This window comes from Carassius gibelio, chromosome B9 (assembly GCF_023724105.1).
Source record: "Carassius gibelio isolate Cgi1373 ecotype wild population from Czech Republic chromosome B9, carGib1.2-hapl.c, whole genome shotgun sequence".
Lineage (NCBI taxonomy): Eukaryota > Metazoa > Chordata > Actinopteri > Cypriniformes > Cyprinidae > Carassius > Carassius gibelio.
This window is the reverse complement of record NC_068404.1, coordinates 16,438,640-16,503,128: the sequence shown is the minus strand read 5'-3', so window position 1 is coordinate 16,503,128 and position 64,489 is coordinate 16,438,640. Positions and strand designations below refer to the sequence as shown.

General features: G+C 36.6%; 3 protein-coding genes across 3 annotated transcripts in view; 1 reads left to right on the top strand and 2 right to left on the bottom strand.

Moving 5' to 3' along the window:
* The first annotated feature begins 6,573 nt into the window (after positions 1–6,573).
* LOC127964451 (transmembrane protein 163) lies at positions 6,574–40,854 on the top strand. The gene is made up of 8 exons (XM_052564669.1): positions 6,574–6,905; positions 11,633–11,752; positions 31,288–31,331; positions 31,732–31,823; positions 33,051–33,147; positions 35,701–35,812; positions 37,333–37,474; positions 37,569–40,854. Exons 1-8 carry the CDS (start codon positions 6,704–6,706, stop codon positions 37,627–37,629), a joined length of 870 nt encoding a protein of 289 aa, XP_052420629.1. The 5' UTR covers positions 6,574–6,703; the 3' UTR covers positions 37,630–40,854.
* Positions 40,855–56,929: 16,075 nt separating this feature from the next.
* On the bottom strand, positions 56,930–58,482 carry LOC127965606 (ADP-ribosylation factor-like protein 4C). Its single transcript, XM_052566472.1, has one exon. It carries the CDS (start codon positions 58,133–58,135, stop codon positions 57,557–57,559), a length of 579 nt encoding a protein of 192 aa, XP_052422432.1. The 5' UTR covers positions 58,136–58,482; the 3' UTR covers positions 56,930–57,556.
* Positions 58,483–62,461: 3,979 nt separating this feature from the next.
* The window catches only part of LOC127965485 (SH3 domain-binding protein 4), an 18,395-nt gene continuing 16,367 nt past the window's right edge, over positions 62,462–64,489 (bottom strand). The window contains exon 5 of the mRNA XM_052566295.1: positions 62,462–64,163. Within this exon, the coding sequence (XP_052422255.1) occupies positions 63,939–64,163 (225 nt within the window). The 3' untranslated portion in view covers positions 62,462–63,938. The remainder of the gene's footprint in view (positions 64,164–64,489) is intronic.

Below are 64,489 nucleotides of genomic sequence, written 5' to 3'. Positions count from 1 at the left end.
CAAAACATATCTTAGACTGTTTTTAAAAAATGTTAAATTAATATATTGATAAAAAAAAACATATAGTGAAAATCTGTGTCATTGTCTTGACAAGTCTGTAACCGTAACGTTACCTACTTCAGCGAGCGTCTGGATCTGTGTTGCACACGAGCCTGTAAAAATCTTACCCGGATACAGCAATGCTATTTTCTGATTGGCTGATCGGTAGCTATATTTTTTTTATTCGATTAGCAGGTGCGTGTCAGGGCCTTCGGGGAACTCACTTGATTCCTCTACGTTACCTGTTTCACTGTTTAAAAAAATAGCGCCGCAACTTGGTGGGCGTTGTCCTCGTAATGTCTCTGCGTGAGAAATACAAGGTGTGGCGTGTGAGCGTGTGAACGGGTTGAAATGCGTGAGTCTCACGCCCAATGCGTGAGACTTGAGAGCCCTGAAATAATAATAATAATAAGTAAAAAAAAAAAAAAAATTGTTAACTATTTATTATATACATTTGTTCTTTTCAGAAAATAAATGAGGGCTTTATGACAACTGTTTAACACGGACGGATGGACGGACAGACATGGATAGATGGATAGCGGTTTATCTTACCTTTAGTGAACTATCAAACTCATCCATGGATTCAATTAATGGCTCCCGTTCCCCCAGTGGAAATGGGTAATCTGTGCCTAACATCATTTTATCTTGCAAGAAAGAGAATCCTTTAATACGTCATCATTTATTATACTTTGTTACAGTAGCTGAACGTCATGGAAAAGTGGAGTGGTTAGTGGAAAGAGCATGAACTGTCACTCCTAAAAAAAATTAAAACAAATCTCGGTAATAGATATAACAATACACTAAAGTTTAAGTGGTCTGAAGATAATGTAAATGTAGATAAGTATTTTAGATATAAAATATTTATTTATTTGATAAAAAAAAAAAAAAAAAATCACTGAGAAATAACCACCGCTTTACTGTCTTTACCATACTTGTCCATCCAAACATCTGCATCCCAGCAGTTTTCCTGCTCACTTCCATCCACTTCCACATACCATCCTTTTCCATCATTTTAGCTTCTCCCTTGTACACACAAATCCATGCTGTGTTTTCAAAAGGGAAAAATTAGCCAAATCTGACATTTCTGTGCCTATGGACTGATATTCACACAGCCACATGGCACTATGTATTTTCAGCCACTTGGCGGCAGTGTGGAAAAAGGTCAAATACATACAGTAATTCAATGCAGTGGACTTTAGGCAGGAAGGAGGTGCAAAGTTTTTAGCATGACAAGCATCAGCAGTCAATGTTCATCTTGCAGTGCAGAGAATAAGAGTGGTAAATTAGGATGAAAATTATTGCAGTTATTTAGTCTATATTGTTGTTCATTTATTACAAGGTACATTATGTTTTAAGACACAGCTTCGGGTGTGTTTATATATGCAGCAGCCGTATTGTCGCGCTCAAGGTGAATGGGTTTTAGTCTGACATTTTACTGAAGCTAAAGCCCATGTGGAGCTCTACAGCTGCTCAGACAGGGAGTGCAGGGAAGGCATGCTGTCCTCTTTTTCCACACACAAAAGCACTTCTTTCCTGCCAATATTCTCAAGAATGCGTGCTTTCTAGGAAGTCTTGCTCATTTTGAAAAGAAAAGCAGTGGACCCTGAAGAGGAATTAATGCAAAAAACTGGGCTGCTACAGTGACACACATCAAAAAATTTTAATAAGCATTATTCTTATGCTTATTCAGTGGATCCATTTTAGAGTTCTTCCTACTGCACCGGAGAACAGAATAAGCTGAGTATCCGAGTAGACCAGAAACCACCTGAGACACCAGCTGAAGCGCAGTACAGAACAATCCAATTACTCTAAAGGCCTGCAGGTATAAAAGAAGCTGGCAGATGCTTAAACATCCTCCTGTTCTGAGTGGAGGATCAGATCTGTCTCTGCTGCCCACTCATTCCTCATGGAGGTCGTAACATACTCTCACACACTCACGCTTTCTGTCTGTAAGCGCTCATACCAGATGGATCTATGGCTAACCATGCAGAACTCTTTCTGTCCAGCTGGTGTCTTCTTCGTTTTCAGTATATTAAATGATGGGGGAAAACAGAACACATTTACAACTGACCAAAATATATTAAAATCCAGCAGGGCAATTAGAAGCTTGTCTGAAGAAACAAGGAAATGTTAAATAATGAAAAACTGTTGAAAAATGTTACGAGCAAGGTAATCTTGGTTAACATTGGATAGCACATTATAAAAAGATAACTCTCCCTCCTTAAGCAGTCTACCTGTTTCAGGTCAGACCATTCCTTTGGTACAATATGATTATGAATATCAGTCTGCTGATAATGAGCCCAAATTGTAGGCCTGAAGATTTGACAACCTTGTTAATGAAATCTTCACCACTTGTGCGATTGTGAATGTTCAGCAGTGTGTGAATTCCCACCCCTTTCCTGTCTTCTGAAATGGCCTAATGAAAACCCCTGAGAAGAGACACACCAACCCGTATTAGCTTGTCTGCAAGAGCTTATTGTCAGAACAAATTAATGTCTTTGTAACTTAAGAAATATATGTCAGTCATTTGCATGCAATACCAATGGTTAAAAATGAATAAACACAAAAATAAGGTTTGAAAATTCATAAGGAGAGACTGCTGCATGCAATCTTAAAGGAGTATTTCAATGAATTCAGGAATTATCAGCCCTACCTTATCCATTTACTTTACATCCTTCACAGCAGTGTCCTCTAGCTGTTACTTGGGGTAGGGCACCAGACGCTACAAGCATGAAACCTTTTCATTGTTGACAGTCTGTTCAGTTTTATTGATTTACACATATGCGAATAATAATGAATAATGTTTAAAATATATAAACTAAAAATCCAAGTGTGTTTGACTAGTGTGATGCTCCGTGCCAAGCTCAAGAGTGGTTTGTTTAGCCAGCCCTGGCTCGGTTGGAAGAGGTGGGCCAGAGCACAGTCCAGTTGGGCTCTGGTGTGATACGCATGAAGTGTTGGAGGGCTGAACTTTTGATACATTCAGCATGATTGAGTGAACATTTCTGAGCGTCAAAAAGTGATAGATTTGTAAACCAATATATTATAAGAGGACCGTGTGTTACCGTGTCCCAGACGACTCAAAATAATAAACCACAAAGTTTAAAAAAACGAAGCACTCCACTGGTGCTGAGCGAGAGCAAGAGGAATATTATTCCTGCCACCCCAAATGCTCTCACTGGTTAAGACACGTGATGACACCCATCCCAAGCCAGTAGGGTCAAGTTCAAGCTCAAACCAGTGCACAAGGTTTTGAACGACTTGTTTCCTGGAAACGGTGTGCAACAGTGTGCAAGGGGTTTGAGATACATTGCCACTGTATAAAAAACAGAAACCCTACCCCTAAACTTATGGGTAGGTTTAGGGGTGGGGTTAGGATTTTATACAGTGGCTGAATCCGATAACTTAGGCAGGTGACTTGCCGCCTTGCTGCTGCATCAGGCATTGACTTTGCAGGCAGCGTTTTTGCACGAAGGCACCTCATGAAACTAATTTTGGACAGGATTCTGAGGCAGAGTAATGGTTTAATGATTAGCAAAATGTTTAGCTTTGGTTTCAGTCGCGTTCAGTTATTACAGTTATTCATGGTAAGTTACACAAAAATTATAGATATTATCGATGTGAAGGCAACATGAATTGTACGGGTGAGGAATTAGCCACCTCCTAAAATTGGCTACGTACGAAGTGGTCATGATATAGCGTTGGCCCAGCCCTATTTGAAATATAATTTAATTCAGTGATGAAAATTTTCATCAGCTGTTACTCCAGCTTTCAGAGTAATATGATCAGATATCAATATATTGATTTATTACCAGAGTTGTAAACAGTTTTTGCTGCTTAATATTTTTTTGGATACTGTGGCTGGGACATTTTGTTCAGGATTTTTTGATGATAGAAAGCTAAAAAGAATAGCATTGATAATAGATCATCATATTGTAATGATTATGTGAGACTGAAGACCAGCGTGAAGGCTGTTGAAAATGTTTATTTGCATCACTGAAATAAATTATATTTAAAAAATTACAAATATTTTGAAAGGCTGCGTGTGTATTCTAGGCTGTATATAGCCTATATATACAGGTGCTGGTCATATGATTAGAATCTCATCAAAAAGTTTATTTATTTCACTTATTCCATTCAAAAAGTGAAACTTGTATATTATATTCATTCATTACACACAGACTGATATATTTCAAATGTTTATTTTTTTTTAATTTTGATGATTATAACTGACAACTAAGGAAAATCTCAAATTCAGTATCTTAGAAAATGTGAATATTACTTAAGACCAATACGAAGATAGGATTTTTGAAATCTTGGCCAACTGAAAAGTATGAACATGACAGTATAAGCATGTACAGTACTCAATACTTAGTTGGGACTCCTTTTGTCTGAATTACTGCAGCAATGCGGCGTGGTATGGAGTCGATCAGTCTGTGGCACGGCTCAGGTGTTATGGGAGCCCAGGCAGCTTTGATAGCGGCCTTCAGCTCTTCTGCATTGTTGGGTCTGGCATATCGCATCTTCCTCTTCACAATACCCCATAGATTTTCGATGGGGTTAAGGTCAGGCGAGTTTGCTGGCCAATTAAGCCATGGTCCTTAAACCAGGTAGCTTTGGCACTCTATGAAATCTGCATCTCCATAAAGGTGGTCACCAGCAGGAAGCATGAAGTGCTCTAAAACTTTCTGGTATACGGCTGCATTGACCTTGGACCTCAGAAAACACAGTGACCCAACACCAACGGATGACATGGCATCCCAAACCATCACTGACTGTGGAAACTTTACACTGAACCTCAAACAACGTGGATTGTGTGCCTCTCCTCTCTTCCTCCAGACTCTGGGACCCTGTTTTCCAAAGGAAATGCAAAATTTACTTTCATCAGAGAACATAACTTTGGACCACTCAGCAGCAGGTCCAGTCCTTTTTGTCTTTAGCCCAGGTGAGATGCTTCTGACAATGTCTGTTGTTCAAGAGTGGCTTGGCACAAGGAATGCGACAGCTGAAACCCATGTCTTGCATACGTCTGTGTGTAGTGATTCTTGAAGCACTGACTCCAGCTGCAGTCCACTCTTAGTGAATCTCCCCCAGATTTTTGAATGGGTTTTGCTTCACAATCCTCTCCACTTTTTTCCACCCTATCTTTTCCTTCCCTTCGCCTCACTATTAATGTGCTTGAAAACAGAGCTCTGTGAACAGCCAGACTCTTTTTTTCTGAGATAATGAATTTGGGATTTTCCTTAGTTGTCAGTGATAATCATCAAAATTAAAAGACATAAACATTTGAAATATACAAGTCTGTGTGTAATGATTGAATATAATATACAAGTTTCACTTTTTGAATGAAATTAGTGAAATAAATCAACTTTTTGATGATATTCTAATTATATGACCAGCATACACACACCTTTCTTTTTTACTCTTACTCAAGCAGCTATTCAGACGATTATTTTTACTTTTAATTGAGTAGCTTTTGGGTACTCTACCCACCTCTGTGTGGAAGACAAAAGACAACGAGTGGAACACTGAAAAGGGCGGGGCTATAAAGTCTTGGCGGTGTCCTTCAGTGCGCAAAGTCATTTTGTTTAGATTTATTGTTTTCTATCGGAAATGGAAACAAAGTTGTGTGTGACTGTTGACTGCAGTTTGGAGCGGGTTTATCTCACCAAAGAGCGATAATGGAACTACCATCAGTTGTCCCTCAAACCCTGTTCATCGTTTGGAGAGGGTCCACTAATGAGAAAATGGAAATCCCGGACTGGATCATGAGCCTTACAGAAGGTTTGAGCAAGGAGGGAAAAAGTTACTGTTGCTCCGTTCCACTTAATTTAAATCCTGTCCGTTGCTTGGTAACCTGCCAAACTTGGCGCTTTGGATTCTTTAGGAGGTATTTTCGTTCGCTGTGAATGAATATAGCAAATATGCGAGGCCAACTTTTCTCCATAATTTCGGGGGGGAAAATGAATTAACTTTTAAACGAAGCAGCTTTCTGTTGGTCAACTGCTCAGACCAACTCAAACCCATTGCGGGCTAAGGAAATGTGGAACAACGTTGAACGCACCTTACCTGGCTTTTCTCCTCTGAAACATAAGTTAATAAAAATATAAACTTGTTATACTACTTCTGTAAATCAGTATCACAATTGTGTTATAGATATCAGATTGAATCACGCTTTGTATTTAGCCTAAAACACGTGGGGAGATATTGCTGTTAGATTTGAATGAATAGAATAAAACGGAAAAATAAAATCATTAGCCTATAATAGCCTATAAGGTTATCTGACTGAAGGTTGGAGACAGCTAGGCTGTGGCAGGTACCCTGTCAAATTCACCTGACAAGATCGTTTCTCAAGTCACAGGCTATACAGCTTTATCTCCTCGATCGGATGTTGTGCAAAAGTCATATGTTGAAACCAGACAGCGATTAAAAAAAAAAAAATCTTCCTCATCCGCACGTCAAATTACATTTGGGTGGCTGCAATTCTTGCGCTCGGATTGGAGTTGTTCTCGGTGGGAGGGTGTGGTGGGGGTCCGTTGCTGATGCTGGGCAGATTGCGTTTATCTCCGCATCTCTGCTCCGCTACCCTTAATGCTGCCACTGGATGGCTGCGCGTCGCACTTCGACGTGAGATCATATATTGAGGGCTTCATCTGATTAGAGAATGCAAACAAACATGACAGACAGTACGACTTCTGATCCATGCCCTGTTCCTAATCCGACTATTGTTGACCCGTCGGCTGTGCGAAACGGACAATGCGCCGCTGCCCAGGATCCGAACCTACCCAAAAGAGGGAGCCAGGACGATCCTTTCAACATGGACCGGGACCAGGAGATGAAAATCACAGATAGCGTTGAGGGCCAAGGTAAACGCACCTCATCTCTCTAACATACAACAGATCGAGCTGCACTTTTTTGGAGTTGTTTGAGAAATGTATTTAAAACACAATGAGATTCTTTAAAGTAATTTATTTGGAATGCATGTGAATAAAACTGAAAGGCTGGAGAAGGTTGCGGTCCAGTGGAGCACGCAGGCGCGCGCTCTTGAAGCTAGCCTATTAATAATTCAGGTGAGCACAAAACACTCGCAGTTTAACTTAAAAAAACAGAACAGAGAAAGACTAAGCATCCTTATAGTACAACAAAATAGGTTTAGCTCGTAAGGGAATAGATGGACATTGTTTATTATATAAAATATTGTTCTGTCTGTTTCAATGGAACAGCTTGATTTGTTTCATTCAGTTTCGTCGTCGCGCTCTGTGTCATTGAGTCTGTTTGACACTTCACCACAAGCGGCTCCATAAGTTTCATGTTTGGGAAAAAATGTTTTGTGGATAATGTAGGCCTAACGCATATACTATATTTCGTTCCTTATGTTATCATCATAAACTTTGTTACTATATAAATCAATGTTGTCTTCAGCAGTGATTTGACTTGGCATGCTTGTAGGCTGCGTCACGGTGCGATTTTCTCCGGTATTTCGGACAATCCTTTGGCTACGACAAAATTATTTATTATCAATTTCTGTGTAACTAATTAGTATATATACATATTAATCTTTATAAGAAGTTGTTTATTTGATATCCTCATACCTTTGTTTAGGCTACTGTGTTTGTGTTGACGTGGTTAGAAATTTGTTGTTCAAAATAGTTGTAGTCAAGATTCAAGTGAATGAAAATGTGTGTGTATTTTCATCAAATCTCTGAATTTTATACAAAATGTTTTTTATTTTTATTTTATTATTGCAACAAACGTATGCATTCTTAAGTGATGTGACATTCAGCCAAGCATGACCCATACTCAGAATTCGTGCTCTTCATTAAACCCATCCAAAGTGCACACACACAGAGCGGTGAGAACACACACACTGTGAACACACACCTGGAGCAGTGGGCAGCCGTTTATGCTGCGGTGCCCGGGGAGCAGTTGGGGGTTCGGTGCCTTGCTCAAGGGCACCTAAGTCGTGGTATTGCCGGCCCAAGATTTGAACTCACAACCCTAGGTTTAGGAGTCAAAATCCCTAACCACTAGGCCACGACTTCCCCTTAAAGGGTTAGTTCACCCAGAAATGAAAATTAGCCTGTGTTGTACTCACCCTCGAGGCATCCTAGGTGTATACGACTTTCTTCTTTCAGACATCCGATCTTAGTTATATAAAAAATTGTCCTGGCAGTTCCAAGCGTTATCAATGCAGTGGGCAGGTGTTTCTGTTCAACGGTCCACAAGACGTCAAATAAAGCACATGCATCCATAGTAAAACATGGCTCCGGAGGGTAAATAAAGGCCTCCTATTGTGAATCCACGCATTTTTGAATCCATACATTCTCTCACTTCATTTAACTGTGGTACGCGGAAGCCGTTCTGCAGATAGCATAGGACGTCGGCGTTACGTGATTAATGATGAACATAGAGAGAGAACACCACACAATGACGGTCATAAACTAGAAGTACAGACTTAAGATTTGTAAAGAAAAATGGTGGAGGATTTCAGTGTAAGCCAAGAGGAGACTGGTTTTACTTTGCTAAAGTAAGGAAACTTTGCTTCCTTTGCTCCTGAAAACAAACCAGTGAAACGAACATATCTCTGAGGTGTGTGCTGCGCATACATGCTGCATCATCTGCCTGGAACGACTTCCGTATACAACAGATACCGGAAGTGAGAGAAAAGTGTTTTTTTATGTTTGAAATATGGATATTTTAGGAAGATATTTATAGATATTTTAGAAAAACGAATGGATTTGCTACAGGAGGCCTTTATTCATGCCCCATAGGTACTTTTTATTATGGATGCGCATGCTTTATTTGATGTCTTGTGACTGTTGAACAGAAACATCCACCCACTGCAATGATAACGCTTGGAATAGCCAGAACAATTTTTTATATAACTGAGATTGGATTCGTCTAAAGAGAAGAAAGTCTAATACACCTAGGATGCCTCGAGGGTGAGTAAAACACAACCGTTTAAGCTTTTGTTAACCTGCATGTTGACAAAACTCTAACCATTTGGAGTAAACAAATATTGTAGTTTACTATCTGGCCATCTTTGATGGTTATGTCTTTGCTGTAAAAGACTGGAATATTTTGTTTCTGCTACTCCTCAAGCTGAATCTACACTGATTCATTACCTCCAGTGGAGCTGTTCAGAGGTGCATCTGATCTCATATCAGCACTTCTACTCTTGAAGCAGCATTAGTCTCTGCGCCTGCAGGATCTGAGCCTGGCTGTATGCTGCAGCACCCCCTGTGCAATCAGTTTGAGCCACTGAATAATTTATAAAACCTTTAAATTCCGGTGAAATTGTGGGGGCATTAGAATGAGACTAAGAAGCCTGAGAAAAATAAAATTTAAAGATGAAGCAAAAACAGGAGTTTTAATTAAAAGCAGCAGTCTGTAGTTTACATTCTCAGCACTTGGATTATTTAATTATATTTTGAAAATTTATGCTAGTTTACTATTTTGGTATCATGTCTACATTTCAGATAAGGTCTGTCTGCTCAAGACTTTCAGTTACTTAAACCAGCAGTTGCAGCCATTAGGATGGACAGCTAGTTTAGGATAGAAATGAATTGGCAGCCTTCAGTGAATTCCTTGGCACATAAAGCAAGTAGAAACTTTAGGCTGCCAGGGGCCAGTTGGCAGTCACAATTGTTGGCAGTGCTGTCTTATGTTCTATGAACACAATCAGATTTTTATAATTTTTCTACTTAATCCCAATGATAAACAAAGGGGGTCACAATTGATTATTAAAATAATATGGATTAAAAACAGTTTCTTCATATTTATTCATTGCATTTGGACATGCAGCCCTTTTGTCCAAAAAATCTGTTTATAAAGAGAAGCATATCCTGTTTTTCTAAGTAACATCATTAATGCCAAAAATGGCTTAATTCCACTTACAGGTTTTCCTACAAGTTGAATCAAAAGCTAATCTTTTAGCCGACATCCTTTAATCCACTAAAAAGAATGTTTCTCTCTTTCATGCAAACCCTATTAAGCATGGATGAAATGCTGGGTCATGTGGATGTCCTTCTTCCACATGATTAACAGACAGACGGAGTTGGGGCAAGACCTTTATGTTGAGTTGTGGCTCATTTTATGTGTCTATGGTCTAGAGTTTGCATGGGAAAATACAAACTGAGCACTGTGTGTAAAGGTTTCTAATAGATCAGTAAGAACAAAGTTCAGCTTAACTGGAGTGTGTTTTTGGTTCGGAAATAAAATAGTTTGGAACTTATGGGTTACATTTGTGTGAGAGCAAAATATGCTTGCGATCCTGACTGATGAAATAAATCATGTGAGTGGACACATTCCCCAGCTCTGTTTTTCAGTTCCTACAATCACACTGACTGACCACCTATTGACTCTGTGCTCATGACCCTCAACATGTGACTTCCACAGGCCGACAGATCAGTTTGGTGAGCATAGGGGAAGATAAACACAGCCACCCACTATCACCATGACATAGCTGCCATTCATTTAGAACAGATGACAGAGGCATATTTGAATTTCACCTCTTTGGTAAACACAGCACAATATAATCATTGCTTGGAGGCTATACAATAGACAGTCAACAGATTCTGCTGATTCTGTTCACTTATTCATAATTACACTCATGGATTAAATTTGTGACCTGTGGTGGAGAGTTTATCTCTAATAATGTCTTGAATCTTGATAAAGACTGTTTTGAGGGACACAGATGTAGTTTCCCACACTCAGGGAACTGCATGTCAAAGCTAAACAGCAAAGCTAACATAAACATGATGTTTATGCCTCAGAGTGAAAAATAAGAAGATAAGTGAGAGCCAAAGTTTAAAATTTTGAGACATTCAACATTTTGGGGTCAGTAAGATTTAATACTTTTATTTAAAGATGTGGTAAATTTATCAAAAGTTACAGTAAAGACATTTATAATATTACAAAAGGTTTCTGTTTCTGGAATAATCTATGTTATAAAACATATTAAAAAAAAAAAAAATATATATATATATATATATATATATATATATATATATTGAATTTCAGTGTATCTTGATCAAATAAATGCAGCCTTGGTGAGCATAACATACTTCTGTCAAAAACAATCAAATCTTACCCATTCCAAACCTTTGTACAAAACTGGCATGTGATATGAAGTCAAACAGCAAGATATAAAGTCATTCTGATAAATAACGTCCCAAATACATGTTTTACATGTTTAATTGACTCTTTGTTATTTGACTCTGAGGTGGAAACATGCTTTCATCGTTGTCTCATTTTCCAATAGCTAAAGATCTCCCAGGGCTGCTCGCGAACAGCATTTAAAGTCATATCTTTTGTGACTTGATACATGATAAACATAATTTAGTGGCATCTAAATCTTATTGAAACCATTTTGCTCTGCTGATTAAACCGATCCAATGCCCCTCTGACAGTGCAGATTCATTTCTGCTCATCTTTGCGTCTGACACAAAGCTCTTTAATATTGCTACCCTCAGGCTCAATGCCTGTCACGGTCCAGTAAGTAAATAATCAGCCCCTGTTGTTTGTTCTCCTAGTGCACTTAATTTAATTGTATAATGGCCTTTAACTAGTGTTTTATTTACTCTTTTGACAGGACTCTTGGAGAGCAGCATGCGCCTGAAGCCTCACGAAGCTCAGAGTTACAGGAAGAAAGCTTTGTGGGTGTCCTGGATCTCCATTGTGGTGACGCTCATCCTGGCTGTGGCAGGCTTCAGTAAGTCCATGGTGATTCTTTTCCTGTTTGTGGCAGGCAGCCGTCAGTATGTTCAGCTAGTTTTAGTTAGAAATATATTCAAGCACCCACAGACCACCCACAGTCTGTTCACTAACTGTCTGGAGCATATTACACAAAACTGCAAAATACTACTTTCTCAGTCTGGCAAGCTTCAGTCTGATTGGCTGACTCAACTATGATTACTCTGATTACACATTTTCTTTACAACCATTGGCAGTAAATTTGTTCATGTCTAGTTTTAAGTCTTTTACTGTGGTCTAAATTATTTATGATAAATGAAATGGAGTAAATGACGTATTACATTTCAGCTGAATCCCTGCCTGTCTAACTGGGCCATTTTTGGCCTGAATAAGCTGCAATGTGGACCGGACCTTATGCTGTTGAGTCAAAGCCCTGGCTTTGTGATGCTTGCTTCAACTGCCAGTGGCATCCATCAGGATGGTCAGCTAGCTGAGACTAGAACTGGCAGAGACTGTCCTTAATAAATTCAAGTGTGGGCTAGAACTGGCCACTGTGGTGTGTAGGTGGTCAGAATTGTTGGCACTATTGAGTCATAGTTCTTAAATATTTTAGGTTTTGCTAGTATTTGAGGTACGTTTTGGTGATTACAGGAAACTTTTCTTCCATTTTTTTCATAATGGTCGAAGACATTTTCATGATAAAGATTTCAGAGGTGTTTGCTGTCATAGTAGAGTTAAACATTTTTGTATTTTGTATTTTTTACCCAGTTACATATCTTTAATTTTTAATATATAATAAAAAAGATGTATTAATTTTAAATATTTATTTTATATACAAATTAATTAATTTATTTGGATATATTTTTATGCATTTATAAATGTTATGCAATAAAGTAACTGAAAGGCTATTAATAAAGCATACAAAGTGTCTGTGAAACGTACTTAATTAACCTCAAATTATTTGGAAAGAAGCAGAATAGGCTGTGCTTACATTTTAGCAGTCTTGCAGATGACTTGTGCTTTTTGTCAGGTAAAAAAAATTAAAGCAGAAAACATCAGCACCTCTGCTGCTATTTAAAGCTGATGTGTGTAATTTATTCAGTGTTGAAGCACTCTTGCTATGCAAGATTAATACAAAGAGACAACTAAGCCATTCATAGATTGAATCGCAATAGAGTTGAAGTTGTGGCAGTATGGCGCAACTAAGCGGTCTGAGCGGTCCAGCATTGGCGTTCTCAGAAATACATTACACAACGTATTGTAAAAGATTTATATTGTAGTATTTATTCTTTGTTTATTGGTATGTATATCTCATGGTTTTTTTATTATTATTATTATTTTTTTTTTTACATATATTCAGTAATGGTTTGCATTGATTTTTTTAGTGGGATTTTTTTTTTCTTGTCAATCTTGCCTTTTCTATGTTCTGTGAAGCTGCTAAATAAATAGCTTTATACCTTTAAAATAGGTGCGAGTCATTCTCAATAGGCTCCTTGACATTAAAACATTTAGACAATAGCTTCATAACTCCTCACAAGACAACATGAGGCACTTTGCAGCAAAGGAATTTTGCTCATTTTAAAAGAGGTGTAACATTTGTGCAGCAGATACTCATTTAAAATGCCAAAGATCTGAGAATTTATAACCAACTTTGCTTCTCTGATGCTTTTTCTGTCTTCACACCTTGATTTAGAGATAACTATGACAAAGAGGTCTTCCACAGTTCTTCATTATAATAAATGTGTTTTCAATATATCAAATTGATACACAGTATAGAGTATATAAAGTTAAAGCCTTTTTTTGCACATGCACAAAGATGAAGTGATGGAGACACTAAATGTAAAGGGTTTACTGGATGTTTCAGTATTTGGATACCAGGTGACGAAGACTTCCCAGCTGAGTCTTGGTTCCTGCCAAGGTTTCTTCCTCATTCTGACTAATCATCTTAATTTTGCCTTTGTCTCAGTCATTAAAGATTGTAAGGCATTATTCTATGTAAAGCTGCTTTGGAGCCATACATCTTGTGGAAAGAGCAGTTTAAATTAAATTTAGAAGGAATTATTTGAGGATGTAAGCTGAGAGAAATGAAGATTTATGCTACGGCACTGAAATGAAGAAGAAAATGAATTTCTCATGCCCTGTAGCTTTAATGTTTTTATATTTATCTTCCTACATTCATCTATAACTCTCAAACACACACACACACACACACACAAACATATTTCCACATGCTCTTTCATTATACCATCTCTGTCTATTGTAATCTTTATGTCGTAACATGATGATTAACAGAGAAGAGGAAGTTGGCATTTGGCCCATATGAAGCACACAGTGTGTTTATCACGAGTTATCTGCAGTGATAAAGTGTATGGTTGTTGGACATCTGACATGACAATACTCAGTGTGTTATCAGAGTCCGTAAAATTTCTGTTTTGAATTTAACATTAACTGTGACTTCAGTTTGTACCAATTGATTTTCTTTGCCTCCGTACCCTTAATTTATGTAAAGCCCATACCTCAGCTGTCTGTGGGCACTCTGAATATCTCATGCTGAAGCAGCACGATTGATGTGTCCTCTGTGTTTTGAAACCTATAATGATGTGGCATAACTACACTTTCTCTCTATAGAACAGTCACACTTACAATGTAAATAATCATTGGTAACTCTTTAGAATATTGTTCCATTAGTTATTACTCTATTTATTAATCTTTGTTAATGTTAATGAAAATACAGTTATTCACTGTTTGTTCATGCTAATTCACAGTGCATTAACTAATGTTATTACATGGGTCTGTGGAATACCCGATTCTGATTGGTCAGTTGTGACATTCCAAGGTATGTTATCTCTCAATAACAACCAGTAAAAGCTAATAACACGAGTCATCCAGGTAACAGCAGTCGGTGCTGTACTCTTGTTTGACCAATTTTTTTCTAGCTGAAAGTTTTGTGTTTGTTTAGCTAATAAAATATTAAAACTCAATTAAAATTGGTGTACAATTGTTTAATTATGTCATCCTGGTATCACGGACTAACTCTTATTTCATACAAAATGCAGCTGCTGCCATTTTGCTACGATTGTTTTGTACGCTGTAATGGATTATAAGAGAACTAACAAACTGGTAAGGTTTTAAAATTTTATTGACTTAATACTTTTATTGCCTTAAAGCTGGAATAGGGAACTTTTGACGCTCTAGCGGTTAATAAACAGAACTGCTTGCGTCTTGTGGAAGAACATTGTATCCGGAGCTACTTCTCTCTGTTTATGTCTATGAAGAATCACAAAGGTACTGGGTTACTCCGCCGCGGTATCCCCGAAGCAATCTAAAATAGTCTGAATATAAACACTTATTATAGGTGCACCCTAGTGATTCAGGACAAGCTAAAAACACGGTTTGTAAAATGGATTCATGGTGTACTCGCTTATTATGTTCATTTTTCTACATTTTGAACACAAACAAAGTTACGGACCGCAGCTCTGATTGGTTGTTTTTTACCGGGAGCGCATGACTTTCTGCAAATGGCAATAGGACCACTGGGAGGAGCCAGAGCAGTTAGATTTTTTTCACAGATTATCTGTCTCATATTCTACTGTCAGGACATGACAGGTTTAATAAATATGTAAAAAATATTTTTTTTTACAAAAGTTCCCTAAAGCACCTTTAATTATTTTGTGGTGAAATGTTGTGTAATAAATGGTTTGACTGCACCATTTCCCTTAAATATCCGTCTTTACAGAAGCTTTGCATTCAAATATTTCAACTCAAATCAATATTTTGTATCTAATTATTTACTTATGTGGCAAGTAGCCATGTAATAAGTGGGATAATGTACATCCAGCCTGTTGTTCTCGCAGGATAAACCCCTTAAGGCTGATACAAGACCCCTAGGCTTCATGTCGGGGTTCTGAAGTCCCTGTCGGGGTTTATGCTGCGAAAACAACCGGCTGGATGTACATTATCCCTTACTTAACAAGCACAACATTTGATTGGAATAATGCATTAGTAAATGTTGAAATTAACATTAGATTAATAAATCCTCTAGAAGGATTGTTCTTGCTTAGTTCATGTTAACTAAAGTAGTTAACTAACATTAACTAATGGAACCTTATTCTAAAGTGTTACCACATCGTTCTTCACCGAACTGACATCATGACTCTTGTGATGCCAGGGTGTGGGGTAGTGATGCGCGGGTCGTCTCTTAACCCGCGGGTCGGGTTAAGAAATTGGCACTTTGTTGTGGGGCGGGTCACTAAAAACAAAAATTTTAAAAATCAATTTATGGTGCGTGGAATTTAGTGGTGGAAATTTTGATTATTTCAAGAGATTCATTGATTTTCAGTTCGTTCACCAAAATGATTCGTTCAGATTCGTTCACTGATTTGTTCATTGACCATTTCTTCATACTATACACAAATACGCCACAGCAGGGGGCGAAAAAGAGTGTATTATGTGTTATGGCCTAAGTAAACGAACGTATTTACTTGTGACAAAAACTGATTTGGCTTTATTAAAGTGTGTGCATGTTCGCAATAAATAAATAGTCTAAATAAGTTGTTCAGACAAAGCACAAGGTTTTCTTGCATAATTAAACATTTTAATTGTTTGGTCAGACTGTTCATATATCATATATTCACATTAATAAATCATGGATTAAACGTGGAGTTATGTTCTGTATGCTAAATATGAAAACAAGCGTATGTGCACCTATAACTGCGCTGATTGCTGATTGAGATTTACATGCTTGGCTCACTGATCCGGTATACTCTCATTCATTTAATTCATGAACGAGCTATATCAGTTCATTCAACTCATTCACAAATGGGACTATCGTATTTGTTCACTACATTCAACAAATCACATGCTCCGTCACATCTTAAGTAACTCTTTGACAGGATGAAACAGTTCACAGAGCTGTTGACAAGCTGCGCATGTGCTGCTAATAACGTCGAGCTCGCGCACGCTCCCTGTGGAGGGAGGATCTTCAGGGAATGAGAAATATGAGTCAGTGGATTACATAAATAAGAATGATTCGTTCACCTAAAATATTCGTTCACGAATGAACCATCACTAGTGTAATTCCCTATAGCCTATATTAAATATAATAATAATATTCCTATATTAGGAATATTTTCATATTTTATTGGGTTCAATCAGGACCACTTCCGTCAAGTATATTTAATGACAATTATAATTGCATACAGTTAGTGTTGGTGGTATGGTTATGTTCTGGGCAACACTCCACACGCCTGTCCATGCAGCCATGCTTGGATAGAGCGGGGAGAGCAGCAAGACAAATGTTCTGGGGTACAGAACATAACCATTATAAGCATACATAATAACAATTCACAATTACATGAGTTGTAAACAAAATGTTAGAGACTGCTTCCAATGAAGACACTGTAAAGAAAGAACAAGGTAGATCGGATTACAGGTTCAGTTGGTGTGGAGTTGGGGTTGGAGGAGGGAGTTAATTGCATGCAGCAATGCGATGTAGAGACACTGAATAATGGGAATCTAAATAGACCGCAGGTGATAGGTGTCGAGACTGGATTGGTACACGTCAGGAACAGCTGACTGTCAGCTGATGCAAGCATGACTAACATGACCTGACTGAACTAACGCGATTCTCGATTTCTTTGATAAGGTTACAATTCTAACGTCTAAGTAGAACTGCATTTCAAAATTTGTTAAAGTGATAGTTAATTCAAAAATGAAAATTCTATAATCATAATTATCTTATTATATCTGCAAAATAATTTGAGTGATGTGAGGACTGGAGCTTTTTAAGCTTAAAAAATTATGCACAAGCACCATAATTATAATCGTAATCATTAACATGGCCTATCTTAAATACAGTCTTCTGAAACCATACGGTAGCTTTGTGTGATGAATAGTTGTTATTCACTCATAACCTTCTTTTCTGGTGAGATATGTTGTTGACCACTAAAATTACTATTAGCAATGAATTGGTCTGATACAGAAAGTTTTTTTTCTTTTTGACCAGACTTCACTCAAAAAAATATTTTTCATTAATTGTAAATTGCAACTTCTCCTAAGTAAACGTCTTTTTACTGTAATACTGGGAAGTATTAAATAATACATTGTTTCTCTCAAATCATCCTAAATTACTTACAGTTAATTAACACTATTTGAAACAGTTTTTTTGAATAATTTTTATTACAGATTTTCCATGACTGATTCATCTTGATCTTTTAAGTAACACGAATATACAGCAGCGCAAAACCTTTGTTCAGCTTAAATGTCAGATTTGTTCTCATATATTTTTAAAGAGAGCTAATAAACTCTCATCTAGGGTAGTATTTCTGTGAAAAAGATTAAGGTCTTCCTTTGTAGTTATTTAACATTCAGTGTAATATATACATGATAGGAATATGAAGGATATGAAGGAAATTGTATTCTCCAGTCCAGTCTTGTTCAGTAGTTCAGCCGAATAGACTAGCATGAAAATGCATTGTTAACATTCCCTTAACATACAATATGTGTGCAAGTTTTTACTTGTATGTTTGACATAAAGGATTATTAAAGCTAAAAAATATATTTGATTGGCAGTTAGAAATAATGAATCTGCATATGTCACTGGTTTACCGCCATACTATGAGGTGTCTGCATTTAATATTTGCACAGTTTCTTTGGTCAGATGCTGCATAATTAGATGCCGTGTACAAGATTTGTGTTGTCAAAGAAGCATACTATCAACATATCAGATACCTTTTCATAAGCTGGATGTTATGTGAACATTAAGCAAAATGTACCCATAACTCCATGTCTTAATAGTTCTACCTAATTACTTTTTACAATGTGATGCACTGATCAGCAAAATAGCTTGGTGTTTTATTTCTGCTCTTATCAGTCACTGTCATGATTAGTGGTTTTGTATCTCTACCCAGCAGTGATTTCACAATAAGGGCATGTCTTGAAACTTGCCTTACCTTGCTAGAAATATTATATTTAAAAGTATTAATTTCTTGAAAAAAAATCGTATTGATTCCAATCTTTTGAACGATATAATTTCAGCGTGCCTTTCAGTACTTTACATTGACTTAAGTCAATCCATTATGTGTACTGAGAAATGTATCTGTATCTGTGAAGGCTTTCATTCAATCAGGTCAATGTTGAAAGTCAGGATGTTCATTTGTATGTTCATCACTGTATTTGTTAGGGTATATCCTATTACCCTATTATCATTCTTATTATTCTGTTATGTCATTCACTTTTAATGATTAGAAGGCAGGATTATGAAATCATTATTCATTTATTCCTGAGTTCATTTACTTACAGTGCAGACAGCAGATCAAGTGCTTGTTGGAAAGCTTGACAAAATAACTAGAAGGTGAAAAGAGCTTATTAATGAAGAGTCAGTATAATTCAGCTGGTGATGTGATACATGCTTTGTGTTTTAAACCCCTTGTACCATTTATTAATGGCATAGCAACATTCATATTTTGCATTTGGTTTTAGGTGAAGCATAACAACACAGCACAAATGAAATCTGGATTTTAACACTAACTAAATGCCAGATATGTGCTCAGAGAACATTTGCTCTTTATGCAAATTATCATCTCTTTCATTCCTTCAATGTCACCTTCCTCATACTGCATGCTACATTCACTATATTCACAAATAAAAAAACTGGTTAAAACCTTATCATTTAGTACTGTCAATTATCATACGAGCCTATATAAGCAGCAGTATTTGTGCTATCTCAACCACAATTCTTCTGGCATCCCTCCACCTCACCATCTCCTCCTCTATTTCTGTTATTTTCACTGTACATTGTAGCCTGTAAAGTAATCAAATATATAAAAACACTGCATATTTTTCACTATGTATATGAAATATATATTTCTTCTTATTAAACAAAGGTAAAAGTCTGCTTTATTGTCAATTCTTCCACATGTACAGCACATGCATACATAGAATTTAAATTACATTACTCTCAGACCCTTAGTGCATACAGATAACACTAAAAACAGAGAATAAAAATGCTTTAAAATTGAAAGTTGAATAAAGCAGCAAAAGGCACATGGCAGATAGAGTGCAAATCAGTGAATTAAACAAACAGTGCAGATAAAATGTTGAATGAGTTAGTGAGCAGACCAATGCTGCACAAAGTGTCTGGTGCAGGTCACGGTTTGTTAGTGGGAGTGGAAGGACCTGGGGATGTGGGAGCTGGGGGCAAAGAAGGGGAGGGAGTTCAGAGTTCAGTGGTGCCTCGGGCAAAATAGGGGATGGGGGGGGGGGGGTCGGGAGGAAGTTCAGCTTCCTGACAGTCTGATGAATGAAGCTGTCCATCAGTCTGCTGGTTCTGGCCTGGAGACACCGCAGTGTCCTCCCTGATGGCAGTAGACTGAAGGAGCTGTATGTCAGGTGGGTGGGATTACCTGCAATGCAGAGGGCTTTGCGGGTGAGATGGGTTCCATAAATGTCCTGGAGGGAGGGGAGAGAGACACCAACGATCTTCTCAGCTGTTCTCACTATGCGTTGAAGGGTCTTCTGGCAGGATGCATTGCAGGTGCCATACCACACAGTGATGCAGCTAGTCAGGATGCTCTAGATGGTGCCTCTGTAGAAGGTGCACATGATGGGGGCCGGGGCTCTGGCTCTTTTCAGTTTGAGGAGGAAGTAGAGACACTTCTGTGCTTTCTTGGACAGTGCTGTGGTGTTGTTAGTCCAGGAGAGATCCTCTGTGATGTAAACGCCCATGAATTTGGTGCTGTTAACTCTCTCCACAATCGCACCATTGATGGTCAGAGGACCATGTTAAGTGTGCACTCTCCTGAAGTCAACAACAATCTCCTTCATCTTCTCCACATTCAGAGAGAGATTGTTGTCACTGCATCACCTGGCCAGGCGGCTCACCTTGCTCTTGTAGTTTGTCTCATCTCTGTTGCTAATGAGACCCACTACAGTTGTGTCATCTGCAAACTTATAGAAGAGGTTGGAGTTGTGTGATGGTGTGCAGTCATGGGTCAGCAGAGTGAAGAGGAGCGGGTTCAGCACACATCCTTGGGGTACCCCAGTGTTCAGTGTGATGGTGCTGGATGTGTTACATGCCGAACCGTACTGCTGAAGTCTTCCAGTAAGAAAGTCTAACAGCCAGTTGGACATTGAAGTGTTGAGCCCCAACTGGACCAGTTTGTGAATGAACTGTTGAGGGATGATTGTGTTGAATGCTGAACTGAAGTCTATGAACTGTATTCTGACGTATGAGTCTTTTTTTGTCTAGATGTGTGAGTGCTGAGTGGAGGGAAGTGGCGATGGCATCATCGGTCGAGCAGATATGGTGCATGACTAGCCGTTTAAAGCGCTTAATGAACTTGCCTGTTTTTCACGGCTTCTGGTTGACCTGGACAGTAATGGTTTTTCTGACTGTTACATCACCAATATACTCTTGATGTAGTCAAGAGCGGTGAGAGATTTTCTCTTTTGTTGTTTAATTAAGATGAATAACAGATGGCAGGAATATTGGACTGGTGTCACTTTAAGAGCTGCAAATTACTACTTGTTAATCTTGTCTACTGGTTTATAGCAGACGCTATGAAAAGGATTAAAAAGCCATAAATAGATGGTATTATCATATAAGTATTTCTCATGATTCATATATTCCAAATCTTCAAAATATTCTTTAAAAGTCAAATTTAGATTTCATGGTATAAAGTACAGCAAACAAGTTGAACTATTCTAATAAATAAATGTTTAATTAATTAATTTATTTATTTTAAGAAGCAGGCAGGGAGGAAATTCAGATGTATTATAATGACATATGTCACCTGAATTACAGTATACTCGTGAATTAGTGATTATCATTTTCATTACTGAAAATGTGATGTGGATATGTGTTGTAGGGTGTGCAATTGAGTTTTTAATGATTTTACATGAAGAACAGGATTCATAGTCAAAAATGAGACAGTGGTGGAATGTAGCCCTCATGGGAAATCAGTATTCTAGCTTTCAAGTCATTCTATGTGGCATAATAACTAGATTCTTGAGACTTCTATTTTAATTAAGCCCTTCCAATGCGAACCCATGTTTCTTGCTACCAAAATAATCCTGTAAATGAGAATTGATAATGAGGAGTCATTAGCTTGTAATTTCAGCCTTTTTACTGAACTGAAGTAACGTGCAGTGCTTTATTACTGCAGCAGTCACTCTGCTTTTCAACCTCATCAGTGTCTTCAGTTTTATTACTTACAAAGATCCAATATCTAATGATGTTAATTTTACATTTCAAATGGGATTCTAGGCAACATCAGATCCAAATTTAGAACTGTTTAATTGAACTGACATTTAGCCAACTGAGGCCAAGTTCTCCAGATACATGCAGCACTGGTCAGAGTTAATTAATAGTTATGAAAATAGTGTGTGTATGCGTGTGTGTGAAATATAATATCGCCCTTTAGGGCAGCTTCACTGAGAGGTTGTTGGGTCTTGTTTTAGTGCTGTATCTTTACACTGGGACTGTCTTTTTCTGCCTCATCCTGACATGTGCTACAGCTATTTGTTTCACAGTATAATGTATTATATCTATGCACACAGTGCCAAAAGACAGAGAAGATTTATTCACTGCAGTTGAACTTTATTCCCGGCTGTCTGTCTTTATTCCTGATGACAGGCATTTTATATCAAGTTCAACCAAGCTTTTAGGAGAAAATTTTCACTTCAGATGCATTGCGATTACTTATTCTGATTTTATTTCAATTTTATTGCAATTATGATTAATCTGGTTTCTCACTTGTTAGTCCAGTTTCTTTAAAATCATTAGACACTCCCTTTTCACTTGTGAATCATCGCTGAGATATGACATCACCTTTAAAAGACTGTGGTTGGTGACATCTTCAGTGTGGCAACACATTTCAACTAAAGTCACAGTCCATTTTCTGCACATACAGTAGTTAATGTTCTTCTCTCATCTTCTCAATGTGTTCTTCTACCTGGGTCTATTTTGAACATGTTGTCATAAGATGATGATCGTTCATTGTCTAGTCCTAGTTTTGTCATCCCCACTGTTGTTAACTGATTATGTTTTTGTTCCTCTGCAGGACCTACTTAAAACATCAAGAAAGGTTTGGCTAAATGAGTTGCATGTATTTTACTGGCCCTGTAACCTGAGCAGAGCGCTGCAGACGTCTGCCGTTCAGCTCCATTAGGAAACTGTCTAAACACATTAAGTCTCGGTGTTGAGTTCTCTTTCCAGTCCACTTAGGCAGGATCGGCATCACAAAATTGTTCTCTAATAATGGAACTAGCGTCCTGATGGCAGCCATGCTGCTGGTGTTTATGGGACACATCATCAGTTACTCTGAAACTCTGCACTTTTCTTCTATCTACCTGTCTATGTGTTTATCTGTCCATCTGAAATAATATAATTTGTCTATATTGAGTTTCTTTACAAAAATTGCAATAATCCCTTCTTTTATTTGTACTGCGTACTTTACTTTCTGCATGTCTTCATTTCTTTCTGCATTTCCTTATTGAAATACCATTTGTCTACTGAGTTTCTTTACAAAATTGTAATACATCTTTCTTTCTGCATTTCTGCATTTCTTACTTTCTGCATTTCTTTCTTTCTGAATTCTTTCTAAAATATATTTAATGTCTTGAGTTTCTTTTTACAACGATAAACTCTCCTTTCCTCATTCAATCCCTAATAATGCCTCAAGATGTTTGTTGATGGAATACAGTGTGGTGGTCTATTTGGTACATAGAATATCTCAGCTTCTAAATTAATTTCTCTGCCTGCTCCCTATGTGTGTGTGTGTGTGTGTTTTTTAATTCAGAATTATTGCACCACAGCAACAACTGGTTCTTATAATGCTTTAATGTATGCACTCAAACACAGAATACACTGAAAAAATATGGTAACGCTGTGTATATGTAAGTTGAAAGAATAGCTGTTTATCCAATATGTTCCTGCTATTGTCAGCATTCAGTGGCATCAGCCGGCACATGTATTCCAGCTGCATGATCTTCTGGTCTATGTGTTCTCATTGTATTGTTCAAAGTAGTAAAAATCACCTGGTGTGCTGATGCTGTCCATGGTCCTGAATTCCTCCTGGCTATTACTGTTTAGAAAGCCTGGATTAAGTTATAATTAACTAATTTTAATAGCCCCTAATTTTAAAAGTTATTTTGTCCCTGAAAAAAATGGTGGTTAAAATAACTGGATATGTCATGTTAGAATGCATGAAAGGACACCATATTGAACTCTAGGACATTACAGTCTATTTCACCTGAACTCCTGTACTGCTCATGTTAAAATATGGACAGGAACAGCTGCTGCTCTGGTATCTTGTTGTCAGGGCCTCAGACATGTGTTCATGTACAGCACACAGACACGCATTAGCAGGTGTCCCTAGAGCATGTCAGCTCATCAGGTCAGCTTTCAATCTGTACCACAGTCTGTAGGCAACTGTAATGTAGAGGAAAAAAAATATTTTAAAACTAAAAAGTGTATTTTTTATGTTAAAGCACTGTCTATAACATGCAGCCATAGGTAAGCTATTTGTATGATCATTCCACTGAAAAAGTGTAAACAATGTAGTTCTGTTGCACTTTAAACATTATTATGCCAGTTCTAGCATCCCATCCAGCTTGACCAAAGACTTTAGAGATTCCAAGATGGTGCAAATACACTCACCGGCCACTTTATTAGGTATGCCTGTTCAATTGCTTGGTAACACACATTGCTAATCAGCCAATCACATGGCAACAACTCGACTTGCTGAAACCAGAGAGGTTTTTGAGTAATATGAAGTCATTATACCAATAAAACAGGCCTCTTTATTTAGGTAATTTCTGATTAAACTTTAAACAGGTTAAAACTGTAAACAGAAGTCTTTAGTATCAAAGGCTGCAGGCCATATTTACTAACAGCTTGCACCATAGCAATCCTTTGGCATTAAAATAGTACAGTCAAGATTTACTGAAATTGCACAGTGAAGAATTGGCACTGAAAAGGCATGGACAGTTATTTTTGCGCCTGACATTAAAGTTTAGAGTTCCATTAGAGTTTCCCTTTCACATGCAAAATGTATGGGAGGAGCGTATTTAAATGATTCACGCAATGCAAATTACAAACGTTTGTGCTTGTCAAATTACTGGTATTTGTGCCATTATTTAACACCCCCATAAAAATATATGTCTTAGAGCAGGCGGTAATTTGCGCTGCTCTTGGTAGGTTGTGCTGGGCATTATGGAAATGATCTGGCTGTGTCTGTGTTCTTTAATGTACGCATGTTTTGTTAATCACCCAAATAATTTTATTTAACTGCGCTATAACACTAATTTGCCCTGTTTTGTAAATCTGGCCCTGTTTTTATTGCCACCCAAATATGTAAAAATAGCAATTATAATAGATTACTTCAGTCCAGTTAAATTTTTAGTATCTGTTAGCAGTGCCTATTGAATTAATTTGTTCAGCTTCATGCAGTAAAAATAATAAGCAAACAAACAAACAAAAACAAACAAACAAACAATTAAAATATTTAATGTTCCAGCTTTCTTTTTTTTCCAGAAATATTTAAAATCTCTTTATTATTAATGTTTTCTGTGTACTGATGTAATTTTTTCTTTTCAGTCCTGCAGAATGTATTCATTTATTCAGTCAGTCGAATGCCATTGGGGTGTTTATGTGAGCTGCGACTGAAAAATCAGATGTGTCTGTGGGCATGCCAATCCTGTCACATGCTTATTCACACATACCACATTAAATTGAAATGCCTTGAAACATGCAAACCATAAAACTTCCTTAGAAACACTGTCAATCTGGCATGTCCTGAAGCCTATATCAGTATTTGATAGTGTTCTGCAGCAGAAAGCAGGTGCAGCTCTCTTCCTGTTAACAGCGAAACGGCAGCCAAGCAAATCTGCTCGACCGGCCATATTGGCGGGGAGTCTCTGGTCTCAAGGGGCTCCTGGAAGCCGAGCTCAGACGTGAGCTGCATGTGCTGTGAGTGTGACCTCAATAAATCAGCCTAGATTAGGTTTCTGAAACCTGGATGCAGTACCATAGGGGTTCTGAGGGTGAGGAGGCAGGTCGGACGTGTGACTGGTCCCACAAGAGGGAATACCAGAAATCTGTGAATAATTCTGGGAATAAGAAGAATTCTTTCTTGATATTTGCCTTAAAAGAGATTTATCTCCAACTTGTTAAAACAATTAAATGAATGCCTATTTTTTATTGGAATGTCACACTTTGTACTATTGCATGAAATTGAATATTTCCTAAAAATATGTGGAAGATTCTATTTTGTTGTTGTCAAAGGTCTATAACGTCTCCACATTATAACAGCATGATTTATAATCTAATCTAATAGTCATAATCTAATACTCTTTTAAACCTTTTTTTTTTCCTACAGACTATCAATGTCCTTAGAAATCTCCTATCAATACTTTTTTTCACAACAAATTATTATAATATCAAGAACTGATGTATCAATCTCAACAACAACAATAAAACAATACAATTGATTATTCATTTGCATTATTTACTGACTTAATTAAAGTAAATCAAAACTATCATATAAAATTCAAATTTGGCATTATAAGCAGACTAAAGTTTTTTTGTTTCTAGTCTTATAAAGTGCAGACTTCTCGACTAATATGCCTTTTTTTTCTTATACAAAATGCTTTAGAAATGCATTGAAGTATTTTAGGTGCCGCTGTGTGCTAGGCAGTGTGTAAATTCTTTTGTGGATAAACACATCAATTTTAAAGTCACACTTTTCCACCAGCTCACAGCTGAACAGTAATCTAAGAAAACAGTCAAGCCACTGGGGCAGTGAGTCACTGATATACTGCTTGACTGTTCCGTCTGCTTATTTGTCCTTTGACTAAAGCTCGTAGCAGAACAAATATTCTACTGAAGTCCAATAATAGTGTGAATTACAGCTTACTTTATGAATGTGCAAAGTGCCTTATACCTTTTCTGGAATTTGGTTGGTTTATATGTTTGTTTGTGGTGAGAAACTAATCAGGTTATGTGAAACATAACAAAAAAAAGGTGCACTTTTAAACTTCTTTATTCAATTCTAGTCTCACCCATAGCGCACACGGCTTGAGCCCCCTTGGACTGTGTGATGATCATATTTTAAATGAAGTCTAAACTCCCCCGTTTTTCTCGAACAAAATTCCCCAAATTTGATGGCAGCACTGGTGAGCTGCACTGAGGGTTGGGAGTGCAGTAGACTCCACTCTGCATGTGGCAAATGGCTCAGCGCTGTAGGTTGTGAATTATTAAAGACAACATATTGCAGCAGAGCTGAGGAAGAGCATTGTTGTGATAGCCAGCGTCCCCTAATGTGCTACACGAGGTCAAGGAATTTGCATTAATTTCCATTGGAATTGGCGATGAAATCCTTTGCTTATGCACACAGACTAATGTTAAATTCACACATGTGGGGTGACTCTGTCACTTAGGTTTTAAGAGCATGTTATGTATTGATATCTGCTTAGGCCAACTGACTCTTTTAAAGTGATGATTTCTGCTGTGCTCCTAAAATTGATTTCAAATAGATTACAGTAGAATTAGCGAGACACTGGCTATTGATTTACCCAGTCAGTTATAAATATAGTGGATTTCCACTGCAGAAAATGGATGGAAGATTCTCCCTTTCATAACAACAAATTAGCTGCACTGCACCACAAATAAAGCATTGAAAAGAGAATCCTGGGACTACCTGTGACATCTGTAGTCACAACCTTAAATAAGCAATGACGCTTTGACGAATATTTGTGACAGTTCAAAGCTTTTAATGTATTCTTTCTTTAGAAATCTGATCAACAGGAAGCAGCAAATTCTACTTTCTGTTTTGCTGACGTCTCTGTCCTCCTTTGAAATTCATAGCACACACAGTCTAACAAGAGGACGACATCCTCAGTCAGCTCGTCTCCTCTGAGACGGGGATTAGTGGGATGAAAAGCAGGAGCGGTGGCCATTATCAGCCCCAAGCTCTCAGAGAGGGGTTCTCCCACCATTCATTACAAAGATATTGTATTGACAATCTACTGTAATTAAACAAACAGTTCTCCCTAAAAATACAAATATTATCATCATTTACACAGCCTCTTGTAACTTGAAACCCATGTTTGTTGTTTTTTGTGGAACACATATGAACAAATTTTGAATAACTACCTTTTTCATTTTTCCGTGCAATTACAATTACTAGCTATGTTTAATGAGATTTAGTGCCACAAAAAAATGTAAGTGCCACAAAAGTATAACATAATCATAAAAGTTGTCCATACAATTCACCCTGGCGCCATTTTGGAGAGTATCATATATGTTGACCGTATGCAACGCATATATGTATGTAATGTATTTGAATGTCATTGCTCTTTTGTTGATTTTGTTACTTCCATTGTTCTCATTTGAATTCATCAAAAATATCTTAACTTGTGTTCTGAAGATGAACAATTGTCTTACAGTTTTGAAACAACAGGTTGAGTAATTAACACAAGAATTTTGATTTTTGGGTGAGCTATCCATTTAACTACTGCTCTAAGATCGCTGATTCAGTGAGTTTGTCTGAAGAAACCATTCAGAGAATTTTTGGGAATTGGATTAGCTGATTCATTAAAAAAAAAAAAAAAAAAAAGACTCATTAAAAAAAATGTATGGGAGAAACTTCAATGTGCAAATGTGGTGGTTTTAGTTACTGCCAAGTTCAAGAAAATTTCATGCACATTTCACAGGCATGCAGAGATGTAAAAAGCACCAAACACACAGAAGTCACATTCAAAACAGGCAAATCATTCACCCTCAGGCGAAATTCCTATTTCCAAATGTTTTTGAAATTATTTTTTGAGAAATTCAAACAATAAATAACGTTTTGTGGCTCTTTAATGTGTCATGCCTCAGTTCAAGTGGAATGTGAACTTATCATCACTTCCTCTTTTCTATAGCATGAAATAAACATGAATGAGCATCACAAGGTATCTTGTTTCAAGTGCGGATAGATGTCAATATACAAAATTTTTCAAGTTTTAAGTACACCAATGTTAATCTACACTCCTGTCTAGTTTGATTGTCGGACAAAATGGCAGATTTGGCATTTTGATGGGTCAGACTGCATTAACAGTCAAACTCCCTGCAATGGGTGAATTGCAAGGATCCCCAATGAAATGATTGGTTTCCACCCATGAAAATTTGGAAAACAATGCTAAATGTGAACTCACCTTTCTAAATAAATTGGTAAAATCATTGCATCACTGAAGATTCTGTTAGAAACTCTGATTCTTAGAGAAACCTGAGATTCCCTTAGAACTGCACTTGTGTTTTGACTGGACTGGACCAACCTGTAATATATATACACTATATACTACTATTTACTATTGGAGCATTTGAAACAACATTTATGAGACATTTCATGTCTGATTTTGTTGCTTCTTTATCTGACAGTCTCTCCCAGTCCACAAATACAACAAAAACCTCTGCGCTTCCTGCTCCTAAAGAAAAAACTTCTGTTTCAAAAACTACTGGTGGCATTCTGCCGCTCTGCCATAGAGAGTGTTTTAACTGTCTTATGATGTGGTATAGGGGGTGTTCAGGAGCTAACAAAAAAGCTCTACAGAGGGTTATAAAGCCTGTGCACCTGCATCATTCAGATTTTTTTACATTGACTTTGATTATGTTATTGTGGTCTATGTGTATGTGGTTATCAAATTGTAGCACCTAAGTGTGAAATTTCATTGCATTCCAATGCAACGACAATAAAAGCTTGAAATTGAAGTTGAAAATTTATATTTGTGATGTTATTTAAATGTGAGGAAAGCATTTTTTTTTTTGGAGATTTTACTATTTCCCTGTTCAATAAGATAAGAGTTGATCTTACCTGAAATAGCTGTCCAGAGACATTGTAAACAGAGCTTCTGCGTGAACTGAGATTCATTGAAAGGTGCCTTGAACCATACACTCGAGGCTAGGACAGACTGAAAGTGAAATAGTGACTAAGTGCAAATTTAGAGAAGACACCCATCTTCCTCTGTCTTCTCTTTTTCTTCCTCTACAGCTTTTCTCCCGTTAATAGGTGTCTTGTGTCTTGTTAGCAAACCCCCAACAAGGAGTTTTCGTTTTGTGCTCCGACTTAAACATTTTAAGTATAAATTTCCCCAGTTCAGATCTGCTGTTTGTCAAAAGATCTGGACCAACCTACACTTTCCACCTCCAGTTTCCACCTGAGCCTAAAGAAAATGGTTTAACAAATCAAAGTATGCTGACACCTGAACACCAAAACGATGTGCTTATTGAACATTTCAAAACCATGCATTTACATAAACAGAAAAAAAAAAATGTTTCTTGTTAATACTAATACGGATGTAATGCAGGACTGGAGACATTCACACTGATTTTGACCTACCTCCTCAGGCATTTTTCCTACACTCACTGAGTTCTTTGATCATCACATTCCTTCTTATGTGCTCAATTTTTTGGAGGAATATTTCATATTCATATATATAGGCCAGGAAGATAGATCTGTAAATTTTTATCTGCTCATATTGCCAAGTTCACAAAATCTATAGTTCATAGTTATTAAAGACTGTAAGCTGTTTCTCCGTTTTACTATTATGACCCCTCAGCCACAATTTTGGTTTTTATGTATCGAGAGAGTTGAGAAAAAAATGAAGAGAGAGAATGTGATGGAAACACGATCTGGTTCAAACTTGAACTAAACCACTGATTTAGACTTGTACTGACTCGTTGGATATGATATATTACAATGCATCAACATTTGTCATAGGCTCTGAAGAGTCCTCAGTTGTTTTATCATTTGATTTAATAAACAAAAAAATCTTTTTTTCATACATAATAACAGCTCCTGAGCAGAAGTGTTGTTCTGTTTCAAGGGCAGTGTGGGATATCATGCGATGTGCAGCCCCTCTGTTGCTATGACACGTGGTGGTCGCGCCTGTCTTTAAAGTTGGAGATCAATAGAACCGTGAGGGTTCTCCACTCAAGAGGGGGGCAGCAAATAGAGCCTCTCCAATGCAAGCTCACGCTCGGTAAAATGGAGAGCCTCATTTCTCTACAGCTTTGTCAAAAAGTCAAAACACAGTGGGCAGCCTTTTTCAATTCATATTTTAATAGATGCAAATAGAGGGGGGAGTTGACTGTGCATTCTGTTACTGATAAATGAAACATAATGTGGAGCTGAATAGAATAGAATAGAATAATACATATTATTATTATTATATACAGATGACATTTACATGAAAATATGCTGCTCAGAAAAAAAAAATACAAAGTATTGTCACTGTACCATTTCCAAGAACAATTATAATACTGTTATTTTTATGTTATTTTAATGATTTGTTACTAAACATTAGTTCAGAATAATAATAAAATAATAATAATAATAATAATAATAATAATAATAAAAACAGCTTAACAGCCATCAGACGCTCCTTTACATTAGTCAGAGCTGCAAAGTGCTATACTGTGTATTATTTATCCTTTGTCACGCAATATGTAAATACATTAATTTTTAAATATCTTTGTGTCTTTTTTTTTTCTGTTGTTTTGTTTTACCCCAATAGCTGCATCCTTCATGAGACACAGCGCATCAGCTTTTGGATTTGCCGTAAGTATAATCTTCCGTGTTAAAGAACTACATTTTATTTTTATGCAAAAGTTTCTGGAAATATGTGCAGTTGTTTTTACTTAATGTTCAGTTGTCAAGCTATGTGCTGATATCATTTAAATGGTGTCTGTGTTAAGCATATCCCAACACCTAATGTAGGATATGAGAGATGATTGCTAATGACAATAAAAAAAATACACCAAGCTGCTTAACAGGATATTTTTATGATCCAGGTTTTGTTTTTGATTTATAACATTTACATTCATTACATGCTCGTGCTCAAGGCAGCCGTGGGAGGGTTTCATTAGACTAAATGTATCACTGGACCTAAGTTTGTGACAGTGAGATGATTGAATGAGCATTATTTGTGTAGCACTGATGAATCACTGTTGTTTTTCAGTTTGATGCATCGTTAGATGTTCTTTCCTCCATTATAGTGCTGTGGCGCTATAGCAACGCTGCAGCAGTGCACTCTGCCCATAGAGAATACATGTAAGTAAACAAAAGCCAAGCTGTCTGTGGTATGTAGGGCACTGCATAGTATAAAAAACCTGCAGCAAAACACTAAAAAGCATGAATAATGCTTCCTCTGTGACCAACACTAAAAAAACAAAACTTCCAAACATTTTAAAATATGAGTCAACAATTCACTGTCAGTTCTATTCTTAGTAAAGCTAGTGCATTTGGAATTGTGCTGGAGCATTGTAGAAAACGTAATCGAGTAGATCATACCAGCATTCAGTGCAATACATTATAGGTCTGAACATGTTCGATTTATCAGGTTTGTTGAGTGATCTGCCATGTTTCAGGTTTTCCCCTTGACTGTCTCTATTGGAGACGTATTACGCTGATGAAGGCCTGTGCTGCTGGTTTCATCCTCAGTCTGTGGGGGCTTGTGAATCTCATTTCTCTGGTCGATGTGTCAGAAAGGGAGATTTATAGTGCAATACTAGAGAAGAATTGCAGGTCTCTGTAGGTGTACCGGCGGCCGCTTGTCATACAGAGAATCTGAACGTGCATTGTGGGCACTTTTCATATTTTTCAAAGTGGATCAGGTTTCTGCAGGTTTACTATAAAAAGCGAAGAATTTGTTAATCAGTTGAGGCCAGTGTTTTCAGGTAACCCTTTGTGAAACTGTCAGTGTTTTTGCTTCAACCTTGAGCCCAATAAGCAGTAATTAGGAGTTTATTGAGACAAAAGTTGTAGTTCATAGCTATTTAATAGTCAGAATTGGACCTTAAAATACAGTGTGACCTAAATGGTAATCTTGTAAAACAGTATTACAATTTAAAATATAATTTGAATATGTTTTAAAATGTAGTTTATGTCTGTGCTAATAAATCTGAATTTTTGGGATCATTGCTCCAGCCTTCAGTGTCACGTGATCCTGATTTGGTGTTCAATTAACATTTCAGTTATTATTATTAATGTTGAAAAAGTTTATACAATGATGTGTTTTTTTAGGATTCTTTGATGAATAGAAAGTTCAAAAGAACAGCACTTATTTGATATGTGAATCTTTTGTAACTTTATAAATGTATTAACTGTCCCTTTTAATTAATTGAATGCATCTTTGCTAAATATTTATATCTTTAAAACAAATCTTACTGACCCCAAACATGTGAACGATAAAGTAACTCAAATCATATAAACTAATTCAAGATTTGATTAAATGTTTTATTTTATCAGCATATTTGTTCTGGTTTTCTCCATCAACAGAGCATGTGTGATCCTGGGAGTGATTTTCATCTTGTCTTCTATGTGTATTTTGGGGAAGGCCATCCATGATCTGGCCACCAAACTTCTTCCTGAAGTGGTGAGTTCAATGGCAGTGTCTCATATCTATCATTTTAAGATGAATGTTTCTACAATAGATGGAATACAATCATCTTCACACCTTAAAACAATCACATTATAAATTGTTAGCATAAGGACCTCGTTCTACCTATTTTGATCCTTAAAAATGACTTTAGGTTAGCTGCCAAACTTGTTCTTCACTGCAGTATTTCATCTCACTGACAGTTGTGGATTTTAACAGCAGTCACAGCTAACAGCAATGTGTTCACTATTTATCCATTAATTAGTCAAAGACTGGCACCACTCCAAAGAGCTGCAGGATAATCATTTCAGAGGTGGTGATTAATGGGATTGCGATTTTAATCTCTCTCTGTTTCCATCTCTTTTACACCACTGCTAAATCTCTGAGCACTGATACATCCCTACTCTAACATTACTGAACATTATTTTTATGATCATCTACCAACAAAATGTTAACTGATATCCAGGCCTGGAGACTTGCAGTTATCGGTGCATCACAAAATACTCTCTCTGTTTATACTGCGTGAGGAAACATGTAAGGAGGGGAGAAGGAATAACAGAGAGAAAAAATGGCTATACTCAAAATAAATAAATAAAAAGATTAATGACAACCAACAATATATATTTTTCCATTTGTTTGCCATTGACAGCCTAAAGGCACCTCTCTAATCAAAGAAAATCTAAATGTAAATCAGTGTTTTCACTCAGTGTTTATTTTTTCTAGCTGGGAGATAGCAATTCACACCCTTTTCATCTTCCCAGACTATAAAATGCTAATGAGCAGGAGGAAACGGCAGTAATCACACATAGATGCTGCTGACAGGAATAATAGGTGTCAGAGGTCTGTTATGATTCACTCCAGCAGCACAGCAGGAGGGTCAAGATTGAGTTTTTATCACTGTCTTCTGCGGTTTATCTGATGCATTTCTAATGTGATTTTTTAGCTGAAAAATGTTGCCAGAATCTGGTGTGGAATGCGTTACTTGCACCCAAGATATTTATTAACTAGTCAACTAATACTAAAACTATAAAACAATTGGTTAATTTAAATGAAGCTAAAATACAATATTCAATCAATTAGTCAATTAAAGCTAAAACTGAAATGAAAATGAAAACATAAAAATAAATGCAAATTTGAAACATTCACAAATGCTACAAAATCATTAGCATATAAATAATACTGAAATAACACTGGTTGCACCGAATAAACTTGAGTTTAGTAAATGGCACGTTTTACGTTTTTGCTTAAACTAATACATCTATATAGATGCACTTATAATGATAGCTGATTTATATTGAGATTTTCCGTTTTATACTGATATCTAAGTGTGTGTGTGTGTGTGTATCGTGTCATCACTCAACAAGTCACTAGTGAATGTCACCTCTGATGTAAATATTTACTGTCATCACAGACAGTTTAATTTATTTATATGCTTTCAAGCCTTGTTTAGTCCCACAAGTGTTAAAGAAACATCACAGCAGCAGCTTTAATGATGGATTGGTGCCGGCCGGAAGCCATCGCTTCTGTCGGCCCTCTCCTATTGCATTAGGATGGATGATTCGGAAATGGGCTTTCACCTTCTTTAATGTGCTTTTTTTCATTCTATCAGCCTGCAGTTCCACATTCATTAGACCTGGAGTCTCCATGTCAGGACCCTTCACTGGTAAATGGCCATCGCTCTGAATCCCTAAGGTGGCCTTATTGAAAAATGTGTGGTCCAATTCATCCGAATTCATCCAAATTAATGCGTAACTAGCCAGTCTACAGCTTAAAAGACGAAAGTCTGAATTTAAACACATTCTTTGTCTCTCAGCTGTTCCTAGGAGATGAAGGTCTCTGAACAAACTGTCTTGTATGTAAGATAAATACTTCTAGATGTCGTGTGGGTGGAAAGCAGACATTCTTAGTTTGGAGAGAAAAGTGAAAAGCAAAAGAGACACAAACAGCTGTAGTTCATCTGTGATGCACCTGAAAATGTCCTCAAGACTGATACAAGTCATTTATGCAGTTTTATTATTTATAATAGCTATTTTTGTACTTTTCGTTTTCCTTTTTCATCTGTCTTTGGTTTTGCATCTTCTCATGTCTTTTTATTGTGATGCTTTTGTGATCAGTTTCACTGACCTTGTTTGTTTAATTTTTGTCCATATTTCTGGTACAAACGTTAATTTTTCATATATATTAGAATAGTTCTGTTAACTGTTCGTTGTGTGAATCAGTTTGTGTGAGTCTTATATCTAGTCTAGTCCTGTTATCATGCTTTTTCGATTCCTTTTTAAATATTAAGCATACTTTTCGCTTGTACTTAAAATGAACTGCACTTCATCTCTCTATCGCCTCAAGAGCCGACAAGACATAAATGAAAGACAGGCTGATATTGTTATATTTTTACACATTTATCCCTCTTCCACAGGAGTTCAGGCTTTAATATCTCCATATTGGTATTGCATGTGCCCCCTTCCCGATGTAAGATTCAACCATATGGACCCTGCATCATTTCTACTGTGAACAATTCTGCTTTCTGTCTGTTACTGTCTGTCTCTCTGCCAGGGTGACTTCCTGTTCAGCGTTTCTATCGTCAGCGGCCTCATGTGTGTCATTCTTGCTGTTGCCAAGTTCATGCTGGGAAGGATTTTGACCAGCAGAGCTCTAATCACTGATGGTATGATGACACACACACACACACACACACACACACACACACACACAGCATGTACCTTTTCACTGTTTCTCATTAAGTTCATATTATTATCTCACAATGTCATGGTGCCACCTGCCTCTGTGACTATTACTTTTTTTTTTTTTGAATCACAAGCACCAATTTTTCACTTTTTCTGTCATTTTTTCAAAACTCTTCACATAGTGAGCACAACAGCAATCTATGTGGGTTGAACTGTGGATCATTTTTTATTGCTTTGGCCCCAAATGCATTCTATGGCTACATCTTTAAAATGACATTAAATCTTTTTCTCATTTAGACACAACCAAATGCCTGTGTATCTACAGGCCAGCCTTCCAATTGAAATGCTATGTTCAAAACTGTTAAACTTAAGTTCAAAACGCAAAATAAAACAGGTAGCAATTTGCTACATTTCTACAGTAATCTCATTTTCTAATATAGTAGTTTTAACATGTATACATTTAACATATTTTGTTGTTTGATTAACATTAATGAGATGGACAGGTAGTTAATTAAGCTGCTGTCTCTTTAAGACTGTAATATTGTAAGAATGCAAAATACTGACACATCCCCGGTTTCCACCCACCTGTTTATGTTCGCTTAGATATGTTCTGTGCAATTGTTTTGATTGAGGGAAATAAGATACAATTCTAATTTTAACAATATTTCTTCTTCAGACTTTGTTCTTTAAATAAACTAAGAATCAGCTGCATACAAAGTGACCAAATCTGGTTTTCAACCACTGAAATTGGGTAATATCTATAAAAAACATGATGATATCTTTAGTACTTCTTGATTTATAGGCATGCAAACGTTGTCACTGACAGAAAGGGAACAAGATACATCTCATGTTTCAACATTATTTGTTCTACAGACATTCCTCTTTTTAAAAAAAGAAGTATATTTGCAAACTGACCAACATTTAGTTTTTGACCACTGATTGTATGTGCATTTTAACGATTTACTTCTGGAGCCAAATTCACATTTCTCTGGAACTGAACCATATAAGGCCTTAAAGATAAATATGCTTAAAGGGAAGTTTGTTAAAACCCAATATCTAAAAGGACATTTAGATATCTTTAATAGTTCTTGATTTACAGGCACGCAAACTTTGGAGGAAAAAAACTTGCTATTTCCCCATTTTTGAATGGTCACCATTGGCACAGAATGCAATAAATATTGCTAAAGTCAACAAGTTTTTTTTCTAACAGACCTACCAATCTCTGTGTAAAAGTAACTTATGATGCTGCCATCTTTCTGAGTCTTTACTCCCCTGTAATTTGACTCTGAATCTCAGGTGAAAACTGCCATTTTGACCTCCCGTCTACAAAATAGTGGAATAGTCAGTAAATACTCATCCATGACATTTAATATTTTGGCTTTCATCACTATACATGTCTATCTTACTGCTGTTCATAAACCTTAAATGAGGGTGTCATGAAGATGAAATTCATAGCAACACATAAAATGTAATTGCTCTCTGATCATTTATTTTTCGGAAGGCTTTAATTCTATGGTTGGAGGCATCATGGGATTTTCCATCCTCATCAGCGCTGAGGTGTTTAAACATCATCCCACCATCTGGTACCTGGACGGAACCACTGGGGTCCTGATTGGACTCATCATTCTAGCTTATGGGGTCAAGTAAGTGTATTCACTGAGAACATACTGATAGTTTCTGCCATTCACGCTGTCATGTCTCTAATGTGAATCTTTCCATTCTTCATTTCTCCTGCAGGCTGTTGATCGACATGGTGCCGCGAGTAAGACAGACTCGAAACTATGAGCGCTTTGAGTAACGCTGGTTCAGAAGAACAAAAAAGGCATCATATGGATCCAGTTATCCCTCTCGGCTCCTGCTGCTCTCTCAACTCACACGATACCCAAATACATCCAGGAATGAAGTCTGCTGGCAGCCAATTCAGCATCATGTATTGTAGAATCCCTAGTCTGACCAGCTCCTGATGTCCTCTTTCACTCAGCACAACATTTAAGAGAAGGAAGGAGGAAGAAGAAAGAGCTGATCAGTGGATCCGTGTCACTCCTAGCACTCAAGATATCATCCTGAAGGGAGTCACTGCTTTTAAACAGAGATCAGCATTTATTGGTCACATCCATGAAATTTTATTATGCCACATTTTATGTTTTTGTTTCTTAAATTATGGAGGAAGACATTGACTTATACTATAATATACTCTATGTTTAATGAAAAATCACGTGAATGTGTATGTGAAACCACACGACTATAATTCATTTTAGGTCAGTTTTAGAGATCATCTTTCTGTTACATCACATCGTCCCACCTATTGTCCCCCAGAATGATTTAATTATATGTTATGTTTATTTATTAGTGTATAATATTGTATATATCTCAGAGCTAGAGACCAGCATCGTTTCCAGTGTAGAGGTGATACTTATTTAAATGAAGAAAGCACACAGAAATGTCCTGAATTAGTCATAACTATATTATAGGTTAAAGACCACAATTCAGGGTCAGTAGGATAATTAAATGAAATATCGATATTGGAAAAATAGCTTCAGGTATTTACAGGAAAGGCCCATAATGCACCAGTGATCTGTCAATAGTCAAAATGACTGACCAGCACAGAAAGCAGCTTGAACTTCCTGACCGTTTAACTATTTCTAGCACCACAACCAGGACAAAATACAAAAACTGAAATAATCCTAGATCCATGTACTCTTGTGTTTTACTACTTTTAATTTTTCAATTGTACTGCACACTGTGCAATTCAATGCTAAATATCTTTATTCATGTTTTTAGCTGAACTGTTTTTTTTTAATAGCAGTTGATTAATCTGACCTTTGCTGATTTCTGTGGCATGCATTGCTGTGTCTGTTTGCCACTTGCTATTGAATTTATCAGATATTGTTTTTGTGCCAAGACAGAATGAGATTAGAATGGCCTGAAGTATCGTCTGATGTAGAAATGATTGATTTGGGCTCCAGCAGACAGAATGAATCATTGGTGTATTATGGAGGGTTTGTGAGGCAGGGCAACTTATTCCTCAATGGAGCACAAATCATTGGAAAAACAAAGCACATTTTAGTTTCTTACCGCACTAACAAAACTAATCTATAGTAAAATGGGGGTTTCACCTTTCATTTCTGTTTTCACAAAGATTGAATCATAAATCCAAATGTTTGTCATTTCTGACCTGTGAATCTTTACCTACATGACCTACATTTTATAAAATGTTATATTTTTCTGGAAAAACAATATTTTCACAAGGATGCGGTAAATTAATTTAATAAGTAATCAGTAAAACATTTATGTTACAAAAGATTTTTATTTCAAATAAATGCTATTTCTTTGAACTTTCTATTCATCAGGGGATCCTGAAAAATCTGCATATTAGTATGATTTCTGAAGGATCATGTGACACTAAAGACTGGAGTAACGGCTGCTGAAAATTCAGCTTTGCCATCACAATAAATTAAATTTTTAAACAGAAAACAGTCCTTTAAATCGGTAATAATTCACACTATTAGTATTTCTATGTTATCTTTGATCAAATAAATTCAGCCTTCTTGAGCACAAAATACTTTTTAAACTTACGGATCCCAACCTTGTGAACCGTAGTGCATTTTAAAATGCATTTATTTTATTCATATATAAAACACATCAGTGACTATAAAAATGCACATCAGTTTTTAAAATTATTTATTTATTTGCACATTTGAGTTGCTTCCTAAGCATTCAAATCTTATTTTGTCACTTACCATCCCAAATATAATTAACTCTAATTCCTGTTACAGAATAACTGCGTGTTTGATGTGTTATGCAAATGAGCTTCAGTGGAAGATCTTTTTACTGTCTCACAAGCACAGTGTCACACAAAGGGTACCTATTTTTTCATCATCAAAATTGAACATCAGCTATCATATTTCCCCCACTTTTAAACATAACTTCTTTTTGCTTCTGTGTCTCATAATTGGGACATAAATGGAACTGAATGTAAAAGACTGCGATCGGTTCACAGATCATCTACTGCACACTGATTTATGTATCTCACCGATATTACCAGACAATCACGAGTCGACCAATAACTGCAGCACAGACTCCCGAAGCCTTTTGTCTACTGATCAATGTGATCTGAAGAGGGAAACTTTAAAGCAGGACATTTTATATTTATGTTCTTTTACATCACAGCAAAGTTGATTTTATTTATTATTGATTTGTACTCAAGTGATTGCGTGTTTGTGCTGTAATACAATAGCATCATTCCATATACATATACAGTGGAAGTCCTTGCGTTATAACTTGAATATTTCTTCAACTTCAGTGTTCCATATATAAACTGTACTGACTAGACTGTATATTTGTGTGTAGACTGCCCATGGTAATGTGCCGAATTGATGCTGTAGTATGTTTACAAAATTTGGTATTGAGTATTTATAATATTCATTTGTCAGGTCACATCTGCTAGATATAGGCAGTTGCTTTATTCGTTCATTTCCATCAGGCATATTGTGCTAGTTTTGTAGATTTACGCTTGTGTTAGGCTGTAATGTACCATCAGCTGACACATAGGAGAACAGTGCTGTCTGTTCATAGACTTCAGTGGCTGCAGTTGCTTATCCATTACTGTAAAGATCATCAGGGTCACACAAATGTTACATTAGCATAGTTAAGGTGGTGATGACTGTATAAATCAGCCTATATTCCAAAGACAAACTGACAGCTGGACCCTGTATTAGATGGCTCAGGCCTGTAGTCTGTACTTATGCTGTAGTTTAGTCGTAAGCAATAGCCTAGGCCTACTCACTGCTACGCTTTGCATGAAAACAACCACGTTCCCACAAAATTGCACAAACACACACTGATACACACATGCACAGCACAGGCAAATACATACACAACACATTTCTAATGTCTTGCACATAGACAAGAGGTTCTGAATGTACATTTATTTCCAAACTAATGCTGATCTATATTTCTGTAGAACATGTGAAATATGGCTTGACCTAAAGGTTGTACAAAAATAAAATCTCTTAAGAAAACACTGCTTGATTATGTCTAATTGTCCATAGTTTGGACTGTGTACAATAGTGTGCTATACTTATTTGTAGGCCAGTTAGTTTGTCATATTTATTGTGACATTACTCGGTATACTGTAACAGTACCAGCTGTACAGTCTATGTTAATGAATATCTGAGTGAATACAATTTAATCTGTTAGACATGTATGATGAAGTATAAACATGTTTAGGTTACAACAAGTGGTTACAAAAACTAAATCTAAATTAGGGAAAAAAAAGTCAAACGTGTGACAACTTGCCCCTGTGACTTTTATTGTTGCATTATTTTTTTAGAAGGAGGTGTTCTGCATTTTTTATTTATGGCCACTAGATGGCGAGCTGTTACAGTGACAGGTAGTTACAGGACACAACAGATCAACCGACAAGCTTACTTGTGTCTGTGTTTCTTACCGATTTGTTGACAAACAACTACTGATTCCTACTGATCCTACTACTCTTTTTTTTTCTTTATTCTTCTTTCATCTAAACAAAAGCTATACAACTTTAAATGTGTATAAACATCTTATTAATTACCAGTAGGTTATAGTACTATTTTATTCATTTTATTAAGTAATACAATTACACGTTGATGAGTTTGCAGTTAAGTTTGTAATTAAGGGCTTCATGGGGTGATTTTATATGTTTGAGTTTTTTAGATGCATGTTGGCGAAGTGAATGTGTGTAATAATTTGTAATAGTATTTGTAATACTAATACTATACAACCAGTAGGAGGCAGGAAAACAAGTTGCACTTTATTTTACAGTACGTGTACTTCCATGTACTTATAGTGTACTTACAGTGTATTTATCTAAGAAAGTTCTGGTAACACAAGGTGACTACATGGGGTAGGGTTAGGTTTAGGGGTAGGTTCAGGGTTAGTACCTAGTTATTACATAGTTATTTTAATTACTATAATAAGAACATAGTATGTACACGAGGAACAGGACTGTAAAATAAAGTGCTACCTCTGCAGGTAAACAATGGTAATGCCATGGTAATTTGGTACCTTTTTGATGGTGAAAGATAATCCGAGGAAGATGTAGCAGTGATGTTTAGCTAAACTTTGACAATCTAAAGTTAAAGTAGTGTTACTATATTAAATTTTTAACATTATATCTACCAATGAGTTAGATCCGTTGTCTATGTCACATGTAAATACAATTAATTTCCATTACAGATTCAGTGTGATTTCAGATTAATCTAACACACAGCAATTGTGAAAACTACCGTCTGCCTTTTCAGCTGACAGCAATTGGATTTCAGAACACTCTGCGCTCAGAGAAACTCTCTGCAAAACCCTGGAGTCAGACTGTGCTGAATGAACAGATTTCACACTGGATGCAGGCGCAGAGTCAAACTCAAGCTTGGAGCCATGGTGACAGACAGACCACAACAGCCCAATTCTCTTGGGCATTTTAAAGTGGGGTTCAGAGGGGAGTCGAGCTTTCAAATATTGCCCCAAAGCCAGAGGGAATGGCTGGAATCTCCTGATCCATTCCTCCCCCGCAAGACCCGCCTCGAGTGTAAATCCCAGACTGACATGTTTGAAATGACACATACAGCTGTTCAGTGTTGCTTTTGGACTCTAAGTCTATATCTAAAATGGACTTTAAATTATCTTCTTACATGTCAAGGACACCTACTTTATAAACAATGTTGCTGTTTAAAGCTAAGTATCAAGCATTCATTCTTAATTGTTTGTATCCATATATATACAAACATTTAAGAATAAAATGTTTGTATATATATATATATATATATATATATATATATATATATATATATATATATATATATATATATGTATGTATGTATGTACACACACACACAAATGTGAACCGGTAAGAAAGAGGCCTATGGGTGACAAAGTCTCTTGTTCTGTAGTACATGCTTTTGGATCTGACTAATAAGAAGATGGTTCACATTTCTCATTCCAGCATGTTCCCAGGCTGGTCAGTCTGCTCCAGTAACAGAACATATTCGAAGCTCTCCTCCCCTCTGAGGTGGATGAACCTTAAAGCAGGGGTGAAGCTTTGTTCACTGAATGGAGCAGCATTCCAGAGGTGATGTGAACATACCACAACACAAGATCATATGAGCTACAGCTCACAGCTGCAGATCTTCATCTCCTCTGACCTTGCTTTGGCCTCCATGTCCACAGAGCAAAAGAGTATCAGCTTCTACATGCAGGGTCTTTTATGATTACATTGATACGGTATAAGCCAATGTGTGAAATATTCAATTGTATTATTACTTAATAAAATGAATAAAGCTGTACAAAAGCTATTTGTTATTATTAAGTTATACATTTAAAGTTGAATTGAAGACTTAGATTAACTGTTTTATTAGTTGTTGGCTAATAATTCATGATCTGTTTTACATGGTCACCTCTTTGGATATTTATGAACACTTTAAATTAACCTTGACTGTATAAAGGTATTTCTGTAATGGCATTGAAAACAATGGCCTTGAAAACTGTCACATGACGTTGCATCCGCACCACTAGATGTCAATATAAAGACAACCAGCAAAACATAAACAAAACATTGCTGAATGCTGAATGCACATTTAATGTCATATCATGATGCGGTTACAATCAGTATAAAATTAAAGAATAATATTTAAGGTCTTCACAGCTTATTTTGTTTTGCAGATGACTGTCATTTGATATTCTGCATTCATGTTCCTTTTTTTAGCGTAGTGATTGATATCAGCTCATGCTTTAGTAAGTGCTTAACAGTCTTTGCAGCCACTCGCCCCGTGTGCTTTGTCAGAAGTAGGTCAAGTCGTCTGTCTTCCACCAAACAATCAAACGATGCAGTTTCCTTGATGAAAATCAGGTATCATGGGGTTAGAGCCCAGACAGAAGACAGCACTGTATCGATTCAAAGGCCTGGAGGGTCATGCTAATGGAAACTGGTGTTGTGCTGCAGCAAATTTATACATATTAATATAAACAGCGGTCCAGACACATGAACAATGTACACAAATGCATGCACATCAGTCCACACTGACACTGACACTGACACTGACACTGACTGATAGAGACCTCAGGATTTGCTGCTTATGGAATGTCTGTATCAGCCAATGGGAGACAGGAGAGGGGAGCAGCTGTTGCCATGACAACAGCCATACGCTTGCCATATGGAGGAGGAGGGGGAAAACAGGCTAATAAATGCCAATGAGCGGTGGATGGAGACGTCTGCAGTGTTGGCAGATGGACTCAATTTACCACAGGGAACATTCACATATACAAACCTGAGAAATTATTGAACTGGCAGAAAAAAGCTTTTGAGCTGAAGTGCCAGTATATTTTGAGAACTGTCAATATGCTGAATCTGTTCAGCCTTGCTGTCAGAAAAATGAAGCTGAATACAAGGGAAAACACAAGTGATGTTGAATAGAAAATAATTGAACTGGCAGATGTTTACATTTATTTCTGCTGAAGTATTTTGAGAAATGTTTGGGAGATTTCTGTTGAGCTTTAATGTAAAATAAAAGAAACTGAAAGCAAGGGAGGGAAAAAAAACACACACACATTCAGATGGCCTCTGAATATACTGTACATACCAGTATGTCTGAATTCAAACTTTCATAAAACAAGTGCCAGAAATTACGCGGATGACCTACTACCTTCAGTGAGATTCTGAATTCCCATGAGGCCATGGGAGAGGGTTTGTGAATGGCAGTGAACTGACACAACTGATGCTACAGTCTGCCATTTTTGTCTGACAAACAAACCACACATTTAATCTTATAAAAATGACAAATTTGAAAGCTGAGACTTTGTTTCATACCAAAAGTAATCTGCTCCGTCTTGTCTGTCAGCAAATTGTCACTGTCCTCTTTGCTCCTCGTGAGAGAGAGAGAGTGTCATGGCTTGTCAGACATAGCAACAGTTACGAAGAGGGAATGGGGTTTTAGGTTCAACTAAGTCATAAAATGGTAGTTTTGTATCTCATATAGTCACCATGGTGGTGTGTGAAGGCATCATTGAGGAATAGGACTACAGACCTGGCCTTACACACCTCTGGGGATGTTAATGTGTAAACTTTATCACAGAGTAAATGTTTCACCAGTGTCCTTCATTTCCAGAATTAGGGACCATTCAGAGAGAGTATTTCTCTGTTTAAAAACAAGAGACGCAGACAGTAGAACGTGAGACAAGTGACAATTGTCAAGCACATCTGTCTAACGCATGTTTACCAAGAAAATCATTGTGAAAAAAAGCATAGTGGAATACAATAATGCTTTCTATGTAAATGGCCACTTAGAGTGCATAGCTCTTGGTTTCCAAAGCACTGTTTACAAGCAAATTAAATGAAGGGAGGACACAGAGATTCAAGTAATTAAATGTATGGCAAACACCCAAAGATTCCAGTCTGACCTCAACAGACAGAACTCCTTAAACATAATGAATGAACACAGCACAGGAGTGGTCTGGATTTGTGCCTAGATAATACGCAATAAATAAACACACTCTTGTGTTACGACATGCCACTGAAATAACTGCGTCAATGGTGCAATGAACAGAGAAATAATTGACTATAAAGTATTAGCAGTCTAAACTTATTCATATTTGTTCAAGACAAACCAGTTGGTACAATCCTACCAAGATTGAAACATGCTTTCTTTTCAGGCCAGTCATGAGAATTTATGTAACAGTGAAATTGTGTGCAAGCTAACAAGAACTGGAATGGAAAAATACAAAGAAGTCAAGCATAGTTTATCTGTCCTGCTGGGGATTTGTAGAACAGCTTGTGTGGATATATCACTTAGTATGTCTCCTTGTCTTTAATCTGTTCTATCTCCTTCAAAACAGGCTTTGACATGCCATTTTGGGCTTATCAGCTTTATCACTTATAGGTATCTGTAAATATACTTGCTATTTTTGGACAGTCAGCAGGTTGAGGTAAATCAGACATGATCATTCAGCCTTTGCTTTAGAACGGTTTACAGTAAGGAGCAGCTGCAGGGTTGATGTGATCATGGTTGGATCTCCTGCTGCAACATGATCTCATAAACCACATTCTCATAAACATGTGATTTACAAATCCCTACCCTTATCTTTTATGCAAATATGACAACATATTTAATATACAAATAGTATTTATGTGGAAAAAAAGGTGTATAGCTAATGGAAATGCAATTTTGTATGAAAATGTGCAAGAGTGTTCTGTACTTTACCTCAAATATATGTGTCAATAATTATTTTTGAATAAAACTGAACTGAACTAACAAAACTCTTCATCAGATGTACATTTACATGTTAATGTTAGCTAGCTAGCTATTGTCTTATTTCTTAACAGCTTGTGCACCTAATTTCCCTAAATAATGGTAAATTATGTTTAAAATAGCTGTAAAGTTTAGCTAAGCTATTTAATAAAAAGCTGTTTTCTGATTTAAAAGAGCAGATCTTTTCAGAAATCATACAGGCATGATAACGTACATCATGAAACCCAAAACTGCACTTAGTTACTGTTTGCTGCTATAAACAAATGTGAACTGTGTGTTTCTGTCAGGCTTGTTTGTTAAATGTAAACAGCACGTGTGCTCGTGAAAGTCAAGCTCTTATGATGTCTACACCCTGTTATTGAGAAACACCCAGAGTGCTTGTTCAGACTGGAAAATGTTTGACTCAGAACACAAACACTACAGGAGCAAGCTAAGACATGTCTGAGTGCTCTCACAATCTCACTACACTGACGTGAAGATATTCTACAAATCATATTTACATCTTATGAGGTCAAAGCATGTAATGTGTTGTGTATTTAATCAGCATTTTAAGGCATATTTAACACTGTTTGATTGAGAACATGTAGCCCAGAGCAAACCAAAATATAGAAAAGCTAATTAACCAAGCAGCCCAGAAGACAGGCAGTCAAAGCTTGTCTGGATTTACGCTCTCCAGCTGGGGACCCCTCAAGACCACCTCTGACCCTCCGGTCACACAAAGACCAGGGCTGTAGTCTCGGCTGTCCATGTGTGGGAATTGCTTCCTGAGAACGAGTGGTTGAAAACAGAGAAGAACAAAGAGAAGAACAAAGAACTCTTTGTTGTAATTCCCAAAACCGTCCATCATTTAATCTAATGTGGCAAGATACTGTTTCTCCAATGTCTAAGGTGTTTTATCAGGGATAATGGTGTAGATTTTAGTTTCCTGACTTTTTTCAAGCTTAGACATTATTACCAACGCTCCCTATTAATATAATAAGGACAGAAATATTACATAACTGTTTAAGTCCTTAAGTTGCATTTCTCATGCAAGCTTTCTACTATAATATAGTTTATAAGAAGACACAAAGATGAGTTTGAGCTCCTGTGTCATTACCTGGCACCACCTCCCAGCTTTCATCAGGGTGAAGTTGTTCTTCTATTACTGACTAATAATGTCTCAGCCATGAATCAACCTTTGTACAAGGAGCCGCTCTCTCTCTTCCTCTCTCTCTCTCTCTATCTGTCTAATTTTCACTCTTGTTGTTTTTTGTAGTTGTGCAAAGAAAGGCCATTCTACCTGCTTTAGAAGGAACAATGAATGACTTGGTCCTTTTCTCCATGAGGAATGTTTGCCTGTGAGGGCCTGTAAAGGAGACTTCAATTTAGGACTTCAGTAGTTTTGGATATTTATTTGTATAATGCTTGAGAAATGCCTTTCAGCCCTTTTGATTAAATGTAAAAGTTCTATTTAGCTTGACTCATAAATAAGTCTGACCATGTTACTTGCATTCTATGGAGTGGCATTATTCCTTCTTTGTTTTCTTAGTTTTAAATGTTAGAATGTTAATTCATCAATTCATTCACTATAACATTCATCAACCTATATTGGTTTCTTTGGAATTTTGTCTTACATTCGCTGTTATCCAATCGTATGTTCTGAATCAACTGCATAACGTCTAAATCTTTCAAGCACACAGATTAGTTACAGTACTTGCACCAGTAATGAACCTCTGACAAATGCTATTGATTTAGCAATGCTAACAGCCTAGCACTCTCACTATTTTTCCACAGAATTTGCTAAATAATGTTCAGAGTCATCAAAACGTGTGGATGAATGGTCAGCATTTGACTAATGACATTTAAGATGCCGAATGAATCACATTCCCACACACAATTTTGTCACAGCTAAAGATAACAAATGATGCTCGGCGCAAAACATGTGGGAGAATAAATGGTTGGAAAAGCACAGTGCAGATAGTTTTGAGCCTAAAAATAGATTGTTCATGTAAGATCAAAAATTCAATTTAGAAAATGTGCTTGCAGATCTAATGTTTAATTGAACAGGGAATTTAAAAAAAGTTGTTCCATGTTCATGATCATTACTTGATTATAGAATCTTTAAAGTTGACATAAAAGTGCATAAATAATACATATGCAACCTAAATGATATTAAGACATTTTATATGAGTACTGCCCCATAACAGCTTTTGTATCATTTTTTTTCTGAGAGGATAAGGCTATGTCTTTATTGGTCTGAAACATAATCGCTGATGCAGAATGCATCTTTGTACAAAGAAACAACTGTAAACTATACAGCATGGAGCAGAAGAAACAACTGTTGACCATGACCAATGAAAACGGGAAAAAACACAAGAGAGTCAGTCAAATAGATCCCTGTGAAGATGTAATCAGTGCTCATGGAAGCAAGATGGCATGACAGATGTTGACCACAGAAGACCTTTCCTTTCCTAACAGTCATTAGAAGAATGGCAGAAGACTATATAGCAACTTCTTGTGGTGAAGAGATAATTTAGGAGTTTAAAGCTGACTTCACAAAGAAGACTTTCAGTCAGCCGAAATACAAAGAAAAGGTTCATTTCTAAGTCTGCCCAACCACATCTATTTATTTTATAATACAACTGTTTTCAGAAAAAGGTTACAATGAAATAGATTCTGTTTTTGCAAGATGCCCATTGTGTCTTTATTTTGTTGAAGTGTTATCTGTGGCTTTAGAAGTTCAGAGTTTCACATTCAAGGCGTTCTTGTGAATAGTTTCCCCCATGCACTGAAACCCAGACGATTATCTCAAGACAGCTGGAGTGTGACCAGATGGACCGGTTGCCATGTCAACCTCTTGATTCCCTCTCACTCTTGTGAAAGTGGGCTGATCATAAACAAAGCTGCATGTCATTACCAGATTCTTTTGCCTCTCTCTTACATTTCGGCTGATGGGAATCAAGTTGGTCAGTATGAATGAATGCCACTCATGGATCAATCCCCTGCATGGGCAACTTAGAAGTAATTTATATACATTACAATTTCTGAAATGATTTTTATTCTGCAAAGAATTATGAATTATAAAAGTTACTGTTTCAAATAAATGCTGTTATTTTGAACTTTCTGCTTATTAAAGAATCTTGAAGAATATTAAGCATCACATTTTTTTAAACATTAATAATAATAAGAAAAACATACTAGCAAAATAAAAATCATCATATTAGAACGATTCCTGAAGGATCATGTGACACTGAAGACTGGAGTAATGGCTGCTGAAAATTCAGGTTGTTAAAGAAATAAATTACATTTAACATTAAATAGAAAACAGCCGTGTTACTGTTTGACAATGTTTATTGAATACTGCGGCCTTGGTGAGCATATGAGACTTATTTTTTACAAAATTTTCAGTTTTACCAATGCCAAACTTATGAACAGTGGTATTTGGATATTACATTGGCTCCCTAACAAATTCTGTGCCAGTTACCAAAAAATCCTTACTTTTTGTTATTGTTTAGATGCAGAAATACAAGGAATAGTAAGTCAGGAGCAGCTTTTAAAGGCTTCACACCTTCAGAGACACTCATACTGAGAAATGTTAGCACGACCTTTAGCTGAAATGAGCTGATGATTTATTTTTGGGTGGTTTTTAAAAGAAAGGGATAAGACTTATGTGAAGGATATTCTCCACACATACTTTGTGTTCTAGGGTTCTTAGCCGGAGCGGTTTTAAATATTTCATGCCGTGAATGAAAAAATCCCAGATCATCTTTATTACTTACAACATCTCTCCTGCCCTTTAAAACATTCAAAGTCTTCTGTATCAAAGTGCCTTTCTTGCTCACTTGCACTGCTTTTCACTCAGTTTGCACCACGCTGTGAGGTCATGTGGAAGAGTTTAGATGGAGAAAATGAGGCAGACCAGCGCAGTCATTAATCACACATTTATAACTAAGTTCGTGGAGACTTGATGCTTTACGGCTCCATGCTAGATTAGAAAAGGTCACCAAACATCTAGTTTACACACTCTCTGAAATAAAGGTACAACAGCTGTGACTGGGCTGGTACCTTTTCAAAAGGTACACTTTTGTACCTATTAGGTTCTAATACACTTTAAGTACCAGCGTGTACCTTTCAAGGTACCAAAATGGACCCTTTATGTACCTTTTGACAACTGTTGTACCTTTTTTTCTGAGAGTTCATACTCGTGCTTTAGTTTTATAAGCATAAGTGGATATAAATTAGGCGACTAATAAAAAATGACAATTTCATTGGGTATGGTGTATTGTGGACCATGGTTGTAAACAAGTTTGTTAACGCAACAATTAAAAACCTACTAATATTTTATTGACCTCTTTTCCCATTTTAAGGAACAAAAAAACAAAAAAACAAAAAACAAAGAAAAACATCAATGACACGGTTTTATCAATCAATTATCAATGGACTGGTTTTGAAATCTTTTGATTTTGAAAAGAGGTACAGATCTGTGGGATGCGCGTATATAGTGTTTAACCGAGCTCTTCTCAGAAGAACACTGTACACAGCATAACATGGAGTCAACACTTTTGCAAGAGAACAAGCAATGACTATAATGGTTTTCTTGTTATCTCCAGTGTTAAATTCTGTCTAATAATTTTCTATTCATTCTCTGACCCTATCTGGTATGGTACGGTCCAATAATTGTTAGAAAGGAAATATGGTGCCTGTAGATAAAAGAGGAGAATCCAGAGAAGAATTTCTTTTTCCTGAAAATGCTAATTTTCTTGCTTTGAACTAAAACCTACTGAACCCCAGTTGTTGTTGTTGTTGTTGTTGTTTTTGTTTTGTTTTTTAAGTTTAGCTTTATTTTGCTTAGAATTTCAGCCTCTGTCATTGCCTTTCTGTCATTTCACCTCAAGTCTGTTAAGTTTAATAAAAGTTTTACAAAGTGTAACAAACGTAGGCCTGGCTTCTGTGGAAGACATTACATATTGTTTTGTATGTATGTCTTGTATTTCTTTCATCTTACTATCGCTCTCTTAGTTCAGCTAGTCAAAACATTTTAAAAAAGAAAGAAAAAGAAAAAGAAAGAAAGAAAAAAAATCTGTAAAAAAAAATTGTTGCAGTAACATACATTTTTATGTTTCAGTCACTGGCAATAGAAAGCTCAATATTCTCTGGAAATAGTTACAAATAATGCAGTCATGACATTTCTGTTACAAAGACAGACCAAGAAAAACATACTATTTCTTATTGTCTTAAAATAAAATGTAATAAATTTCAAACCTTTAAAGCACTTATTATGCAATACATTTCAACGAAAATCATGTCCGCTACTTAGATGTTTCTAATTTATCACTGTCTTTTGTTTTTGTATTTCCTCAAAACAGAGGCTTGTTGAGCTTAACGAATGATGATATTTTTCTAGGATGTCATGTCATGGCTCTGTCTTTCTTTCATGCATTAGTGTGACTTATGTGCTCCAAGCCGGTTTGTTTACTCAACCATGCGCAGACTCATAGAACTTTAACCTTTGACCTGTGACACTTTCTACAAACGTCTTCTCCGAGCAAATAGTGCTGCTTGGCCTTTAACCCCCAACTAAGTGGCATTTTTGTGCAGATCTCTGACCATCCCCCTCCTCAACTCAAATCCAGATTTTATAGTTCCAAGAAGAAGCTGAGAATGGGCACTGAACACTAACATTAGGTATGTGGCCAACCAGAAGAGCCCGTTAATGAGAAGAAGTCATGACGATCATTAAATGCATTATGTCACGTAACATGTTATACAATACTGAACAGTTCATAGCCACAGTTATGCACTAAAGAAGAAAGACAGGTTTTCTGTGTTTTTTTTAAATATCTGAAAGAATCTTGTACACGTCATGGAGATTTAACTGACAGGTTTGCATCACCCCACCTAGACGAGAGTGCTTTTGGTGAGAAATCTATCACAATGGTGTTTGTGAAATGGCATGGACCTCACTGCAGAGCTGTTCTTTTACATTTCATTATGAACCCCCCCTTTTGGAACCTTTACTGTATTGTGCAGTTGAACTGTTGCAATACTTTTGGTTGATATTGCACATGTTGAGAAATAACCTCTAAAATAACTTTCTAATGTACTCATATCAAGTCAGATAGATGGTAAATGTCAGGTCATGTTAGTTTCCAAATTTTAAACACTGACCTGTGCAGAGTTTGGTTGTAACACGTCAATGGACATGCGTCATCATGGGGAAGTTTCCCAACTCTGCAATTTCCTTTGCACTAAAACTGTCTTGGAACAGACAGAATGTATGAATTAGCAGCATGAGATTATGAATGCTTTGTGACTATATCATATTTAGCACTTTTTTTAACCAAGCAATTTAAATATACGCTAATGCAAAGGAAGGATTTCTGAAAGATCATGTGACACTGAAGAGTGGACTAATATAATGGCTATAGTGAAAATTCAGCTTGGTCATAACAATAATAAATTCCAATTGAAATAGAAGAACAGAGCACAATAAAAAGCTATTTTAAATGGAAAATGTAAATGGATGTTTAGTGACACTGTATAAATATATAAGGCATTTTATACAATGCATTCAATCACTAAGATAATACATATTTTGACTATACCAGGGTAATCATCTAATAACAAACCGGACCAGCACAACCTCTAGCTAGATTTGATTGGTTTGGTGCTTGTTCATTGTGTAACGAGTTTATATTAATGAATGTAAGAAGTAAAAGGAAGTTCTTGTTAAACAATGAAAACAAAAACCAAAAAATGTTTAAGTGCAAATATACTGCCTAGAGTTCAGAAATACTGGGTGGGAAATGCTAGTTTAGTGTCAGATAGGAAAATATCCAGCTAATGAGTTTGATTAAGGAGAACAGGGGCACATGAGGAGCAAGAATAGAAGAGAGTCAGATTGGGTGGGACAGAGAAAGAGAGAGAGGGAACAATAGAGTGCAGGGCAACAGAAAGTCACTCCATTTCCATCTGAAAGGAGTTCCCCAGCTTGTGGAGCTGAGAATTGAAGCTGAAAATCATTTTCACTTCAGTGGCCATCTCTCATTCTCAAGGAAAGTGGAGGTGGCATCGAAATGTCTATTTAAGAAGAAAAATTGACAGAATTTGTGGCAAAATGTTGATTATCACACAAAATAATTTTGACTAGCAAAAGAAATCTATGTTATAGTGATGCACTTACAATGGAAGTAATTTTTATAAAAGTACTTACATTAATCCTTCTGTTAAATCTTTTGTTTGAATGGTAGATGGGCTCGTGATTTTTTTTTCTTTGTCTTTTTTATGTGATTTTAAGAATTTAGGCATTACATCATGGTGATGAAATAAAACCGGATAAAACTGCATACAAAGGATAGTAAACATGTTTTTCCCCCTGCTTAAATCCTTTCAACATACATATTGTTTATATTTTGCTGTTAAAACTGAGTATTTTAATGCTTACAGATTGGCCCCATCACATAAACTTACCTCTCAGTAACCCAGATATTTTCTTTTTTTTCCTTTTAAAGAAAATAAGACATATCAAAAACATTTTTATATACCATAAAAGTGATGATGATTTAATTTAGGGCTAAAATATTCCTTTTTTTCCCACAAGGGTTTTATATTCCATGCCAACATATAAATTCTGCTTAATCTTCTTGTTCTATAGTGTCAGCCTCATCTCACTAAGCACAAACAATCAAATTATTGTATAATGACCTAAAAACATAAACCATTAGAAGAGGTGGCTGTGGGATTATAACCCAGATTTCTCCCCAGAACAAAAAGTCTGTTGGGTGCAGCTGCAGTTTCACACTTATCAAACATCCATTTGTGGTTTCTGTTACGCTGGTACAAAGTCAAGACATGAGAGAAGGAAGCTTTTCAAAAGCCTTTTATGCCTGAAGCATGCACGTAGGCTATTATTTCATATCCAGCTTTCTGAATAAAGAATAAAGTCATGTATCATAGATGGTTTCTTTATTGCCCTGTTTTCCAGAGGGCCGTGTGGATCTCCAGCGGTTCAGTTCTGCTCATGGGTTGCAGTGGACCGCTGATGTCAAACGCCTGTTTATTTATTCTGAGTCTGACAGGTGCCCTTTGTCATTAGATTAAAGACCTAATTAATTTGTCTCTACATGACTGCTGGTGCAATGTGATTTAGATTGTTTACACACTTTATTTTCTCATAGATTAATTATGCTATATTTTGTGGGGTGGGGGATGGATGGAGTGTTCCAGAAGCCCACAGTGAGAAAGAGAGCGACATGTTAATCAAGTGAAGGCCTTGAATGAACTCTGTGCTTGACAATGCTGCCTTTCATAGACTGAAAATACAGTAAACTCAGTCATAGTTAAATCGTATTACTTTTTATGATATTGAAAGATTTAACTATTTTAAAGATTTGAATTTTTTTTAAAGATTTTTTTCTGTGATGTGATGGCAAGTTTGAATCATCAGCAGCCATTCAGTGTCACATGATCCTTCAGTAATATGCTGATCGCTGCTTAAGAAAGCTTCTTATTATTATCAATGTTGAAAACAGTTGTTCTGTTTAATATTTTTGTGGAAACCATTTTGTGGAAACCACATCCTTGCTAAGTGAAGTATTAATAATAATAATAAGTATTACACAAACTTTTGAAAGGTATAATAGCTTAAATGTTAGATGACATGTGATCTAATGGCATTGTAAAAGCATCATTTTTAAGAGTAAGTGCAGAGTTTAAGATTTTTCACTTCATATTATCTTGACAAACGCCTCTCTTATTCAACACAGAATCAGACTCAACCGCCTTGAACAAAGTCTGCATGTGCAGCCAAGCATGCTGGGAAAAGAGGGTGGCCTGACCCTAAATCCAATGGGAGACTCCCATTCACAGAGCCCGAGAAGGTAATGGGCAAATTAAGTGATTTGGAATCTGTTGTTTTAGGATTGTTAATGCTTGTTCAGACATTTGACACTGTTCTGCAGCTCTACTGACACTGTACACTGAAATTCAATTAAAAAAGCTAAATGCCAATAATTTTTCTTGATACTTGAATTGTGGTGAAACAGGCCTGATGGGCATGGCTTGTGGCTCTCATTCTGTACTTCTCTCTCCTGTGAGAGGGAGGACACACAGCGATTGATTTGCAGCCATTTGCTGTGGGTTTCTTCTTTCTGTTGTGCTATTCCCTCAAGGAACCTGGAGATATCCACCCACAAACCCCTGCCCCCGGCACTGACTCACCCATTATGTGTCTCTGTCCCCATCCCCCTCTCCAGGGAAATGTAAACAGCCTTCCCCTCCTCCGTAGGTTTCTCAATCACATCTCACACTTTTCTTGTTTGGATTTGATTGACAGGAAGGTCACACTTGCTTCTCAAGTGTAAGATTCAACAGAAGCTGCAGCTGAGAAAGCAGACCATCAGCATATTCCACAGGTGGAGGAACACAAAATCACAAATGTTCCTAAATAATTTCTAGGTTTCTACTGATTTGGACACATTGCGGCGTTATTATTATTTTCTTTTTCACCACAGTTTTAGTTACAACATATATGCAGAATAGCAATGTGAGTGTGTGACTGGACTGCAATATGAAAACATTAAAATGCTTTGCTGCAATATTTTTAGCTTTTCCTTCTGACTCAACTCAGTTGCTTAATTTTGTCACCATTTCTATCTTTGTTATAGGAAAGTCTTCAGTTTAATCACGTGTGACCAAGAAAGAACCTGTTAAAAATACATCTTGGCTGAAACAGTTCCAACAGAACTGTGCAAAAGAAAAGCTTTTGCTGAACTCAAAAGTTCTAAATTGTTTCTATCTTTATGAAGAATTTATGACTTGAATGTATAGCTTGCATTTAAATTATTATACATGTGTGAGTCAATATTCCGAATGCGCATCATGGATTCTGTTTAATATGTCAATTACTGGATACTCATAATCCACTATGGATACAAAACACAGTACTGAAGTTAGAGATTATAAATGTTGCATTCGTTTTTATTAGACAAGACAGATGTAAAGATTGCCTTGATGACCTCACTGATGACCTCATTGCTGTCCATTTGGAGGTACTGAGGGAATTGCCTTCTGTCTCCACAAAAGCTCCATGTGAAACCTGATCTTCATCAAAGTTTCATGTTGCTCTTATCATCTCGCATATCATATCAAGACAAATGTCTTTTACTAACTACCTACTCTAATTAGGAATAAATTATCTTAACACACACACACACACACACACACACACACACACACACACATACATATATATATATATATATATATATATATATATATATATATATATACACAATCTGTAACCATAAAAAGGCATCAATAAATCTCTGTGTTTGACTTTGGCTTGATGTATGGGTTTGATGAATAAAGACCAAATACTAAAAACAAGACACATAATATTATATGATTATTTCCTGGAGAGTTAAAATGTAGTAAAATTCCAAATTTCAGGTAAGACCACAACCTTTTTTTTTTTTTTTGTATAGACTGACCATCTCTCTCTTATTCTCTTAAGCTAATATAACAAAGAGGGCATGGTTATCCAAACACACACTGTTTTTACAAAAATGTGTAAAATATATAGATATATTTTTGGTAAGAAAAAAAAATCTATAATAATTTAGATAAAATTGAAAGATAATTTGTTCAATTCAAGAGTGCTGAAGGTAAAACACCCAACCTAGAACAACTGAAAAGTGATCTGTCTGATTTAGCTTCTTTCAATATTTACAGAAAGCTTTGCAGATTGAATACTACCTCCCCTTTTAACAAAGCCCAAACGATAACTCAAACAGTACAGAAGACAATGTTGTACTTTTACCCTGATGAAGGACATGAGATAAGGTGTTTGCTTTAACACATTTTATTTGAAAAATACTTCAGGATTCATCTCCACTTTGTAATGCACTGACAGTCTAATATCTGATCTACAGTGTTGTACACTACTATCTTGGTAAGAAAAAAGTGCTTGGAGGTGGACCGTGTCACAGGAGGTAATGCCTGTAGTCCATAACTTGTGTTCTTCAGAGTTCCTGTAAATCTAGACGTCTTCATGAGGCCTCATATACTCATTCGGGCACACTGAAGTTACAGTAATTTAGTACATTACAAGGTCCTCAAACCCCAGTTCCTTCTGGGATTTTGAAGCAACAGTTCTTGATAATGTTCTTAGAAGTTTACTCTATATTCCATAAGAGTCAAAATAAGATATCAAGCATTCCATGAAATGTCACAGCGTTTTTTCACAGTGCTTCAGTACAGAGAACTCCTTCAAACGGCAGCTTAATCGGGACCAGCCCTTTAATTGTATTTTTATTTTGGTTCACCCGCGCCATCACGATCACATGCAACATGAATCCAACTCGACAACAAACAACCATTCCGATGAATGTCAACAGTGCAACGTTGAAATGGCAAACGCAATGACTCAGGCCATCAGCAATGGGAAAAGGCAGGTGCAGGCTTTGCAGAGAGTTATCGCTTTTTCTTCTGTTTGAGGCTTTTTCGTCGTTTGACTATCATTTCGTAGAGTTTGTCCATGCCTTCGTGAAGCCCCTCGCCGATGATGGCACAGGCCGGTTGGATGTGGTAGGTGGTGGCAGGCGTGAGCTCCTGGAGCGCCAGCTGCTTCTCTATATCCGCCACGGACAGAGATCTCGGCAGGTCCTGTTTATTAGCTATGACCAACAGCGGCGTTCCTTGGTTTTCAGCGAATTTGGTGACTTTATGTAGCTCCGTCTTGGCCTCCTCCAGTCGATCCACGTCTACAGAGTCCACCACATAAATAATGCCATCCGTGCACCTACTGTACGATTTCCACAAGGGCCGGAGTTTCTCCTGCCCACCAACGTCCCAGAAATGACAGCTTATTCCTTTGGCCGTGCCGTTACTCAGCTTGATTTTTTCCGTGTTGAATCCTATGGTAGGCACAGTGTTGACAAACTCGTTGAATTTCAGTCTGTAAAGGACCGTGGTTTTCCCTGCGGAGTCCAAGCCAAGCATCACTATATGGAGAGACTGAAACGCAGATATGTTGGAGAAACTGTTCCCCATTTTGATCTCCTCGTTAGCAGGGGTAAAACCAATGCAGTCCCCTCGACACCAGAGATTCGTCCAGATTCAGACTGGATGTGATGAAGCGATCATTGCAGTGCTGGTGATCGGTAAACACTCCTCTATGAGCGGAGAGTCTCTGCAGTAACAGCTCACATCGACATCACCACCGCGAACTGATGGAAATTATTCCCGACGGCGCTCGTCCACATAAGCGATGAATGAATGTGATCAGAAAGGTATTGTAGGTGTAAGATGAACGAGTCTACTCACGCGTTGATGGACACAAGCGAATGTATGGTAATGAATGGAAGCCAGCAGTGGCCCTCCTCACGTTGGAGAAACTCCGCCCGCTTTCGTGTGAAAAGTGAAAAACAAACCCCTCTTATGGCAAGCTATATATTCCTTAAACTAGCTCGTATAATTTTTGTCTGTCTGGAGTGACATGAAGAAACAGAACATATGAGAGACTAAATCCAGAAGAACTGTGGCAATGTCTCCAAGACACCTACCTGCAAAACTACCTGAAAAAATATGTGCCTGTGCACGAGGGCAAAGCTGCTTTAAAAACAAAGCAGTTGGGGGTTCGGTGCCTTGCTCAAGGGCACCTAAGTCGTGGGATTGAAGATGGAGAGGGAACCACCTACAATTCCTGCCGGCCCAAGACTCAAACTCACAACCTTTTGATTGCCTGTCCGACCCTCTAACCATTAGGCCACAACTTCCCCAATTTAGTTAATAAAAGTTAATCAAAGAAAATCAATTTATGAAATTGTTTTTGACAACATCCTCATTTTACAGTATTTTTATTTAGTGCCTAAAAATTTTAACAGTACTGTAGCTTTGCAGGTAGGATTCTTGAAGCATCTTGGAGACATTGCCACAGTTTTTCTGGATTTATTCTGTCTCAGTGTGTTCTGTTTCTTCATGTCACTCCAGACAGACTAGAAGATGATGAGAACAGATCTCTTCTTGTGCAAACAAAAATCTCACTGGATTATTATAATTTATGGCAAAATTGACTTTTGGACATGTAAACTGATATTTCCTACTGTCACACTACAGCAAAATATTAGAGATTTTAGTTGTTGAAAATACTGCTGTTCTAATAATTTTGGCCACCACTGTATATATACTAGTTTCAATGAACATTTTAATGACAATATGTTTATCAGACAAAATGTATTTTATTTATCAAAATAACCATAAAATATTACAAACAAGTATTAACTTACAAGTTAACTTCAGCTTTAGTATTTTACTTTTTATTTTTAATTAATACTGCCTTTAGCCCAATTCTGGTTAGTCTTTTACACTGAGTGCAGGGAAAAAGGCCCTTCCTGGTCACCTCATACATTTATAAGATTTTTTTTAAACAGACAACTTTTATGGTTTACTTTCCAAACAAAAATGTGTTGTTTCACCAGTGTTCAATAAAACATTTGTATTTTCTGTAGTCATACTCAATGGGAGTAGTGAAAAGCACATTTTCCTTAAAGCAGACCCATTGTATCCTTGCTGGCCAGTGTGGTAGTTTTGAAATAATTATAGTGGGCTATACCTTTTAGTGATATTAAAAATTATCTTGAAGTAATAAAAATAAGTTACAGTTTCTTAGCCCTAGTAAAAAAAAAAAAAAAAATAGTAATTAAAAAGTAAAATACATAGTAGTAAGTTTAAATGATTAAATGGCTTTCCACAAAAGCCCCCCTCAGCAGTCTTTGCACAGGTTATAATGTTCTCTAATTTTCGTGGAAAACCAGAGGCATTCGAATAGAAGCTAGAGTGCGTCAACGAGATTGTACCGATTTGACCTGTAACACGTAAGGAAAAAATGAAAGTTTTAGATACACAACTTTGACACCTCACTGAAATCAGTTAAATGGGTTAATATGTCCACACCTCACCAGATATACTTAAAAAAGTCTACTAACTCAAAACTTCTAACTTTTACCAGTTTGGTAAACTGTCTGGCTAAAAAAAAAAAAAAAAAAAAAAAAAATTCTCAAACGCTATATTTCAGATAAATTTTGTCATTCCTGACTTAAATGTGGCTATTTTTTCATATATCTATAGGCTATATCTATATATCTAAATCTATCTATATATATCGCCACCTGGCGTCCATAGTAGGTATTTTTTCTATATTCGTGTTAAAGTCATAAGAAGTAGCTACTTTTGACAAATCAATACGCCAAAGTATTCCAAACCAATGAGCAGTGCTGTTACTATTAGCTAATCTATCATCCTATACGAATATTTAACCATGGTTTTACTACAAAAAAAAAAAAAAAAAAAAAAAAAAAAATTACTTGCCTAATATGTAACCACAAATCGACCATGATCTTGCTACAGTAACCATAGTTTAACCATGATATTTGTAGTAAAACTATGGTTATACAAATGGTAATCAATGCGTCAAAAAAAATTACTATAAAAAACATGGTTAATTATAGACTGAAAATTTACAAGATTTTTCCACACTTTAATCAGTTAAAAGAATAAGAGCTAGTCAACTAACCAAAAACTAATGGACGTCTAATCTTAAACATATGACAACAATCGTTAATGTTAGTTTTAAATATAGCAAATTATTCAATCACCCTCTGCTAAGTTTGACAACACATATTCGGATGTTTCGAGGGATTGTCTTTACACTGAGTAAAACTTGATCTTTTATGTTAACTGTTTGTCCACTAGGTGGTAGATGTGTGATGGAAATGTTAGAGGAGAAATTACTGGGAACTGGCCTTTTTTTCCAATTTACATATTTAGGCAGTAAAATGACTCAGAATGTAACATTCAATCACGGACTGTTCTAATTGAAATCTTATAATAATGTATTATTTATAGAATATTTCATATCCCTATTCTTAGCATTAGCATTTTTAGCATTAGCATGGAGAGAAAGAAAAATGAAGCAATGTACTTAACTCAGGCAAGCAATTTGTCTTTTGTCTTCCTTAACAGAACTGAGGAGAAACAACTCAAGTGCTCACTGACCTGAGAAGGAACACAGTCTACTTGACATAACAGCAAACAGAAAACCAGTTACAATTGTATAAAATCTTCTCACTCGACTGTGCATGTTCATTATATTGTATACACACACACACACACACACCCTACATCTTTCAAATTTTTGTTGGTAGTCCAGGATTCTCCCCAGAGAGTGAGAGAGGGTACTGATGAACGGCGTGTGATGTGAACTATGCTGTTTGCATGTCTAGGGGAAGATGTAAGCATATTTTTGTAAGACCCACAGTGATGACTGTTTACACTGGTCATAAGTTTTGTTGGGAGAGCCTGTCAAGGAGGGAGAAAAATTATGTTGGAGTGATAAGACTGGAATTCCTACACAGCTTGTACAACTCAGTAAGCAGCAAGAAAACCTTAAAACTTACAATAATGTTTAATGTTACACCTTGACTGCGTCCAGATTAATATATTTGAGTGAGTTTTGTCACACAAAGTCATCCTATCAAGGATATGCCATCTACACTCAACAATTAGCTAACTCTTACAAATGTGAGAGTTGAAGTCAACTTGATATATAAGCTTTTGGAGGAAAGGTGAACAGAAATGAAAGGTTATTTTTTTGCATGTCGGTGAGGTTAATGTATGTTTTTTAAATTTAAGACAGGAGAGTATCCTAGAATCTGCACAGCAAATGTGTAAGCAAATCTACTGTGACATGCTGTTGCCTTGTACAATGCATGATAGGAAGATGCAAATCAGAGAGACCTATAGGCTAGAAAAACAACAGCACAGCTGCTAGCTATAGTTTCAACATTTAATTTCCACATAATACTTAAATATAAGATTTATTAAATGTAAAATTTTCACCAAAAGTGAAAATATATAAATTAAATTATATATTTATTTTAACATTGAATGAACAAAAGTGTTCTACTGGTAAATTTGCATTGAATTTACATGGACCATCTCTTGGAACATCAAACTAAATCTAATGAGAATAATGTGCATTGGGAGGCATGGACTGCTGTTTGGACTTATCCTAACAATCAAAAGGACTTTATTTATTTTTTTTTTCTGCAATCTTTGTATATTCTGCACAAATTAAAGCCATTTACGTTGACTTCAATATCAAACAAGAATCACTCGTCATTTCATCAGGAACCTTTGATAGATGGCCAGCATTCTTATCAAAACACACCAAACTCCGCTGCAGCTCGTACGCAGCTATAAACGGAGCTTATGGAACTTATTAATGTTCCGCCTTCAGAGTCCCAAATTAATGGTGAGTAAATCTTTTAATTTTTGTAAACTGATGATTAGATGATTTAGTCATAGGCCAACATGTGCTGATGAAAGAATTTGTACGTTTTATTAACAACTGGATAGAGTGATCCCATTACTTTAATATCTCTTTATTAAGCTCATGTTTTATTTTTTCATGTAACTTTTCATACTAACATTTATTTTCACTTATAAAAACATCAGGCTACTTAACACCAAACAACATAATATACAAGTGCATCTCAATAAATTAGAATGTTGTGGAAAAGTTCATTTATTTCAGTAATTCAACTCAAATTGTGAAACTTGTGTATTAAATAAATTAAATGCACACAGACTGAAGTAGTTTAAGTCTAGTTATTTTAATTGTTATGATTTCGGCTCACATTTAACATATACCTACCAATTCACTATCTCAACAAAATAGAATATGCCAATCAGCTAATCAAGAAACCAAGGTCCTAGAGTCTGGAGGAAGGGTGGAGAAGCTCATAGCCCAAGTTGTTGGAAGTCCAGTGTTAGGTTTCCACAATCTTTGATGATTTGGGGTGTAATGTCATCAGCTGGTGTTGGTCCATTTGTGTTTTTTGGAAACCAAAGTCACTGCACCCGTTAACCAAGACATTTTGGAGCATTTCATGCTTCCTTCTGCTGACCAGCTTTATGTAGATGCTGATTACATTTATGAGCAGGATTTGGCACCTGCCCACACTGCCTAAAGCACCAAAAGTTGGTTAAATTACCATGGTGTTGGTGTGCTCGACTGACCAACAAACTCTCCAGACCTGAACCCCATAATGTATAGGGTACTGTCAAGAGGGAAATGAGAAACAAGAGACCAAAAAGTGCAGATGAGCTGAAACCTGGGCTTCCATACCACCTCAGCAGTGCCACAAACTGATCACCTCCATGCCACACCGAATTGAAGCAAAAGGAGCCCTTACCAAGTATTGCGTAAATGTACAGTAAATAAAAATACTTTCAGGAAGGCCAACAATTCACTAAAAATGTTTTTACTGGTCTTATGAAGTATTCTAATTTGTTGAGATAATGAATTGGTGAGTTTTTGTTAAATGTGAGCCTAAATCACAATGAAAAGAACCAAAGACTTGGACTACTTCAGCCTGTGTGCATTGAATTTCATGACATTCTAATTCATTGAGACGCACATGTACACTTACAGCAAAGTAAAACAGGCAGTTCAGCAAACAGTGTTGGCATCACAAAACATAAAAGAGTAAGATTGTTACAGTATTAGTGAAAAATGTAGAAGCATGTAAAATCCTTTGTGCAAAATTTAGTATAAGTATAAAATCATGATGATATGCAATGAAAAAAAAAAAACTTATTTTACATTAAAGTATTAAAACATAAGCAATAGGCCTACACATTTCAGTAATTTGGTTCAATGTACAATTTACTTTGCAACAAATCTATTTTGCAAACATATAAGTGCATTTAGGAAAATTAAAAACAACACAATGAATACAATTGAAATCAGGTGTATCTGGGTCTTGTAAACGACAGGCGATGTAGGTAGTCTTTATATGGCGCAGTCATCCTGCGAGCAGGGGCTGAAAGCAGAGCTCCGTAGAAGATCCAGACAGTTGACAAGGATGAGGGCGCCTGTGATGTGCCTCCAGCGCTTGGTAATAGGGTTCTTCATTTTGTCCAATCCAGTGTGAAGTTCCTGAATCACATCCCTGTAACTGTCCCCAATCTGAGCTGCCCACGTGACCAGGAAGTCATAGGCAGGTTTCCACATGGCCTTCACAAAAAAATAAAGATTTAAGTTGGACATGTTAACCTGCATGAACGGGTTCTCCATTAAGAGTGAACATTTTGTGCATAAACATTCTAAGCCAGTGAAGCAAAGCCCAAGAGGAAGTTTATAATCTCATCAATCGTTGGTAGAAAATGTAGTTTCCTCTTCTGAGCTGAATGCAAACACTGTAATCATGTCTTGTGGGTTTCCTGTCATTTATGCTTAAAACCCAGTTATACATTTTACAAGTGTTAGTTACCATCTCTCTCGTCCATCTCAATTGGACATTGTTCTTTATCCAGTCTTATAGAGCAAATGATTTAACATTC

What these genes read in the sequence shown, in the direction of transcription:
- LOC127965606 (XM_052566472.1), bottom strand. Translation starts at nt 58,135, where the DNA reads ATGGGGAACAGTTTCTCCAACATATCTGCGTTTCAGTCTCTCCATATA.
- LOC127964451 (XM_052564669.1), top strand. Translation starts at nt 6,704, where the DNA reads ATGCAAACAAACATGACAGACAGTACGACTTCTGATCCATGCCCTGTT. An exon ending in AGATAGCGTTGAGGGCCAAG is followed by an intron (nt 6,906 to 11,632) that starts GTAAACGCACCT and finishes CTCTTTTGACAG; the next exon opens with GACTCTTGGAGAGCAGCATG. An exon ending in ATTCTAGCTTATGGGGTCAA is followed by an intron (nt 37,475 to 37,568) that starts GTAAGTGTATTC and finishes TTTCTCCTGCAG; the next exon opens with GCTGTTGATCGACATGGTGC.